The following is a 72,089-nucleotide window of genomic DNA, read 5'->3' as shown; positions in this document are numbered from 1 at the left end:
AATAACTTAACATTTGAATTTGGCTATACATCCTCCTGTACAAGAACTAATTTATCATAACTTTTTTGTCAATAATTCAAGAATGAATTGTATTTTACTGATTTATGGATCTTTTCTCCTATTTTTACATGTTTGCTGGGCATTTGTATCTGAAGATTTTTCAACTATTTTATGTTTGATGTTTCATGATCACCATAATTGAGGGAAAAAGTTCTCAAGACTTTTAATCACTTTGTTAATTTTAATCAATTGATTTTATTTTTCTATTGTAGTTTTTGTATACTATAATTATCTTAAACATTTTCTGATATCTTTAAAAGTTACAAGTTCTGTGGTGTGGAGGCACACTTGTATTAAGATGAGTTCGAAATTAGATTACATCATGTTTAAAATTTACAAATCAAAAAGAAACAGAGAATTGCATTTCATCCTTAGTCTGTCTCTTACAAATAAGTTACAATCAAGTTTTAAGGCGAAATTATAATTAATGCATATGATACAAAAAAGGTTATTTGTTTACACCTTAAGCAATGACATTGTGGCAAACTATTGGAAAGTTTACAAGCGAAAGTCAGGTTGATAGAAAAATTACAATTTGATACAACTATTTAATATGCAAACTATCTTGGTTTTCTAAGCATGCTACATAAAATGGAATCAATAGAATCACAATGTTTTTTTTAAGTCTACGAATCGAATGTGTGAAATAATAATACAATTAATGAATTTTCAAAATAAAGTGTTGGATGAACATAGGTATACGTAATTTCCTAATTAAATTCACAAAAAATAAAATTGCGTTGGATTTGAGGTTTAATCAGCTCCTTAAACATGCTCATAAACAAAAATTCAACAATATTACCGATTCAATTTAAGGTATGTACCAAGAGAGAGCAAACAACTACATCAACCACAAACTTTGGTGGTCTCACAGCCAACATAAGATAGGGAAATCATAATGTCCCCGAACAAGAAAGATGGCTTCCAAAAAATAATAATAATAATAACATGAGACCTCATTTATAGATTCTATTAACTCTTTACCCATTTGTAAGTACGTGGGGATGAACTAAACCAAGATGATGAACACTCCAAGGGTTATGGTGACACGATGAATGATGGTACTAAAACATATAGATGTGTATGAGGTCAAGGATGAACATAAGCATTTAGCTTAGTCCCAGGGGAAAAGGGGAAAAAGTTCAACTATTCTTGTAACAAACCTTGGATTTGGTATATGAAAACCTAATTTGTAAAGATCATTGTCAAAATGCATCCATTTGGGTGTTTTCTTATAACTTTTAGAGATTATTTTTCGGTCATCCCTAGCAAACTCAACCTACATAGTTTCGAAAAAGAGTCAACATAGACAATGTTTTAACTTTTATAAAGTTCCATGCAACTCACTGAAATTGCACCCAAAACTAGTCAATATAGACAATATTGTAACTTGTAACTGGTTATATGTAAGTGAAAGTGCACCTTAGGGGAAGGTGCTAATGGCAATTTTAAACCAATTTAACAGGCTTTAAAGTTCATCAAAGAAGTTTTATAAAGATAAATACAATACTTTGATTTATATAATAATAAAATACAAAATACACAATGACTTCCAACCAACAATTACAATAATACAAACAATATATAAAATGCAGATAGTAGAAGTTTGGGGATGAATGTTCAAAAGATGGGTTTATACTTTATAACTTTATAGTCATTTGGCTTTACATTTAGAGTTTACTCCATTTCGACGACACATAGATATTTTCTAGTATAAAGAGACTCTTAGGTGTTGTTTGTTTTTTTGAAACAAAAATTCATGAAGTCTGCGGACCACTTCTACAACCCTCTGCGGTAGAAGAGGTGGACCAAACGGTTGCAGACTGTAATAAGAAGCATGATTGTTTTTTTTTTTTTTTTTAACATCTGCATGTTGCTGCAGATATTAAAAAATTAAAATAAACTGATTTTATAAACCGAAAATAGTTTTTTAATACCGAAAATTTTAATATATGACATTTCAGCAAAAATTTATGATATTTATGATATTTCAACAAAAAAAATAATAATATTTTTGCAAAAAAATAATAATAATGATAATTCATCAAGAAATTATCATTATTCAATATAAAATAATGATATTTCACCAACACAACACAGGGAATGATGGACGTGAATATAAGTACAACGATTTCATGACATTCAAACCACCAAGTCTTTCTGGAAGCCCAACACCGTTGGAAGTCACGGATTGGGTCTCTGAGATGGAGATGGTGTTTGAAAGTTACAACTGCAGCAACAAACAGAAGACCGCTCTCGCGGTTACATTGTTAAAGTCAGGGGTACTGAGCTGGTGGAAGTTACTAGCTGATACCATGCCCAAGGGAGAAGCTAGCAAGATGTCTTGGGAAGACTTTTTGGTGCAACTGAAAATGCAGTACTGCTTTGAGCAGGATCTTTTAGAGATCAACAGTTTTCAGAATCTGAAGAAGGGAAGGATGAGCGTCACCGAGTATGCTGCAAGTTTTACAGAGAAAATGAAGCTTGTTCCTTCTTTGGTTCCGACTGAACTCTCCAAGGTCAACAAGTTTGCTAATGGATTGCCAACAGACTTTGGTTTGATGGTCAAGCAAGTGACCACTTTGAAAGCCGTCGTATGGGCAACCAGGAATGTTGAGACCCGGATAAGGGAAAAGGGTCTGGAGAGAGCTGAAGTTTGCGAGAAGAGGAAGTTTGAAGGATCTTCAAGGTCCAACAAGAAGAGCAAATTCTCGAAGTTTGGAGGAGAAGTAGGAGGTGAAGCAAGATGGTACGATAAGTGCAAGAAAAAATACTATGGGAAATGTGTCGAGGAGGTGACATGTTTCAAGTGTGGAAAGTCTGCATTACACCAATGAGTGTACATTCAACAAGAAGGTGTGTTTTGGATGTAACGAAGAAGAGCATATTTCTAGGGATTGGCCGAAGAAAAATGAAGCAGCAAGGCCAAATGCACCGCCAAAGCCAAAGGCAAGAGCATTCCAGATGATCCTTGACGAAGCAGGTAACAGTGCAAGAGATCAAGAGTGAGGATCTATATATATATCCAAAGATCGGGATATGAAGTAGCCATATAGATAGTATCATGTGGTGTAGCCTAATATAAGAGGCCTAGTGTGGGGTGAACTTGAACAACCATGTAATCGTTTCAAAAAATAATATAAACCTTAGTTATGTTATCCGATGTGTTAAATGACTATGTGAAATACTTGTATGGTGACTTGGAGAACTGCGAGACAATACTTGGGACGAGTATGAGTAGGTATGAAAAGTAGTAGAGGCCTATACTACCGGAAGCACATGACTTGCACTTGGATCAAGGAAAGTCACAAGGTTACCAAGGTACTAGTAATTGATTTTGTTTTGTTCATTTCTGTTGTTACCATCGTTTCGGTAATGACTAAGAAAATGATTGTTATTCCGACCCTAGTGGTCATATCAAATCAAGTCCGAATAAGATGAGTGTGTTACGTGGTTCAGAGAACCAAGTTCGATGTAGCGTCCGCCTTAAGCCAGAAGATTGAAGTGAAAGATAATCAAAGCGACCAATAGAAGTATCACGATCGTCGTGAAAGTAAAAAGCTTGTGGCTAGAAATGCTACATGCTAGAATGTGATTATATCACATTAGAACATGAAGGAAGGTATATTCCATTATGGAATTTGACTCAAAAAGACCTAAGTCTAAGCATTGCATCATACGATGAGATGTCATTAGAACATGACCCATCAGTTTGTTACGATAATCGAAGTAAAGTTTGTTTACGAAGGAGCAGGAGTCTCCAATAACGATCGATATTGTAACTCAAATGTTACAATTGAAAGTCTAACATAGTATGAAGAGCGGGTGCAAGATTGAGTATTGACAACAGTCAAGAAGTCCAAGAGTTAGATACTCATTTCAAATGAAAAAAGAGTTACGATTATTAACTAGGATGAAAAGATAACTTATGGAGTCATTATACAAGCCTTGTTTTGTTGATGATTCCTGGACATAATCATCATAAGGGAGAGATAATGGTAACGCCCGTAGATTCGGGCTAGTTAATTTAGAGACAATGAGCGTTAAAAATGAATTTTTGATAGAAGGTTATTTAGAATAAATAATCTCAACTAAGTTATACTATATGTCACAAGGGTTCCGTACATATAAAGAACGCTAAAATCTGAGTTATAACGAAGAAGTTATGACCCATTGAAGTTTTACGGCTAAACCGGCACGACACCGCGTAATGTAAAAAGTGAATTTTCAACAAAATACTTTTTAGCCTTAGAAATTTAAATGAAAATCGTAGTATATGTTAAACCAAAAACGTACAAAAAAAGAACGTCAAAATCTAACTTCGTTTGAGGAAGTTGTGATTTTTCTAAGATTTAGCATAGCAATGCACAACCCGGGAATCGAATTTTAGCCGACACAACCTAAATGAGAATTGAATATCTCATTAATAGGATCTCAACGATATAATGACATTCGAAAACAGACATCAGATGACAAAGTTATAAATTTTTAACGGACTTTAACTGTCTAAGCCTGTTAAAATATAACTTTAAAATAAAGTCAAAATTAGACGACGAAGTCTAAACGAAAGTTGTAGATCCCGTTGATACCTACGCTTGGATATAAAGAACATCAAAACGGAGCTCGTATGCAAAAGTTACGGATTTGAGATGATAATTAGTTTTTGGAGTAATCTGCGAGTGACACGTGACGCAATCTGAGCCACTGCTTCTTCCCCACGCCTTGCCACCAGATGGTGACACGTGGCATGGGAACATCCGACATTCAGCAAGGGAATGCTCAGTGTTCGCATCGAAGTCGTCCTATAAATAGAGGCGCAAATCACCCCAAAAACTTACACATTTTCCATTTTTTCTCTCTTAAACACCCCTCTTAGCCCCTTCCATTCCCTAACACTTCCTGAGAGCTATAGGTGAGTCCCAGAGCGCCAGAAGGCTCTGAGAAGAAGAGCTTTCAGCTCGGAAGTTCTACCCCATAGAGCCTGGTTCCTATCCAAACCTCCTAATAAGTGAGTTACGCAATTTCCAATGGACGAATGAAGCAGAAAAAACGCTCCAAAGAATCAAGGAAGCACTACATGAATTACCCACGCTGGCCAGCCCTGTCCCTGGAGAGACGTTACAAGTGTACCTCTCGACATCAGGCGTAGCGATATCTTCAGTATTGACTGTAGAAAGGGAAGGGGAACAAAGACTGGTATACTTTGTTAGTAGAGCGCTGCAAGGACCGGAACTCAACTATCCCACGCTGGAGAGGCTGGTCCTGGCGCTCATCTATGCGGCGCGACGACTAAGGCGGTACTTTCAAGCACATCAGATCGAGGTGCTCACGAGTTACCCCATCAAACAGATACTGCTCAAGCCGGAGACGTCGGGCCGGCTGGCGAAGTGGGCGATCGAACTGGGAGAGTACGACATAAATTACCGCCCAAGGACAAGTATCTAGGGACAAGCGCTAGCCGATTTCTTACTAGAAATTTCGGACGGAGGGGACCCGACCAAAGAGAAAGTGTGGGCAGTTGAAGGGGTCCCGGCTGATAACAGTTCATGGACTTTATATACGGGTGGGGCATCCAGCAGGGAAGGCTCAGGGGCGGGGCTGATCCTGACCAGTCCGGAAGGAGAAAAGGTAACCTATGCCCTCCGTTTCGATTTCCACACGTCAAACAACGAAGCTGAGTACGAAGCGCTGCTCGCAGGATTGCGTCTAGCCAAGCAGATGGGTGTGAAAGCTGTAACGGCCCTAACCGACTCGAGGCTAGCAACAAACCAGGTTAATGGGAGTTTGGAGGTAAGAGATCAGAGGATGGGAAAGTATGTAAAGATGGTGAAACAATTGGTTGGATCATTCGGTAAGTTTACAATCAAGCAGATACGTAGGAGTGAAAACAAGAGGGCAGATGCTTTAAGTAAGTTGGCATCCACGTGCTTCGACCACCTGTCAAAGAACTAGAGGTACTCCGTGAAAGAAGTATAGACGAGCAGCAGGTGAACACCCTAGCCCCAGTCGGTCTGTAACATCCCCCTCTGGCACGTATCACAATATTGTCCGCTTTGGGCCACTCAACACGAGGACTTCCCAGGGGGTCACCCATCCCGGTACTACTCCCGCCCGAGCACGCTTAACTGCAGAGTTCTTATGGGATCTGCTGCCCTCACGGCTTTAAAACGCGTTGTGATAAGGAAGGTATCCACACCCCTTATAAGGAATGCTTAGTTCTCCTTCCCAGCCGATGTGGGATCAGATCTAACTCACTCACTATTAGAGTTTACACAATTGAACATGGTGATTTGGGTGCTAAAAGATATATTCAATCATAGTAAATGAGTACAAAAAGGGATCTAGTCTAGAGCTTCATAAATATCTCACTCACTAATCACTATGACTACATCTCTCAAGCACACCTCTACAAGTGGACAACCCCACCTTATATAGAGGTGTTTACATGTCCCTCTCTCACTCTCTAATACTCATTAGTCTAAAGGCTAATGCACCACATGCAAGTGGGTCTACAGAAGTCAACTCATTACAAAGTCATACATGAAGAACTTTGCATCCCAACATTCTCCCCCTCAAAGTTAGGAATGGATGACCCACTTCAAATCTTCCAAAATCAAGCACTACGCGGTTCAAGCCTCAAAGGTGACACATGTCGAAACGAACTTCAATCTTCAATTCTTCCATGACTCTTCAATTTCGGCTCTAGGATGTGAGACCATACAAACCGAGCAGCAACGAATGATCAAGAGTATTCCAAACTCCAAATAATCACCCAAGTTGCACATAAAAACACACCCCAAAAATCTTCAATAAAACCAAATCCATTTCGAATATATCACTTCCGAACATCCAATTACATCATCTCGTAGGCTTCAAAACTTCAAGATCACTTCGGTCATCAAATCCGCATAATATGAAAAATTGAAGTTCGAATTTCCATATAAACTTCTCCCCCTTTTTATAATCGAAATTTGATTATAAAACCTCCAAGGAAAAAGAACGTGCTCTATTCGGAATTTTTCATGTCAAAACTCCCCCTTAACATGTGGCATAAAAATTGTGTGTTTAATTCGAAAAATCTAAAAAATATTGAATTTTTAGCTTCGTTCACGGATCGCCTTTGACAAAATTTCTCAAAAATGGGTAGAAATTGTCAATTTCAAAATTCTGCAATGACCCGGTGCACCCAAAACAGCAAAATATGCAAAACTCTCCTCCTTTTCCAAATCTGGGTAGAAAGCGTCAATTTGCACAAACTGCAGGGGCTTGAAATGCATTCTCTTCAATTTTCAACAAAAACAGTCCTTTTTCGAATTTGGGTGCAAACCGCCAAACATTCTGTAACATCCGGATTCCCAGGTATATTATTTTACTCAATTATTTGTGGAGTTTGTGGAAGAACTCGGCGAGTTGGAGCTTAGACTCGCCGAGTAGGGTCGCGGATTTTCATCCATGTCACGTTCGGACTCGGCGAGCCCATCCACGCTGTTTAATGAAACCCTAATCCCCCGGGGGTTGAGGCCTATTTAAGGGCACTTATAGCCTCCTATTGCGGCTACCAGTCCCTTGAGAGAACCCTAAGTGAGCTAAATCGTTTGAGTGGAAGGAGAAGTTGCATTTGATCCTTGTATCTTTGGTTTAGCAATAAGAAGGTGACCAAGAGCAAGAGGAGGTGCGATTCTAGCAGTTCTAGAGTTCAGAGATTTCATTTTTTTAGGTAATAGTTCTAACCTTCTTCAGTTTTGGTGTTGATCCTTAGTGATAGGGTTTTCTAACCCCTTTTGAGGGTGGTTATGTGGAGCAATTGGTCCCTCCTCGAGTTTATGCCTTGGATCTAGACTCAAAAAGGTCCAGATACCTTAACCCTTGGAGCTTTATGAGTCATTTTGGGGTTATTGGACTAAGGTTGTCATTTTTGGGGCTAAATCACCATTTGATGCCTTGTTGTTGGTATATAAGCATCAAGATTCGGACTTTACATGACATTCATGCTTGGGAAGGCCAGATCTAAGGCTTAGGGGCACAAATCTGACCTCAGGAGGACATTAGAGTTTGTGCATGGCATGAACTTGCCGAGTTGTTCTTGAGACTCGGCGAGTAGAGTTAGGGTTTCACGTAAATCACTCAGTGAGTGGACTTGTCGAGTTGGGGGATAACTCAGTGAGTCAGAAAGGGATTAGAGGACTGGAGTTCAAGGCGGTACTCGCCGAGTTGTTTTTGGGACTCGGCGAGTTGAGTCGGGGTGGCCCCGCGATTCATGCCTGGTGTGACTCGTCGAGCATAGGGAGGGACTCGACGTACCAAGCGGGATAAAGAGTTAGTGGACATGTGTGTGCTCGCCGAGTCACCGGAGTGCACTCGGCGAGTTGGGTCAAAGTTTGACCGTTGACTTTTTTTGACTTTTAGGGTTTGGTCAGCAATGTGGCCTTTGGGCCAAGAAGGGGGTAAAATGGTCTTTTACCCTTAAGAGGGTGCCAAGAGAGGATTGAGTCTAGTCTCGAGAGTTATGTTCATGAGAGCATTTGCCTTATGTGATAGATGGTGGCGAGTTCGAGATGCAAGCGTGAGGATATCTGCTTCCTGCTTGCCAGGTGAGTTTTCTCACTATACTTTTCCTTGAGTAAGTAACCAGAGTCATGTGACAGAGTATTTGTATGCTATGTATGTTATCTGTTGTACTGCATTATTTCTATGTGATTTATGTTGTGCATGTTTACAGAGTTAGAACCGGAAGGTTCCCAGAGTTAGAACTGGAGGGTTCACAGAGTTAGAACCGGAAGGTTCACAGAGTAGGGTCCACGGACCCACAGGGTTATAGCCTCGAGTGGCTAATATGTGTTATGTGTGGTATTTTGGGGAACTCACTAAGCTTCGTGCTTACAGTGTTTTGTGTTATGTGTTTCAGGTTTCTCTCAGGATCACGGGACGACACCGGCTCGATTGTACACACCAGAGAAAGAGTCATGTTTTGAGGATCCTGGTTTATTATGCAAGTGAAAATGGAGTTATGTTTTGTAATTCGATTATGAATGAGATTTTAAGAAAAGTGTTTTTAAGAATTAAACGATTATTTTTAAATGAAAAATTGTTTTGAAATTTACGGTGTTACACATTCGAAGCCTCAGGGACTATTTTTGAAAATTCTGCCATTTGCACCAAACATACGAAGAATCCCCAAAATATTCGAAGCTCAAAAAAACTTTCGAATTTGGGTGAAAAGTATCAAACATTCGAAAATTCAGAAAATATTCGAATTTGGGTGAAAAGTGTCAAACATTCGAAACTTCAAAATTTTCGAATTTGGGTGAAAAGTGTCAAACATTCGAAATTTCAGGGGTGATTTTCGAAAATTTTGCTTTTTGAGCAAAACATACGAAGCCTTTTGCCAATCATTCGAAGCCTTGTCCCAACATTCGAAGTTAGACCATTTGTGTCACTTTGTTAAACGACGAGGGACCCAATTCGAAAATATTTGTTTTCTTCTTCAATGGAACGCTTTGTACGAAAGCTCAGGCACCAAACACACGAATATTTTTCACCCACCCAAACACACGAATGCGAAGCGTACGAAGAGTTGACTATGAACAGTAATGAACATTAATGAACAATAATACCCTTCGTATGTTCCCAGCTCTTTGATTCCAAAAATTCTCCGTTTCTTACTGTGCTTCGTTCCTTTCATTACAGGGACCCCAAAATCGATTTCCTTTAGACGCGAACTAACACACATACAACATACAGATCATCGACTCAACCCCTTAAATCCAAAATTAACAGTTTGCTTTAACAAATCATCGACTCCAATCATGCGAAGTCTTCAATCGTTCATTCACAGCAAAACATTGTCGATCATTTTTCGTTCATTCGATCATCACCCATCGACTCCAAACATTCGAACAGTATGCCCCAATTCCAAAATCAAATTTTCGTTTTACACGCCTCGATCATTCCTACTCATTCGATCACTCGTTTACATTCAAAGTTTCGTTTTCCCCCAAACCAAACCCAAGAACAAACGAACAGTGACCCTTCGTTCTTGATTACTCGACAACAAGTCTCAAAACCATCAATTCAAACTCCATTCACATACGAAATTGAAAATCAATCCTTCATCAACTTTAGCCCTTTGCCTCATTAACAATCAACACAAATCATCAATAATGATCCCAGAAATATCTATCGACATCCAAAATGTCATCAAGAACTTCGACACAAAAGATTATCCTTCAAAATTGATTATCGATTACTAAGCATTTGACTTCCAAGTCGATTTTGATTCTAGAATGTGAGTTCGACTTCAATCAATCCATTAAACAGTCAAAATTCCCTGATCATGAATCAAAAAAAAATCAAATTTGACTTTTCCAAATCTTGACTTTTCAATTCCAGATGTAAAATCGATTCTATAACCAGACGATCGATCTCAAATCAAGTTACAAATCTATAATTGACATCAACGAACACCTTCTATTCGAGTTTTCAGATTAATCGAAAGAAATTAGCAAATTCTTTCATGTTCTTCATCTGTTCTTGAGCATTCATCAACAGGAACCATTTTCCGATTTCAAAGATATGTCTCATATAAAATCGAATCTCATTTTCTGATTATCAATCAACGACAAACGATTTAAAAGACACGAAAAAATGAGAACGAGAATTCAAGAACAGATGATCAAGAACAATCGTATGATACAATTGTACAACAAATAAAGCCTGTGTACAAGTTGGATGACGAACAACAAAGAATAAGGAATCGGAACATTGATGGATTTAAAAAGAATTGGGCTTAATAAAATGAGTTCCCGATGAACAATAAAAGATCGATGAAAATAGATCACAAATTTGGACTTAAAAGATGAACAGTAACAGATCAGAATCTATGGATTTGAAAATTGATTGATGAACAGTAACTGACTCAAGATTCTGGGCTTAAAATATGTGAATAGTAACATAATTGATTTTTGATTTTGTTTGGGCTTGATCTAAACAAAAAATTTATTGGATCATCAATGGGGTAAAACCGGATTAGATCCAACGAAACAAACCGATCAAATTAAAAAAATACGAAACACACGATTCAATTATTACGAGAGATCATAGAGAGAGACTCACCAAAATTGTTCAAATTGCGACAAAATTTGCCAAACCGAAAATCCTTATTCAAATATCACCTTGATCTTGAAGACCCGCTCTGATACCAATTGTAGTGACCAAGAACATGGTTTGGCATGCGGAATTAGAGTTTACACAATTGAACATGGTGATTTGGGTGCTAAAAGATATATTCGATCATAGTAAAAGAGTACAAAAAGGGATCTAGTCTAGAGCTTCATAAATATCTCACTCACTAATCACTATAACTACATCTCTCAAGCACACCTCTACAAGTGGACAACCCCACCTTATATAGAGGTGTTTACATGTCTCTCTCTCACTCTCTAATACTCATTAGTCTAAAGGCTAATGCACCACATGCAAGTGGGTCTACACAAGTCAACCCATTACAAAGTCATACATGAAGAACTTTGCACCCCAACATTTACCATCACCAATACCTGCTCCAACACTGCGATCACCTTCACCACCAGCCTCACCATCCTTACCATTCCCCCCCCTCCCCCGCATCAACCTCAACTACCGGCACAATTTCTTGACCCATTACACTTTATGGAGTACCCTCAGAACGACCGAAAGAGCATAACTCCCGAAGACCTTCAATACCTAACTCCCCCAAACCCAACAGAGATGCAAGATCCATACTGGCAAAAGACAAAATAGCATCGTTTACACTAACTGCAGGACCAACCGAAGAAGCACCAGCAACTACCTCCCCACCACCAACACCAACAGAAGTCTTCTGAAGGGACTCAACCCCAGCCACAAACGCAGCATGGCGGATGAGGCTTATGGCATTTGTAAAATCGGGATGCTCAATCAACTTATCAACAATACAAACAACACCAACATGCACCAACCAATCTAGGTCTCGACGAGAAGCGTCCATATCCGACTGTAGCGACAACACAAGCTTGTCACGATCAGCGGCATCACGCTCAAGACTCTCCACCTGAATCATCAAACCCTCATTTATCTGTGTGAGGGAGTCAACCTTGGCCTCCAACACGGCTCTGGATTCATCAAGGACGTTTTTATCAAACACTAGCAACTCGCACTTCTTCTCAGATAAACGAAGATCATCACCAAGCTCGCTAAGACGACGCTCCAGACTTGCCACACGTGATCCACAGGCGGCATGCGCGATCTCCATCTCACCAAGGGTATGGACGCGCCGAGAACCTGCAACAAGATAAAACATGGCTTGCGCGGCAGCGTAGGCCATATTGTGAGCAAGGGCAGGGTTACCTATCGCCTCCATATCTCCAACTGCAGCCAGAGGAAAGGCGTGGTGCGAAAATTCCAAAGCATTGGCGCGCACAGAGAGTCGAGAGTCATTGCAAAGATCCCAGGATGGAACAAAAACAGTAGATTCAGAAGCACCATCTCCATAACCACCATCCTTGGAGACTGCAGCTTGTCCAGGGACACCAAAACCTTTTGCTGGGGAAAGCTTTGAAGGAACAAACGGAACACTTGGAGAAGGAGTAGAAGAGAAGTCTGAAATAGCGGGCTGTTCAATCGCCATGTTGATCCCTTCGGACTGTTGTGTCTCGTCATCAGGGATCACTACCACACCAGTTGGTGTGGAACTCATAGAACTCAGCAGGCGAGAAAAGTTGCGCCTAGTATGTACCCTCTTGGTAGCAGTGGGCGCGCCAGTAACTGGCTCACCCATGGCTTGTACAACTTTTCGTTTCGCTTGCATCCGCCGGACATCAGCGATGATTCCCTCCTTGCTGTCCTCATTATCCTCCATGGAGGAAGAAGGAACGCCACCCAGGGGCATGACAGCAGAAATGGGGCGAGCATGCAGCGGATTCTCCTCGGACGCCGATGAACTTGTCGGAGGAACGGGAGGGGCAGCGGTTAGAGCAAGCTGATCCATCTGGCGAGGTGGAGGAAGCCGATTGTGACATCCCCAAAATCACGGCCAGAAAAGACCGATTTTGTTTATGCTTTATAAAAATCAGAGTACTTCATTTTATAAAAATGTTGCAGAATTTGTTCCCAGAAAAACATGGTAAATACGTTATTAAAACATTTTCGAAGAAACGTATTTATTTCATTTTAAAACGTTTGGGATGTCATCGTTAATACAAAAACATAAGCATAAACAGAACTTACAATTATTTACACTAGTGATCTACATCTCTTTAAATCTCTCATTGTAATGTCACTTCATATCAACACCTCTGATATAAATAAACTGAGTGGGTCAGGTTGGGAAACCTGGTGAGCACATAAGGTTTTCAACCCATAATAACATAATTATTATTTTTAAACATCAAACAATCAACCCAATTACCCATTCTCGTTATCCTCACATTACGTCCCTAAAACATCTAACACAAGGGACCTAGTCAAAGGACTATCATTGGGATGGAGTATACCTGGTGAGCACACAGTTCACACAGTTCGAATAAACACACAGTTCGAATAAACACCTATAGGTTACGAGCCTGCTAGTGTTCCACTGGACTGTCTAGAATAGTCTGTGGTCGTCATCTATACTCCGCTAGATGACTAGATCATCAAGAACAGCTATAACGAGGCCTCTCATTATTTTATTTTGTCACACAGCAACTATTACATCTACCCATGTTTTACCCAACACATTTTGTAGATATAAAATACATATACAGTTTAAATCATTGAAAACATGTATAAAACGTTCATCCAGCATAGATAGCAAGTATACAAATAATATACACACAAAGCACGTAATTTATATAAAATACTTCATATCTATGTGTAAGCTGAAAGTAACTATGCACTCACCTGATTCGGTGGTGACTCAGCACTCGGACAGCGCTTCGATACTCTCAAAACGATATTCCTTCCATAAAACCTAGTATCGATACCACTAGGGTTTAGTTTAACGATAACCGCGACAAATTAATTAGTCCGGGTATTATTAAGCGTTAATAATACTCGATATAACTCATAATAATAGCCCAAATAATTATTTTAAGGACCTAATAACATTTCTATAATTATTTGAAAGCTATGTTAAAAATTGCGTAAGCGTAGCACACTTACAGCGAATTTTATCGAAAACCGGAACTTAATTAGAGCAGCGTTTCGAAACCGAAAAACTCCTTTTTCTCAGGACTCCGGGAGCCTCGGGGCTTCCCTAGGGTGCTAAGGGGTTTTTCTAGGGTTTAGGGGGGTTTAGATGAGCTAGAGAGAGAAACTAGTGAGAGAAAGAAGTGGATTTGGAGTGAAAAACTCGGAATGGCTCGCATGCTATTTATAGCCCCAGCAGCCTCGGACTACGCGACGCGTCCAGCAGCTACGCTGGGCATAGTCTCGGATAAGGGTGCCAGCTTCGAACCAACTGGCTCGCAACATCGGAAGAGGTAAGGCGAGGGTACGCAAGGCGTATGCGAAGGGCGACGTGTCAAGATCCGAAGCGCGTTCCTTCATCAGCGATGGGCGGCCCAGATGCAGCCACGTCATCAACCTCGCAACATACGTCGTAGATTCATGTTTCAACTTTAAAAATTCGTAACTTTCTCATACGAGCTCCGTTTTCGACGTTCTTTATATCCACGCGAAGGTGGGAACGTACTCTACAACTTTCATTTAGACTTTGTCGGCTAATTTTGGCTCGATTTTAAATTTTATATTATTAACAGGCCGGGACAGGATTGGTCCGTTAAATCCTCATAACTTCTTCATCCGACATCCGTTTTCGCCCATCTTTTTCTTGTTACGCTACTCTTAACGAGATCTTCGATTCTCGTTCAGGTCGTGTCGGCTAAAAACCGCTCGATCTAATATTCAAATTTCGAGCTGTACACTGCTAGTCCGAAACTTCGAAAAATCATAACTTCTTCATACGAAGTCAGATTTGGGCGTTCTTTTTATCGATGTTCTTAGTTTAACATATTCTACAACTCTCGTTTAGATTGCTAAGTCTAAATCTCGCTTTATCGTAAATTCACTATTTACGCTTCCCGGTGCCGTGCCGGTTTTGCGTTAAAACTTCGACGGGCCGTAACTTCTTCGTTATAACTCGGATTTCGGCGTTCTTTATATGTACGGAAACCTTGAGACATATTCCACAACTTGGTTAAGATTATTTATTCTAAATAATCTTTTATCGAAAAGTCGTTTTCGACCCCTATTTCCTCTAAATTGACTAGCCCGGATTTGCGGGCGTTACAATTATCTCCCCCTTAGGATGATTACGTCCCAGAATCATCAACGAAACAGGGTCGTATAATGACTCCATACGTCATCTCTTCATCCTAGGTAATAATTATAACTTCTACATTCCTTCAAGTCTATCTCTCAGACTTATTGATTGTATGCAGTACTCGATCGTGCACCTGCTCTCTACCTCAGACTAGACTCCCAATTATGACCTTCAAGTCACAATCTCGATCCTTAATGGATACGAACTTGAGATGATTTCTTTTATTACTACTATGGATCGATGTGTCATATTATAATGACCTATCATCGTATGTTGCAACACTTAGACTTAGGTCTCTTAGAGTTAAATTCTAAAATAGACTATGCATTCCTTCATGTTCTAATGTGACATAATCACGCTTTAACATTAGGCATTTCTAGCTACCAACTTCTTTAACAACGAGCGTGATATTCCTGTTGATCGCTTTGATATCAATCGTTTGGTTTAAGTCGGACGCTACATCGATCTTGATTTTCTAAACCACATAGCATACTTAGCGTAGTCGGACTCAATTCGATATGACCACTAGGGTCGGAATATCAACAATCTTCTTAGTCATTACCGAAACAATGGTAACGACATACTTGAATAAAACGAAATCATTTACTAGCTTCTTGGTAACCTTTTGACTTTCCCTGATCCAAGTGTGAGTCCTGTGCTTCCGGTAGTATAGGCCTCTACTACCATTCACACCTACTCATACTCGTCCCAAGTATTGTCTCGCAGTTTCCCAAGTCACCATGCAAGAAAACCACGCAACAACTTAACACATCAGATAACAAAACAAAGGTTTCATATTATTTCTTGAAACGATTACATAGGTGTTCAAGTTCACCCTAGATTATGCCTCTAATAGGCTACATCATATGAAACTATCTATGTGGCTTCTTCATAATTCGATCTCTATATATCCATCCTTACTCCTGATTCCTTGCATCGTCAGCTGCTTCGTCAAGGATCATTTGAAATGCTCTTGCCTTTGGTTTTGGCAGCACATTTGGCTTTGTAGCCCCTTCTCTCTTTGGGCAATCTTGCTTGAAGTGCCCTTCCTCGTTACATTCGTAACACACCCTTTTGTTGAATTTACACTCGTTGGCATAGTGCCCATGCTTCCCACACTTGAAACAAGTCAAGTCCTCACCACATTTTCCAGAGTGTTTCTTTTTGCACTTCTCACACCATTTCAATTTGTTTCCTCCTCCGCTAGACTCCTTTGAACCAGACTTGATCTTTTTATCGGGCCTCGTAGATGCCTCAAACTTCCTCTTTTCGCCAACCTCAATCTTGTTGGCAGCTCTTCCCTTAATCATATCTTCCACAGACTTGGCAGCCCAGATAGCTGCCTCCAGAGTAGGTGCCTGACGCACTGGCACCGCGTACTCCCATGGAAGTCCCTTTGCGTACTTGTCGATTTTCATCAGCTCATCCGGAACAAGGCGCAAGGCGAACTCCATCTTCTCTGTGAAGTTGTTGGTATATTCATCAATTGACATGCTTCCCTTCTTCAGGGTTAGAAACTGGTTCTCTAGCTCGAGCAGGTTTTGGGCTGAGCAGTACTTTCGTTTGAATTGTACCAGAAATTCTGCCCATGTCAGTTGCAGGGGCTTGTTGGGGCTTAAAGTCTTCCCCAAGGTATTCCACCAACGTACAACGCCTCCTCGAAACTGACGTACTGTAAACGTGGTCTGTAGCTTTCCTCTGCAACCGCATGTCATGAAAGCTAACTCCATTTCCGAGGTCCAATCCATGACCCCGATCGGATCCTCCTTTCAAGTGAAAGTCGATGGCTTGCAAGTCAGAAAATCCGTGTACTTGCATCCATTCCTCTCAACTTCGTCATCTTGGTTGTTTTGTTGAACTATTGGTGGGTTGACTTGACCAACAGTCCCACTGTAGTTTCCTTCCTTAGTCTGCCCTTCATTCAACTCGGGCTGTTCGATCTGAATGGTTGTTTCCTCTCGATTTTGCTGGAGCAAACGTCTGGTTTCCTCCATTTGACGATCCAACATCGCTTGGATCATCGCTTGTACTCCGACCATCGTTATTGGCTCAGCAACGGCTACCATAACCGGTATTTGCTCAATGACTGGGGGTTGGTTTCGGTTCCCATTTGCATTCACGTTTCCGCTACGTGTTCTTGCCATCTTGATCTATACACCGAATAAGGTGAATCTAGATCTTTACTTAGGATTGACGTCTTAAATCATCCTTATCACCCCGAAACGTTTACATGCTAGTTCTAATATCGTAGTTAAACGCTTGGAATCCTAAACACATAAGGTTTCCAGATCTGGTCGGCAATAGACCATATTTCCGAACAAATAACAGCATATCTGTAGTGGTGTTGATTATGATGGCATGTGCGGAATTAGAAAAGATCTAGTGATTCATCATACAAATTCAAGAACACAAGGAGTAAATAATTCTTTGTAAGCTCTTATTAGATCTAGAAAGAATATACAAATGGGTTTGTACAAAGTTTCTCTCTCTAGTCTAACACACCAAATGATTCCTTACATAATGGGAGTCACTCACTTCCTATTTATAGGAGAAGACTCAACCCATTTACACATACAAAGAGGAAAGCCTAAAACAATACATCCAAGCATGACTTTGCACCCTAACATTCTCCCCCTCAAAGTTAGGATTGGATGTCCGGCTTTAATCTCCAACGAGCCAGCGCGATCAAGACCAAACTCCCCCTCGAAGTAACACCGGTCTTCAAATCCGCAAATGAATATTCGACAAACCCGAGAAGCTTCGAATACCCATCATTCTCCCCCTTTTTATAATCAAAAATTGATTATAAAACCCACTAAGGATGAGAAGCGCCCGAGGAATAATCTTCACAATACTCCCCCTTGATGTGTACCAAAAATGAATCACCAAAAATCTTGCACGGAAAAACAATCACGAAAAAGCCACAAAATATTTCCAATTTATGAAAAATTTTGACTTTTTGAGTGAAAGTTGCAAGATTTTTCAAAATCCGGGTAGAAATTGTCACTTTCTGAAACTTGCAGGGACCCGTTGCGCCAAAAACAGTCAAATATGCGAAACTCTAGCCCATTTGCAAAATCAGGCATAAAGCGTAAATTCGCACAAACTGCAGGGACCAAAACTGAAAATTCTGCAATTTTTCAGCTTATATTACCCATTTTGCGAAGTTGGGTATAAACTGTCAAAAATGCGAAATTGCAGGTACTCGTTTTGACAATTTCTGTATGTTCTTTAAACTTGCGAAGTTGGGTCAATTTTGTCATTTCGTGAAAAAATCAGGGACCAAATGCGAAATATGTGTGTTTCTTGCCCAATTCGCATTTTCCTGTAAAACTTTGTGTTCTATCCCGAATCACAGACTTCGCACGTTCTTTACTTCGCATTTTCTACAAATGTTTCGCATCTTCACCAAATGCGAATGAAACACTTCTCTATCATCCTCAAATGCGAACCCGATTTTGGTCTGTATTACCAAATGTGAACTAAACCATCTTTATATGTGAACCAAAAAATTTTATATGCGAATCCAAAATTGTTACAATCAGCAACCCAAAATCAAGCTTCCTTACTTCTTGCGAACATAAACAAGCACAAAATCGATCCCGATTATTGATTCTTAGTAACAACCTTCGCGTTTCAGTCAAGATCAACCCCAAATTTGCGAACAGTACTCCCCAATTCTCAAAATCGACTCCAAGTAAACCCAAAATCACAAAATCTGCAATCGTCAATTGTCGACATCTCCCAGTTCGTTCTTTTCGTTATCAGTTACCGAGTTCGTCATATCAAATTATTCGATTCATGAAATTTATTTCCAATAACATTCATCCATATGCGAACTCGATTTCACAAACAATCGATTCTCAAATATGCGAAATTACCATCGATTCAAAGTTCATCATCAAGCTTTTACTTCGCATAATCAATCCTTGACAATCGATCAAAAACGACGTCAATATCATAGATCGATATCATCTCAAACCTGATTATCAACATCCAAAATCGAATCTAGACTCCAATTCGAAAACACAAATCAGAAATCGACATATCGTTCTGTGACAATCGAACCATCGAAATCTATATCGACTCAAAATCTATCGATTTCATTAGAGTTCCAATTTCGTTCCTGAACTTTGATTCGCAACTCCAAAAATCTTTCCAGTTCATTTTTAATCGATGAACACGACTCCAAAATTGAAATCCAACTGCCCTTCGTTCAAACTTCTTTTCTTCCATCTACTCCCACTCGATCCTCAATATACTAACATCGATTGACTCCAAAAAATACATCGACTATCGTCAATCATCCTTCATATGTTCAATTTATCAAGATAGTTGATTTTGACTTCAAAATGTCAATCAAGTCAACAAAATCGATTTCATAAAAAAATGATCGACAGTAACTTGCTCATTATCGACTTTTGAGATTGATGATATCAAATAAAATCGATTCACAAGTTCTTATACCCAAGGATTACTAATCGATTATAAGAAACAAAGAAACGATGTTTGAATCTCAAGAACATCGATCGAAAAAAAAATATGACGCAAGCTTGATGAATAGTGATTTAGAAAGAATCGATCTGATTATGGTGAATGGACTTAATCAATCTGGTTAAAAGAAGTGTATGGGCTCAATAGTGTTTGTGAATAGTAAACGATCCATTCATTTGGATCATCAAAAACAAAAACATTGGGCTTCATTAAGGAAACAAACAGTAAGTAATTCATTTTAATTTTGGTTTGATTTTGATCTAAACAAAAATAATTGGATCAATCAATGGGGTTGAAACAGATTTGATCCAATGAGGCAAATCGATCAAAAATGAAAAATGCAAAGCACGAATCGAAATCATGGATGTTTTGGAATCCATTTGAAAATTTGTGATACCTTTTTGACGAATCGAGATCCGTTTTCAACGAACGAATCAAATTTGGAAGATCTTGGTTCTTTTGTCGGAATGAGAAAATCTCCAAATCGAACATTGTACCACCCACCATGCGAGATGTACAACTCGTTCTTCGTGTTCTTCAACGATCCAAGAACATCTTCAAAAGAACCACCAACACATTTGGGTCTTGACTTCAAATTCAATTCAACACTTGGAGATTGTTGCTTTGGAACCCAACTTTGTTTCACGGATTTCGGCTTCACAACATATGACGATTTTTGTGAGTAAACCCGCTTGTTCTTCCGATTCATCTTCTTCTTCTTTTTCTTTCTCATCTTTTTGCATCTTGAAGACTTGACTTCATGAACAAACCCACTTTCAACAACATGAACATTTTGAGTTTGAATCAAATCTTTTGGAGTTTGATATTTGTGATTTTCTTGAACCACCGGCTTCCGATAAGGAATCATTCCTTTAAACGAATCACAAGAACACAAAACATCATCGGTTTGAACTCCAATTGAGCAAAAAACTTTTTCATCATGAAAATCAACTTGAACTCCTTTTTCTTGAACATCAAGAACATCACATTGAACTCCTTTTTCTTGAACATCATCATCATCAAGAACACCATCCCGAGCTTCACGATAATCTGCATAAAATTCAAGTTTATTTCTTCCATATTTGCATTCAGCACGAGAAATTCCTTTTATGACTTCTCCATCTCTTCTATTTCTTCGTCTCTTTTGATATGTTGTAACCAAACGATCAAACAAATGTTTGGTTCGAAAAATTGGACAACTAATTAATTCTCCACCTTCATTCTTTTCTCCATTTACAACAATATCATATTCACTTTTCAATCCAACAGTTAAGCTATAAAGAAGATATTCAAATGAGCATTCACTTTGAACATCTTCACTACGTATCATCCATTTCTCCATGATTACAAGAACTTGAAATTTTCTAGAGAGAGAAAGTGATTATGAATGGGTTTTCTAGAGAGATAAAGTGATACAAACAAGTATTCTAGAGAGAGAAAGTCGAATTATGGATCAAATCAAAGAAAAATTCGACTTCTAGAACACAAAAACACTCTCTAAACAAGAAGATCAATGAACAAAAAGAATCACCAAATCAAAATAGCCATCAAGGATCAATTCTTGATGAAAATCAAGAACACCCGCTCTGATACCAATTGTAGTGGTGTTGATTATGATGGCATGTGCGGAATTAGAAAAGATCTAGTGATTCATCATACAAATTCAAGAACACAAGGAGTAAATAATTCTTTGTAAGCTCTTATTAGATCTAGAAAGAATATACAAATGGGTTTGTACAAAGTTTCTCTCTCTAGTCTAACACTCCAAATGATTCCTTACAAAATGGGAGTCACTCACTTCCTATTTATAGGAAAAGACTCAACCCATTTACACATACAATGAGGAAAGCCTAAAACAATACATCCAAGCATGACTTTGCACCCTAACAATATCAGGCACAAGCATTTAGCACATAAAAGCATTCTAGGCACAATCCCTAAAATAATCTAGTGCTCACACCTCACAATCATCGCTTAGCATTCTAAGTTTAAGTCTAGAAATAAATCCATATTCCTAGTTCGCTTAAACTAATGCTCTGATACCAACTGTGACATCCCCAAAATCACGGCTAGAAAAGACCGATTTTGTTTATGCTTTATAAAAATCAGAGTACTTCATTTTATAAAAATGTTGCGGAATTTGTTCCCAGAAAAACATGGTAAATACGTTATTAAAACATTTTCGAAGAAACGTATTTATTTCATTTTAAAACGTTTGGGATGTCATCGTTAATATAGAAACATAAGCATAAACAGAACTTACAATTATTTACACTAGTGATCTACATCTCTTTAAATCTCTCAGTGTAATGTCACTTCATATCAACACCTGTGATATAAATAAACTGAGTGAGTCAGGTTGGGAAACCTGGTGAGCATATAAGGTTTTCAACCCACAATAATATAATTATTATTTTTAAACATCAAACAATCAACCCAATTACCCATTCCCGTTATCCTCACATTACGTCCCTAAAACATCTAACACAAGGGACCTAGTCAAAGGACTATCATTGGGATGGAGTATACCTGGTGAGCACACAGTTCACACAGTTCGAATAAACACACAGTTCGAATAAACACCTACAGGTTGCGAGCCTGCTAGTGTTCCACTGGACTGTCTAGAATAGTCTGTGGTCGTCATCTATACTCCGCTAGATGACTAGATCATCAAGAACAGCTATAACGAGGCCTCTCATTATTTTATTTTGTCACACAGCAACTATTACATCTACCCATGTTTTACCCAACACATTTTGTAGATATAAAATACATATACAGTTTAAATCATTGAAAACATGTATAAAACGTTCATCCAGCATAGATAGCAAGTATACAGATAATATACACACACAGCACGTAATTTATATAAAATACTTCATATCTATGTGTAAGTTGAAAGTAACTATGCACTCACCTGATTCGGTGGTGACTCAGCACTCGGACAGCGCTTCGATACTCTCAAAACAATATTCCTTCCATAAAACCTAGTATCGATACCACTAGGGTTTAGTTTAACGATAACCGTGACAAATTAATTAGTCCGGGTATTATTAAGCGTTAATAATACTCGATATAACTCATAATAATAGCCCAAATAATTATTTTAAGGACCTAATAACATTTCTATAATTATTTGAAAGCTATGTTAAAAATTGCATAAGCGTAGCACACTTACAACGAATTTTATCGAAAACCGGAACTTAATTGGAGCAGTGTTTCGAAACCGAAAAACTCCTTTTTCTCAGGACTCCGGGAGCCTCGGGGCTTCCCTAGGGTGCTGAGGGGTTTTTCTAGGGTTTAGGGGGTTTAGATGAGCTAGAGAGAGAAACTAGTGAGAGAAAGAAGTGGATTTGGAGTGAAAAACTCGGAATGGCTCGCATGCTATTTATAGCCCCAGCAGCCTCGGACTACGCGGCGCGTCCAGCAGCTACGCTGGGCGTAGTCTCGGATAAGGGTGCCAGCTTCGCACCAGCTGGCTCGCAACATCGGAAGAGGTAAGGCGAGGGTACGCGGGGCGTAAAGACCTCGGACGCGGGGCGTATGCTAAGGGCGACGTGTCAAGATCCGAAGTGCGTTCCTTCATCAGCGATGGGCGGCCCAGATGCAGCCACGTCATCAACCTCGCAACATACGTCGTAGATTCATGTTTCAGCTTTAAAAATTCGTAACTTTCTCATACGAGCTCCATTTTCGACGTTCTTTATATCCACGCGAAGGTGGGAACTTACTCTACAACTTTCATTTAGACTTTGTCGGCTAATTTTGGCTCGATTTTAAATTTTATATTATTAACAGGCCGGGACAGGATTGGTCCGTTAAATCCTCATAACTTCTTCATCCGACATCCGTTTTCGCCCATCTTTTTCTCGTTACGCTACTCTTAACTAGATCTTTGATTCTCGTTGAGGTCATGTCGGCTAAAAACCCCTCGATCTAATATTCAAATTTCGGGTTGTACACTGCTAGTCCGAAACTTCGAAAAATCATAACTTCTTCATACGAAGTCAGATTTGGGCGTTCTTTTTATCGGTGTTCTTAGTTTAACATATTCTACAACTCTCGTTTAGATTGCTAAGGCTAAATCTCGCTCTATCGTAAATTCACTATTTACGCTTCCCGGTGCCGTGCCGGTTTTGCCGTAAAACTTCGACGGGCCATAACTTCTTCGTTATAACTCGGATTTCGACGTTCTTTATATGTACGGAAACCTTGAGACATATTCCAGAACTTGGTTAAGATTATTTATTCTAAATAATCTTTTGTCGAAAAGTCGTTTTCGACCCCTATTTCCTTTAAATTGACTAGCCCGGATTTGTGGGCGTTACATTTGGGTCCAGATCCAGAACAAAAACTCGAGAAGGGACCAAATGCTCCCCTTAATCAACCTCTAAAAGGGTTAGAAAACCCTAACACTAAGAATCAACACCAAAAACTGAAGAAGGTCCGAGAATAATACCTCAATACAATCTCTATGGGCTCAAAAACAACCAAAATTGCACCTCCTTCAGCCTCCTCTTGCCTTGGTCACTTCCTTCTTGCAAAAACACCCACAAAAGGATCAAGAATGGCCTTTCCTTCCTCACAAACGCTCTAGATCTCTTAGGGTTTCTATCTGGGGGTTGCTGGCCGTAAATGACGGCCCTAAGGGCCTTTAAATAGGTCTCAAACCCTGGAAATTAGGGTTTCATTAAACAGCGTGGACTCGCCGAGTCCAATCGTGAACTTGCATACGACTTCGCGACCATACTCGGCGAGTTTAGACGCCAACTCGTCGAGTCTCCTCACAACACCCAAAATAAAAGAACAAAATATAATACCTGGGAATCCGGATGTTACACTTAAGATACTCTAGGACAGAAGTACTTACAAGATAGAGGCTTGAAAAGGTGCTAAAAGCCCAAGAACACTAGTGTGTGTTCTTGGTGTTCTTGGTGAAACTTGAAGATCTAACCTTTTGGAATGATTTCACGGATGGAAGTGTGTTAAATCACTAGATTAAGTAATATATCAACTTAATAAGGCTAGAAACACTTACAAGTTAAAGATCAAGGAGGAAAAGTCGGATGCTACTTGAGAGGATTTGAGTTCTAGCTTGAAATGGTGAAAAAGTGTGAAAAATGGTTAAGTGCCATTTATATAGTCACTAGGCTTTATAGTCCAAATACCATTTGGGCCGTAAAATCCAAACTCTTGGAGTTTTTGGAACTCTATTGTTGCACAATAAACCCTAGGGCATCCTCTCTCCTGGTATCTCCCGAAGTACTAACTTAAAATGACTCAAACTTATTCCAGAAAGCTTGAAAGTTAGCAGAAACTGTTCTGACTTCTATTGAATTGAAATGTTGTACAGAATAGAAATTTCGGGTTGTCACAGGTGCCTTCGACCCGCTAGACATAGTGAGGAAACTCACCTCTAGCTGTTGAACACTCAAATGAATCTTTGTCTGCTGGTCTGAAAAATCCCCACGCTATCATCATCAAAATAATATCAAATTATTAATTGCATCTCGACCCATAACCAAGAATCTAAGCTACTTAGCCCATAACCAGAGTAAAAGACCATTTTACCCTTTTTATAACTTGGCCTAAAGCCAAGGCCCAACTCAACTACTCAAAAGGCCCATATCCTAAATGGCAACTCAAAGCCCAATTATGGCTTAATCTTCCAAATTGATCCCAAAACCCATCATGGGCCTAAATCCAAGGAAGCCCAACATACTAATCAAAAGTCTAAAAGATAAGTCTAATGGCCCAACAAGGCCCAAACTTAAAATACCCAAACTATGGCCCAAAACTGAGAATTATCAAGCCCAAATGCCCATCTGCTGAGTACGCGGGGCGTACTCAGCTCGTACGCCCAACGTACTCCCCTGACCACTAGTCTTCTTCATTAAGCACTTAAACAATTAAGACCTTTTTCCAAACTCTCAGATCTGGTTCCTAAGGGTTACTTATAATGTAAAGTTGACAACTTTACACTCATGCAAGGCTTAATGGGACTCAAAGCTCAAAAATGAGCTTCATAAAGATCTTAATGCTTGCATGGACCAATATACTCCATAAAGTTTGCATTTTTATGAACATGGGGCCTAAATGGCGTTAAGATCTAGCATACATTGCTTCTGGAGTAGATCAAAAGCTCAACTTTAACACAAAATACTCAAAAGTGCATAAATAACACCATGAACTAGATCTAGCATAAATGACCATCAAGGTGGGAGCTTTTTACCTCAAAAGGCTTGCAAATGTTAAGGTAACTCTGGATCTACAAGTTCAAGTTATCCCTTCAAGTGTTCCTCTTCTTCTTCTTTACTACAAGACACCAACAAACACACTTTCAAGCTCAAATCTCACCAAATGCGCTTAGGGTTTCGTAAAGGGAGATGCAGGTTGGCCAAACATGTACAAGAGGTTCTATCATAATGCTTAAATATGGTGCAAACCCTAAAAATTAGGGTTTGCCCTTGCACCACGTATGCCATGCATACTCCACGTACACCTCGCGATCAAGAATGGGCTATAACACTAAGTGTACTCATAGAGTACGCCCCGCGTACTAGCCAAGGACCAAAAGGTCAACAATTTTCATCAAAGGGCTAAAAGGAAACTTACCAAAACTTGAATGTTACATGAATTGTTGAAGGAATGGAATGGTTTATTCCATCGAAATAAAAAAGAAAATGTTGTTTCTTCCATCTAATTGATGAAATTTTTATTATTTTTAGCATGCTACAATTTAATTATTTATTTTTATTTATATTATAGATAAAAATCTATATAGATATATGTAGCCTAGTTTATAGAATCTCATGAGTATTTACTTGCATAAAATGTGCCACATAATATAATTTTTTTGTGTATTGTGGCAAATAGAAAATGCCACTAAAATCTTAAAAAGGGTAACTAAAAATAACCTAAGTTCTTTAATCTAATGAACATCCAGGCACACAAAATACGTGTCACAAATAACTTTTCTTCTATCGTAACAAATAAAAAGGTACCATGAAATACCTAAAAACTACAACGTCAAAAGCAAAAAGTGTCACTAAAATGTTTTAGTGGGAGCATTTCTAATGACACTTTTTATGTGTGTCGCTCATTTTTTGAGAAGCTTTTAGTGACATTTTTTGGAGTTTTTATTGGCATTTTTTGTGTGTTATTAAATGAAATTTTTTTGTAGTGACCTCTTGGTCCATGATACATAAATGGAAAAAAAAATCTAGATAAAACACTTGTTGATTTTAACCTTAGGTTAATTTATTTTGTCGAAAGGGAGCAAAATGAGTCGAACCCTCATTCTTATATAGTGTTGATTTTATTTTTGTTAGGTTTAAGTCACAAGAATAATATTCTACAACTAGCAATTTATTTATTTTCAAACCGATCGTTTTACTATCTATTATTTGATTGACTAATCTTTTATATATTAGAATGGTTGAAGAGTCAAATGGTTTTGCAATTATTCTTGGGGATCAATGAGAAAATTTTAATTATATATCCAACGAATTAAGTAACTACTGTCATGACTCATGACCTTGGGCCGGGTCTGTATCCAGTTATTTGGAAGTACTGTTAACCAGTGGAAATGTAATTGATATACGTCCTTGGTTTTTAGTGGGCATCATCGGTTCTCCTAATTTGCCTTACCAAACTTCGGATGTTAACAGAATCTTTCCTACAAATTTCAAGCATCCATCTTCAATATCTAAAAACAAGCTTCTACCACAATATGGGGAAAAAGATGCACTATATGGTACAGTTATGAACAAGATATCGACCAACAGAAAAAGAATAACCAAGGTAATAAATAAAATTGCGTGAGAGAGAAAGAGAGAGAGGTGATTGTGATGTGAAATAAAATTGTGTTGTAAGGATGTGTTTGAGTTGCTAGTATTAGCTATATATCAATGCATCCAAAACTATCTCACGGGGATATTTGATAGAATTATTGAACCAGAACCACCAGTAGTCCCTTTGTCTTTCTCTTATCGTACGTCCTCGTCATTTTTTGTCCCCCTGGTGCCTTTATATTAGCGGTCGTGTAGGACTTGTTATTGGTGGTGATGCATGCATGGTTGCGGTTTCAGCCATGGAGATACGATCAGGAGAAGTAGATAGTGAGTAACGATTGAAATAGTCAAAAAAGATCCGCAATATATATGCAGTATGAGAGATATGGGACTAATGGGAGGCTAGATTGATTAGGTCGAAGAGGAAAGAACGCTCTAATACCATATTAATTACTTTAGGTATTTTCCCATGAACTCATCATTAGCATAAATCACAGATATATACAATACAAAGCCAATTGGCCAAATAAAGAGTTAACTAGGAATACACATAAAAGACAACTGAGCCTAAACTATACAAGAATATAATAACTATATGAGCAAAATAATCATTTTGAATTTCAACACTCGTTTCATATTCTGTCCGGTTATTTTCCAATAAATTTAATTAATCTGTTTTTGAGATCGTTTTTACAAAACTATTTAATTAAGAAAAATAGATATATGATCGACTTTTATTAGCATACATTGAGTTATGTTTCTTAATCTGACTAGTAATTAAATGAAAGTGCAATTTATATAATATTATCAAGAATCTAAATATATGGTCAATCAATTTTTTTCTTTTTTGCTAAATTATACAACTAACTAAAAAAATGCTAAAATTTAACGACCAAAAGTCTTTGCAATCCAAAGTCAACTCCCATTCTAAATAATTAATGCCCAATTGGCAAAGGTTTTAAAATATGTGAACCATATATGCCCATGATCAAAGATCAAAAGCAAAAGGAAAGGGGATCATACAATACAATGGAAGAAGTTTCCATGATGGCCAAGGCTTATTACGAAGCAAGTTCAGACCATGTTAAAAAATTGGCTCATGGCTTCTTTGATTCGATGGACAATGATGGTGATGGAAAGATAGATCGAAGAGAGTTCTTGGAGTTCATAAGAGACGAAGGTTGTGGCCAAATGACAAATTCGTCCTTCTTCGACCAAATGGATCGTGACAAGAATGGTACCCTTGATTTTTTTGAAGTGATGACAGTCTATTATATAGTAAAGAGCGGAAGACCATTTTGTGACAAATGTAATAAGTTCATCACATCTACATATTTAACATGTGTCGGGTGTTTGGAAGATCCAAATGGAGGCTACTCTTTCTGTATTTGCCTCGATTGCTACAGAACGCAGATACCTAAGCACATGCACGATGGTTTGTGTCGATTTGTAGACAATTATTCATTGCTTGAAGCAATGACCAAGTCAAAATTAAATGAGGTACGTATTTAAGATATAATCCATGTTGCTTTTGAAGTTTTCGATACAAAATATCACATATATACCTACAAATTAAATGACTTCACATTGACGAATTGTTTGTGTCACATGCAGCAAAGATCCATGGGGGCAAAGTCTAGACCAAATGAAACAAATTCAAATCCAGGTAGACCACCTATGGCTATGAGTAACAACCAGCTGACATGGAATCCATGGTTACCCACGGTTCCAGTTCCATATAATAGCCATAGGCCACCTCAACTTCACCACTCTCATTCCTGGAGTCCAGGTTCCCCGAGTGCTAACCATACAGTGATTATCCAAAGCAATTACTCATACCACTATCCACAACCTCCTCCAGTTCAGCATCAGCACGTTGCTGCACCTAATAATGCAATTGTCCCATATCGAGTAAGTTCTATAACTTAGATTAATTCTATATTGCTGCTATTAGCTAATTGGCTATCAACTAATTTAGCGGAACACACCATATCGCAGATTTTTAGAAAGCACATCGACCATTTATGAAGTTTACTCGTATACATATATTCACGGATTGTCAATGTGTCCACGAGGAATCCAATTTGGCGAATTTTATTAATTTATTATTTATTTCTTAACGAAAAAAATTTCTCTTGTTTTTTGTGAAAAATAGAGATGGCAACGGGGGCGGGGAACACAGGGGACCCCAATCCCCATCCCCATCCCCGAATCGTCATTCCAATCCCCATCTCTATCCCCATCGGGGAATATAAATAAACCCCCATCCCCACCCCCAACGGGGAAACGGAGATTTTTTTCTCTTTTAACATGCAAACTTTTACGTAAGAAAAAACTCTATATTTCAATTTTACCAGCATAAGTTTAAAGATTTTATAAAATATATAAGTATCCATAAATTGCAGAAAAAATATAAATAAATTTTCTACCAAATTTAAATACATACATCAAAAATCAAGTAAAAAAATTATCAGATTGATATTTAAGGTAAAATAGATCAACCAAAGAGAAAAATATATATATATATATATATATATATATATATATATATATATATATATATATATATATATATATATATATATGAGTTTAAATTAGATAAAAGAAAAAGCAAAAAGTATAATTTCAACCAAGTAATTACTAATGAGTTAGGTTACTTAGCTCAAATTTTATGTATTATAAACTATACTAAAAATATATGTTATGTATTATTTTTATATATTAATATATGTTGGGGACGGGTCCAGGGTCGGGGATTAAGGGTATCCCCATCCCCATCCCCATCCCCACTTTTTTTATTCGGGTATTCCTCATCCCCGGTCAACCTGGGGATTCCCCAGTCAAAACGGGTGCGGGTTTCGGGTTCCCCATTGGGTATGGGGATTTTTGCCATCCCTAGTGAAAAACTCAATTACCTTATGCAATACTAAAATCTGGTTTATTAAAAATAAAAACAAAAAATAAAAAATAAAAAATAAAGTTAACGGTTATGGGGTACCAAACAAAAAATTTTGATAAATTATTTTTAGTATTTATGCATATAAATGACCAATAATTTGTTCAAGCTTAAAGTGGCTATCAACTAATTTAGCCGAACACACCATATCTCAGATTTTTAAAAAGCACATCGACCATTTATGAAGTTTACTCGTATACATATATTCACGGGTTGTCAATGTGTCCACGTTGAATCCAATTTGACGAATTTTATTAATTTATTATTTATTTCTTAATGAAAAAAATTTCTCTTGTTTTTTTTTATGAAAAACTCAATTACCTTATGCAATACTAAAATTAAAAACAAAAAATAAAAAATAAAGTTAACGGTTATGGGGTACCAAACAAAAATTTTTGATAAATTATTTTTAGTATTTATGCATTTATAAATGACCAATATTGATAAGGTTAAGAATAAATTGGTGTGTAAGTCATTGGTTAAGAAAAACTAAAATCCAAGGTTACAATCCATTTTGTTTTTTAAGGTTAAAATAATGTTAAAATGATAAATTAGTAGTTGAATATAATAAACAATTTCAAATATAATAAGTAGGGGTGTTCGTTTGGACGGATTGGTTCGATCCGATCCAATTAAGTAAATTCAAATTGATTTTGGTTTTCAACATATGAATCCGAATAATCCAAACTAAATTCAAATCCGATCCGATCTGATCCAATTACAATTCGGTTGGATCGGTTTTTATAATTCGGTTTTCAAAAACTAAAACATTTTAAAATGACATATAATTATAATATTATCCAATTCTTATGGAAGAAGAAAAAAAACATTAATTGTGATTTAAAATTTATAAACTGCTAAGAATGTATATTATAGTTTAATATTTAATAGATAAAAAACTTTTCAGAAAAAATACATATTAATGTTTTTTATTAGATAAAACTTTATGAACTTATTTGAAAAAACAAATTATAAAATTAATAAATAGTTATACTTATATTAAAAATAAATAAATTATAAATTGTTATTCGGTTTTTTTGGATTATTCGGTTCATATTTTATAAACCAAAACCAATCCGAAATCCAAAATAGTAATTCGGTTTTGATGAAAACCAATCCAAAAATCTGAATATTCGAACCAAATAGTCCAATCCAATTTGTCCAATTGGACAATTCGATTTTATCCAAATAATGAAGAATCATAATAATAAAGAAAAAAAATATTATAATTTTTTTATTTAAATCAATAAACATTTTTTTATTTTATTATATTCAAACACTTGAAAATATTTATTTGTCATAAGAAACTATAATAACCTAAAAAATATCATAAATAAATGAATGAAAAAACATCATAAATGGTACATGTGGTTTCCTCATAATTGAAGTTTAGTCCTCGTGGTTTAAAAACATCATAGATGGTCCATATGTTTTCAAAACTTTTGACAATTGATCCTTATTATTAACTCCGTTAAGTTCTTTATGTTAACTGAAGGGCGTTTTCATCATTTCACTGCCACATGGACCATTTACGATGTTCTCACTTATTAAAAAAAATGAAATAATATGTAAAAAAATCCTCCTTAATAAATGAAGGTTTTTTTGCCATATGTCAATCTCTCATGAGTTTTGACATTTGTCATTTTGTGGTATTTTTGAAATAAATATTATCCACTTGTCAATTTTTTATTTGCTTCAGTTTTTAAAATTAAAATCATATACTTATATATTTAAAGTATTAAATATCATATATGATATTAAATTGCAATAAATATGTTTTATTCCTTTCTTATTTTAAAAGTTGTACATTACAAAATATTTTATGTTTACACTTTAATTTAATATTTAATTTTTTTTAAATAAACTCGTGTAATACACGGGTCTCACACATAGTGAAATAATATATAAAGGGTCTCTCTCGAATTCACACACATACCTACACTTCTACTTCACTTTTTCCTCATCTACTATATTCTCTCCTTTTCGTCGATCGAAGCTAACATCTATGGTAGCAAACAATAATGACATGAAAAGTAAATTCGAAGAAGCATTTGACCAACAGAAAGGATGATTTCTACTCTGAATTTATATGCGGTCTCTTCTTTTTTCCATTTGGGTTTTTTTTTTCTTCATTTGAATTTATATGATATCTCTAATCTCCAAATGAGGAGCGAATCTTCCAGCAACAAAAGTGAATGCACCCGATATTGCTCTTTCATGGGTTGTATTTCCACTGGTTCTTTATAGCAATGATAGAGAAAAATCAAATCATTCAAGTCCTCTAAAGCCATTATCTTCAACAAATCAACAAATCGTTCTCAACAATTCATTCAAACATAAATATCTTATCGCCTGGAAAATCAGCTAAATATCTTCAAACAACAAATGTTTCAAGTATATTCATCTTATTAGCTCAAAATCGGTCCTCTAAACCCACCAATTTTTGGTCAACACTGAATTCGGTCCTCTAAACCTACCAATTTTCGTCAACACTAAAGACTGGCCATCTTCTTCTGAGTTTATTGAAGTTACAAGTATCAAGATTTCTTAAGATTTCATCTTTTTATTCCTGATTTCCGAGTTTAGAGCAAAAGCCCTAAATATACAATTGTTGGTCTTCACCTTTACATCATACAACCTGATACGATGGAGATGGTGATTCATAACAGAGCAATTCAGACATTGATATATCTAAAATCAATTTCAAATGGGAGTTTTTTTAAAAAAATAAAGCTTTGTCCATTTGAGTTCTTCTTCATTGTGGTGCTTGTGCTGATCTTCACGCCTACATCGTCACCAAATCTACTTATTGAGTGCCCCCATTGTTGCCTAGAGGCCTAGAATTGGTTGGAAATAAAGATATAGAGAAAAGAGATAAAGAAGGAATGAGAGAATTAATTATACCTGTGGGGAGAAGGGTAATAGGTGGTGGATGCTCGGTGTGGTGAAGATCTTGGTGACCACATCAAATGGTAGCGATGGTTGTGGCGGAAGTGACTGGTGGTGGTGGGTTCTTTCTCTAATGGTGGTTGGTTTGTGACGTCGCCCGTGATCGATGGTGGTTCTAAGTTTTCAAAGGTATGATGAGCTTTCGATTTCTCCGTGGTCTGCATCCCAGCTTGTTTGATTTCATAGGATTGTGAGAGAAGGTGGGTGGATGTGTTGGGGGGGGGGGGGGAGAGAGAGAGAGAGAGAGAGAGAGAGGACCCCTATGCATATTATTTCATTTATTATATTTTTTAAACAAGTGAAAACATCATAAATTTTTTTTATAGTAGTGAAATGACGAAAATATCTTTCAGTTAACGAATAAAATTTAACGGAGCTAACAATAAGGACCAATCGTGAAAAGTTTTGAAAGCATAAGGACCATCTATAATGTTTTTAAGCCACAAAGATTAAACTTCAGATTTGAAAAAACCACATGGACCATTTATGATGTTTTTTCTAAATAAACCAATCTCAATTAACAAAGATCACTATGCATTTAAAAAGTTTAATAAAGGATTGTGATATACTTATATAACAATAATGTTAGATAATTCTATAACAACTAGTTCTTAGTCTGTCTGCATGTTGCGTTAATGAGCATATAATTACAAAATAAAGTTTCGATTCAAACAATTATGTATAAAAAAAACGGAGAAAAAAAAAACAAGGTTTGAAAAAATGTATTTTGTTTGGTATAATACCACAAATGATAATTAATAAAACCAAAAACTATAAAAATAAATAAACAAATGACTAAAAAGTAATTTTAAAATATAACAAAAGACTAAAATTATAATTTATAGAATACTAATAATTTAATTTTTATAATTAAGGAAAAGTGAATATACCTTTTATTATGAAGAATAAAATTGTTAGATCAAAATTATTTAAGAGAAAAAAAATGTAAATACAAGATTCGAAATTTATATTTTATGCATAATTATTGTAATATAAAATGCTTTTAGTTTTTCTGAATCTAATAGTAACCTCCCCTCACAAACTCAATTTACAAATTAATACTACTAACACTAATAACAAAAGAAAAGCCATTTATTATAAATAAAAAATAAAAAATCCAAAAAATCACTAACTTTCAATTTATGATGGAGACCTTCAAACAAAAATAATAGAGTCCAGGTCCTTTCTAATTCCCCAAGACCGTCGGCGTCCCCAACACTGCTGGCGGCCACTGCACGTCACTCTCTCCCCTCTCCTTTTGCGCTACCGTCACCCCTCCCATTACCCCTGTGACGGTGGCGCAGTATGTCAACACTCATATTCTTCCATTTGGAGTCTCAATGTTGATCTCTATCTAAAACCGGTAACAACACCAAGGCATAGACGGTAAATTAGGGTTTCAGTTTTGTTTTAATTCCAATAGAGCTTGTAATTCATATATTAAGGTCAAAACGTCAGATTTCATGATGGGTTGAAATTGGATGACGACCTAGTTGGATTCTATTTACTTAATGGTAGCTAGGTGGGGAACCCCTGCGTTGCGGGAGTCAGATGCGACAGGTCTTTCAGTAAAATTGAAATATGAACAAAATAACTTTACATTTAAAGAATGACTTTTAGAAAAAATTAAATTCCTATTTTTTACATATTCATTTTCACTATAGGATGTAAAAAGTTTGTTTTATTATATATTTGTTTTAAAAAACAAAAATTGCATCTTAAGACGGATTTGAACCCAAAATGACCGGGAAACCGGAACTATTCCCAACACGTGTCCGCACAAAATATGGGTAGTGACATAAAATGACCTAAAGACGGATTTGAACACAAACACATAAACAGAGTACCATTCTTGTCAAAATTACGTAGTATGATGTGGTTAGGTACCTAAGCTTATATAAGGCTGTCAGGTATATTCACTTTTCCCATATATATATATATATATATATATATATATATATATATATATATATATATATATATATATATATATATATATATATATATATATATATATATATATATATATATATAAAGAATTTGGGACAACTTTATACTGTTTAAGTCTCTGTTTCTCTCCATAATGATGACGAAGGACATTATCAAGAATTATAGAAATGCTTAAATGATTACGAATACACATGAGGCAGGCATTGTTGTACCTCGAGTTATAAAACGATGGTTTTCTGTATGGCTTGATATGCAGAATTTTCTAAAATTTAGTTCTTAATTTTTCCGTCAGAAAATTGAATCGGTTGAATTTTGTTTTATTGATTACAATTTCGATTTTTGCAGCAAAATTGGAGGATCGCGTTGGGAGCATTGAACGCCGCACTCCAAATTGGTGCCCTTGGTAGTAATTTCTGTTCAATCCTATGATAAAGTTGGCCGAACAAGTGTGTTTACAGTTTACCTTGCTGTTTCTATCTCTGTATTGTGAGTTTCCTCATTTATGCAATGAATTCATACATATATGTTCAAGATTGAGATTCATCAAAACTCCATCATTCAATTTCTGTATCATAAATTCTTAATGTCAATACACACCTTCAAATTTCAATCAACAGTCCTATCAAAAAGCAAAACTCTACAAACAATTCTGTAAAGTTGAATCAACGTCAACAATTATTTTCACATTTCAAGCAACAATCTCACCAAAAGAAACTAGAAACAAGAAACACCTCAACAATCACCCTTTGATCCCAGACTCAATCTTTTCAACAATATCTGCACTAGTATTAAACGATTCTGCCAAAATCCCCTCATAAATCGTACTATTAGAAGCACTATTCACAAGCGACTATGTCCCTACATTTGCACTCCCAAAAGCCGAAACAGCCGATGCAGGTTCAGTTCCATTCGAACTATAATGAAAATGTACAAGTCTTTTAGGGAGGGTTTGACAGAAGGACTGGATGGGATGGAATAGGAGGCTTAATTTATTTGTATAGTGTTTGATAAGAACGCAATAGAAAGAACAAGATAGAAAGAAAAAGATGTTAAAAATGACCATATTTCCTTTCTACCAAAATAAAAGTAAAAAACTTATTTAACATGTTAACAAATTTATTTAAAGAAATTGTTTAAATTTATATATTAAAACAAGTTCTAATACTAAATAATCGAATCAGTGTATTTACATTTCAATACTTTTTACTGAATATACTCATCATCTCATGTGCAAAGTAATATTCTTAATAAGTGTTGTAGGGTCCACAGTGCAAATATTGACTTTCGATTATAAGCAATATAGAGATTAGCAACTATGGTGAAAAAAATCCAAATGATTATCGAATACATGTACTTTTCTATAGTTTGAAAAGATCCATGTACTTTTTTTGTAGTTGAAAAAATCCAAATGAATACAGAGTGCATCTACTTTCCAGAAAAAAGAAAGACTCAATAGTAAACGTAGACTCAAATATTGACTAAAAAATTTATTGTGATCAATATCACAAGCGACCGACCCCATTAATTATAGGTGTGAAATCCGTGATGACACAAGCAATTGTCCTTCAATATCCACCTAGAAAATGTTACGGTAACCATTGTTATTTATCTGATTTGGTCACTAAAATATTTTTTTGTGTAATGGGTTATTAAACTTATAACTTACTTGTCTATTAAGTCACTTTTATTAGTTTTTAACAGATCCACCCTTAACTAGTTATTCTGAATTACACAAATGGTGCCTATGATTTCAATTTTTTTCATTGTTGGTCTCTCACAAACACCATTCATCACCGACACCACCACCATTCACTTCCGACAGCCACCATCTTTCACCTTTGGCCAAAATAAAAAATATCCACTATCTTTGAAAAACAATATCATTTCGTTTCACCTATCCCGCTATGAACCGATTTCAACGTGTGACCATATTACTAGCCGGCAAAATAATAAAACCATGTATTTGAGTAGCCGAAATGTGAATACACGCAAAAAAAAATGAAAATAGGCATTCCCGCCGGTCAATACGAGGGTTAATATGAGTTAATATGAGGAGGATAGGGAGAGGATCAAATGAGAACACCTAAAAGGTTGAGAACACGAGAACAATTTTGGATCAATCAATATATAAGGGTATACTAGTAATTGTATATTTTAATTAAATTAAAATAAAATAAAATTCAATCAAATTTCCTTAAATTTAGGATCAGTTACCAAAAAAGAAATAAATATTCATTTTTTATTTTTCTTATTAATGGAATATAAAAAACATTTTTATCAAAATTTATTTTAAAACTGAAAAAAAAATTCTTAAAAAAATCAATTTTTTTCTCCTATTTTACCTTTTTTTTTGTGCTCAAAAAAATGAATAGAAATCGAATACCAAATTAGTACATTTGTATTCATAAATGATTTTTTTTTTCAAAAAACCTAATACTACTCCAATCAAAAATAAATACACATGAATTTACAAGTAATTCAATTTCTTTTTTTAATCAATTGAAAATAAAAAGAGCGTAAAAATTATCATTTTTCCATAAAAAGAATACATTTAATCATAAATAAATATACTCATTAACACATGCTTACATTGTTATTCACAAATGAATACACTGCTATTAACAAATAAGTACCTTGTTATTCAGAATTGAATAAATGAATACTTCTAATCATAAATAAATACATTCATTCACTGTTATTCACAAATGAATACACTACTATTCACACATGAATGCACTGCTATTCATTCACTATTATTCACACATGAATGCACTGCTATTCACAGATAAATACAATTTTTCATTCTTCCATTTCCTCTCACACTCCCTTCTTTTTCTCCTGTCTTCGAGGTGCAACAAAAACACCCCCACTAGAGGTGTTTGCGGTTTTTATCGATAAGGAAGTAGAGGGTCACACCATGCTTGCGGAGATCCTTCACATGGATCAGAGGGGATAGAATGTCTTGACAGAACTTGTCATAAATCAATATCTTGTAAACTTCCTCGTTTGCTGTTCCACTTGCGTTTATAGGCTGATTCAGATTTAGCTTCCGAGCTATGCACTCCGAAAGTATATACAAAATTAGATCATGTTTTGCTTTGTTTGCAATGAAAAAACAACTACAATGGTATGGTTTGAAAACTTTGAAACTCCATATCAGATAACTACATTTATTTTTAAATATTCAGGTTATGCAATCCGAAAACATTTCTATTTCTACTCAAGTGTAAGCATCCAAGTTACTCATACACATACATATACTTCAATATATGGATCAAAACTCACTAATTATCGAAAAAACCTACAATATCTCGTACAAAAGCATGAAATCGGATCGTACGATGAGATGGTGTTGTTGCTTCAAGTTAAGGAACACAATATAGAAAACCGTTCGATTTCTTATGAGAAGGCGTATCAATTTTATTTCATATGATTCGCTATCAGTGCCCATCCGATGTAATACCTCAATAAACATTGATTTTCATATTCGGATTTAAAATGGACGGTGTTTCGATAATTAGATCATAAACCCACAGCATACATATATATAAATTTATTCAAGATCCAGATTATGTTTATATTAATCGTGATAGACATTCAGGCTTAATTTCATATCCGGTCGGAGCTTGAGATACATGAAAATCGGGCAATAGACATATGGGGGAGAGAAATCAATCACCTGTCTGTCTTTGACGAAGATTGAGCGCCATTGATGGATCTAGAACGAGAGCGAGAGATCGATCAAGGGAGATGTTAGTCGGTTTTGTGGTTCGTCTATATTCGTCCCTATCAATTCAACGAGTAAATCGAGAGAAATCAATCACCTGTCGGTTTTGTGGCACGAATATCATTGATTATAATCGGTGTTGAAGTGAGAGGTGATAGAAGTAGTTGGGGTAAGACGGCAGTGGAGCGATCGACGGGAAGAGAGGAAAGAAAAGGGACCCGAATTCATTGAGAGAGGTCGAAGGAGATAAAGATACGAGATTATGAAAGGAAAGAGGAGAGAGGGTGAGAAATTGTAGGAAATAGATAAATTTGCAATTCCTATTATTCCCTTCTGGCAATTTAAAAGTTACACTTTAATGCCTGTAGTTTTAGAATTTATCATAAATCGCCCGTTTAATAATAGCCTTAGATCTAAATATTTAAATGGTTCAGATTTGTTCTCGCGTTCTCAACCTTTTAGGTGTTCTCATTTGATCCTACTCCTATATATATATATATATATATATATATATATATATATATATATATATATATATATATATATATATATATATATATATATATATGTGTCAATAAATGACAATTGTCAAATAAAAGAACATATAAATTTTGTGATAAGAATGCTAGAACTTGAAACACCATTATTTTAGAGCAAGCATGTATACGCAAAGCGTACAAATATTTTTAGAATATATAAAATTTATGATGGAAAATTAAAGGGAATTAAAGGTTAATTGTAAAGACATTATCCTTTTGTTAACGAAGTATGAGTTAGAACAAAAGTAAGAATTAGAGAAAGGGAGTAGTGTGGGTTAAAACGAGTTCTAATACTAGATAATCGAATCAGTTTATTTACATTTCAATTCTTTTTACTAAATGTGCTCATCAGCTCATGTGCAAAGTAATATTCTAAATAAGTGTTGTAGGGTCCACAGTGCAAATATTGACTTTCGATTACAAGCAATATACATATTAGCAACTATGGTGAAAAAATCCAAATGATTATTGAATGCATGTACTTTTCTATAGTTTGAAAAAATCCATATACTTTTCTGTAGTTGAAAAAATCCAAATGATTATAGAGTGCATCTACTTTTCAGAAAGAAGAAATACTCAATAGTAAACGTAAACTCAAATATTGCCTAAAAAATTTATTGTGATCAACATCTCAAGCGACCGACCCCATTAATTATAGGTGTGAAATCCATGACACAAGCAATTGTCATTCAATATCCCCCTAGAAAATGTTACGTAACCATTGTTATTTATCTGATTTGGTCACTAAAATACTTTTTTTTGTGCAATAGGTTATTAAACTTATAACTTACTTGTCTATTAAGTCACTTTTATTAGTTTTTAACAGATCCACCCTTAACTAGTTATTCTGAATTACACGAATGGTCCCTATGATTTCAATTTTTTTCATGGTTGGTCTCCCACCAACACTATTCATCACCGACACCACCACCATTCACTTCCGACAGCCACCATCTTTCACCTTCGGCCAAAATAAAAAATCTCCACTATCTTTGAAAAACAATATCATTTTGTTTCACCTTTCCCGCTATGAACCAATTTCAACGTGTGACGATATTACTAGCCAACAAAATAATAAAACCATGTATTTGAGTAGCCGAAATGTGAATACACGCAAAAAAAAAATGAAAATATGTAACACCCGGATTCCCAGGTATATTAATTATTCCTTTTATTTTTGGATATTGAGAGAGACTCGGCGATTTGGTGTTTAGACTCGCCGAGTATGGTCGCAGATTAGTATCCGGGTTCACAGCCGAACTCGGCGAGTTCATGAGTGGACTCGGCGAATCCATGCTGTTTAATGAAACCCTAATTTCCTGGGTTTGAGACCTATTTAAAGGCCCTTAGGGCCGTCATTTGCGGCTACCAAACCCCAGAGAGAAACCCTAAGAGATCTAGATCGTTTGTGAGGAGGGAGAGGCCATTCTTGATCATTTTGTTGGTGTATTTGCAAGAAAGATGTGGCCAAGGCAAGAGGAGGCTGAAGGAGGTGCGATTTTGGTGACTTCAGAGTTCATAGAGTTCATATTGAGGTATTTATTCGGACCTTCTTCAGTTTTGGTGTTGATTCTTAGACTTAGGGTTTTCTAACCCCTTTAGAGGATGGATAAGTGGAGCAATTGGTCCTTTCTCGAGGTTATGCTTTGGATCTGGACCCAAAGAGGTCCAAAGACCTTAATCCTTGGAGCTTTATGAGCTATTTTGGGAGCTATGATCTTAGGATGTTGTTTTTGGGGGCTAAATCACCAAGTTAGACCATCTAGATGTTTTATGAGTGTCAAGGTCTGAACTTTACGTGATTATCATGCTTGGGAAGGTCAGATCTATGGATAATGGATTCAAGGAACAGATCTGACCTCAGGAGGTCTATAGAGTTTGTGCATGGCATGAACTCGCCGAGTCCAAAGATCAGACTCGGCGAATAGGGTGAGGGTTTCCTGTAAATCACTCTGTGAGTAGACTTGCCGAGTTGGGAAATAACTCAGTGAGTCAGAGAGAGTTAGGGGATTGGAGTTCAAGGTGGAACTCGCCAAGTTGTTCTTGAAACTCGACGAGTTGAGTCGGGGTGGCCCCACGATTCATGCCATGTGTGACTCGTTGAGTAAAGGGTGGGACTCGACGTGCCAAGAGGGTTTAAGAGAGTCAGTAGACACGTGTAGACTCGTTGAGTCGCCCAAGTGCACTCGACGAGTCGAGTCAAAGTTGACCATTGACTTTTGTTGACTTTTAGGGTTTGGTCAACAATGTGGCATTTGAGCTGATAGAGGGGTAAAATGGTATTTTGCCTAGAGAGGGTTGAGTCTAGTCCCGAGAGTTATATTTATGAGAATATTTACTTTGTGTAATTAGGCGGAGGCTAGATCATATTTCTACCGAATCAGAGATATACCGAGGCATCTGAGGTGAGTCTTCTCACTATACTTTACCTAGTGTGGTTACAGGGTTATGTGACAGAGTATTCTAGAGTTATATGTCAGTGTATTTGCATGATATTATGTGTTGTGATTTATTGTGATATGTGATATGCATGATCCAGAGTTTACAGAGTTAGGACCAGAGGGTCCACAGAGTTATGGGACCAAGAGGGTCCCACAGAGATATTCGACCAGAGGGTCAATAAAGTTACAACCTTAAGTGGCTGATATGTGTTTATGTGGTAGTTTGGGGAACTCACTAAGCATTTATGTTTACAGTGTTATGTGTGGTGTTTCAGGTACCAGTGATGATCGCGGGAAGGCGCCGGCATGACTCGTACACACGCACACCGAAGTTTATATGGTTTGATCTTGGGATTTTGTATTGAGATAATGATGATGCTATGTTTTTAAATGTGGACGTGAATGCAATTAAATGGTTTTAAAATGAGAATAATTGTTTAAATTTTTACGGTGTTACAAAATAGGCATTCCCGCTGGTCTGAGGGTTAATATGAGTTAATATGAGGAGGATACATACACACACACACACACACACACACACATATATATATATATATATATATATATATATATATATATATATATATATAAAAGTCAATAAATGACAATTGTCAAATAAAAGAACATATAAATTTTGTGATGACAATGCTAGAACTTAAAACACCATTATAAGTCAATAAATGACAATAGGCATTCCCGCCGGTCTGAGGGTTAATATGAGTTAATCTGAGGAGGATATATATATATATATATATATATATATATATATATATATATATATATATATATATATATATATATATATATATAAGTCAATAAATGACAATTGTCAAATAAAAGAACATATAAATTTTGTGATGACAATGCTAGAACTTAAAACACCATTATTTTAGAGCAAGCATGTAGACGCAAAGCGTACAAATATTTTTTAGAATATATAAAATTTGTGATGGAAAATTAAAGGGAATTAAAGGTTAATTGTAAAGACATTATCCTTTTGTTAACGAAGTATGAGTTAGAACAAAAGTAAGAATTAGAGAAAGGGAGTAGTGTGGGTTAAAACGAGTTCTAATACTAAATAATCGAATCAGTTTATTTACATTTCAATTCTTTTTACTGAATGTGCTCATCACCTCATGTACAAAGTAATATTCTTAATAAGTGTCGTAGGGTCCACAGTGCAAATATTGACTTTCAATTACAAGCAATATACAGATTGGCAACTACGGTGAAAAAATCCAAATGATTATCGAATGCATGTACTTTTCTATAGTTTGAAAAAATCCATGTACTTTTCTGTAATTGAAAAAATCCAAATGATTATAGAGTGCATCTACTTTTCAGAAAGAAGAAAGACTCAATAGTAAACGTAGACTCAAATATTGACTAAAAAATTTATTGTGATCAATATCACAAGCGACCGACCCCATTAATTATAGGTGTGAAATCCATGACACAAGCAATTTTCCTTCAATATCCACCTAGAAAATGTTACGGTAACCATTGTTATTTATCTGATTTGGTCACTAAAATATTTTTTTGTGCAATAGGTTATTAAACTTATAACTTACTTTCTATTAAGTCACTTTTATTAGTTTTTAACAGATCCACCATTAACTAGTTATTCTGAATTACACGAATGGTCCCTATGATTTCAATTTTTTTCGTGATTGGTCTCTCACCAACATCACCACCGATACCACCACCATTCACTTCCGACAACCACCATCTTTCACCTTCGGCCAAAATAAAAAATCTCCATTATCTTTGAAAAACAATATCATTTCGTTTCACCTTTCCCGCTATGAACCGATTTCAACGTGTGACCACATTACTAGTCGGCAAAATAATAAAACCATGTATTTGAGTAGCCGAAATGTGAATACACGCAAAAAAAAATGAAAATAGGCATTCTTGCCGGTCGAACTGAGGGTTAGTATGAGTTAATATGAGGAGGATATATATATATATATATATATATATATATATATATATATATATATATATATATATAAAAGTCAATAATGACAATTGTCAAACGCTGGCGGATCTACATTGGATCCCGGGGTATTGTAAGATGCCTCTCAAAAAAAATTTAGTAGTATAAATTTTTTCGATAAATTTCGTTTATTTTGCGTTCCTTAATATAAATGTGTTTTGCGAAAAAATAACTAAAGCTCTATTTGGTTCAATTGGTTATGATGACATGGTGTTTTTTTGGAGGTTGGTAGCTCTAATCTTGGGCTTGACATATGTTAGTTTTTTTGTTTATTAGTTTATATCCTATATCCCTTCAACTTCTTTTTTATTTTTTATAATTCTAAAATTGTCCCACATCGTCATAAAATGAAACATAGCCCCTATACATTTGTTATATAAGCAACACAAGATTGTCAATCTCAACAAGTTAAACCTTTGAATGGGTTTGAGTTTAAACCCGAAACCGAGTTTGAAAAACTGAAAAACCGAGAAAACCGAACCCATTAATTCGGGATACTCCTTTATGTTGACCCCGGCTCCGCCACTGTTGTCAAATAATAGAACATATAAATTTTGTGATAACAATGATAGAACTTGAAACACCATTATTTTAGAGCAAGCATGTAGACACAAAGCGTACAAATATTTTTTAGAATATATAAAATATATGATGGAAAATTAAAGGGAATTAATGGTTAATTGTAAAGACATTATCCTTTTGTTAACGAAGTATGAGTTAGAACAAAAGTATGAATTGGAGAAAGGGAGTAGTGTGGGCTCGCTTTAAATACGAGTAATTTTTGAAAAAGATGTTTAACCTACCCAACATCTGATTTGCTCCCAGATACCCTTACATTCTTTAACATCTCATTTTAGAAATCGATCGATATTACTATTGAAAATGGAGTTATTCGTACACAACAATTTTTTACCGCACACAACAATATTTTATAAATAGACAATTTTACCCTTTCTTCAATTTTATAATTTACCTCCTCCTTCTTTCCAACTTTTCCTCAATTCTACACTTTACCCCTCCCATTATATAAATATATATTTCTATCTCTCTCTATATAGATATTGCAAAATCATAAATGTACAATTTCTTTATTCTTTTCTACAGGCACTCATTCCTAACTATCATATATTTCTTCTCCTACGTGCCATATATTTATACTTACTAAAAATTGTCAATTTTATCATTTTTTTTGTTACAACGGTGGACATATAACTTGATAATAACTTTTAAAATCAAAGACTTAGCTATATAATCAATCTTTTTCCATCAAATTTTATTAAACAACCGTTAAACCAAACAAGTATCCACATAAAAAAAAATATATACTATGGTAGGCTTAAAAAGAACATTTGAATCAAGCAACCATGTCAATAAAAAAAATACTATGATAACTCAAAAAGGACCGTCTAAATCAAATGTATCTAATGGATATACGTTTAAATCAAATAAGTTGTTTTCACCATTTGCTTCATTACGTCTTTGTGAAGATTCTACGAACTCAAATCTTGAAGGATCCTGTGTCGTTGATGTTATTCCTCCTTTCTTTTTTGATTTTGGAAGTCTTTCTTTTGGTCGTTGAACCACCGGCTCAAAAAAGGCATCAGATTGGTTCAGAAGTTCAGTAATCAGCGAAAGTGCATGTTTTTTTCTTGTTTAAGGGCCACCTTTGGTACGTTGAGCGCAATTCATTAAGCAACTCATCAAGTCTACCAGTGTCTTCATCATGCAAATCATTTTGTAAATTTAGCGATAGTGTGTCAATCCTCCATTGCGGATGGATTAAATCCAACGGAAAAGTAGTTCCTTGCTAATATTTTATGTTGTGAGCACATGGAAGACTCATAGTTGCCATATAGTGACCGATGCAAGGAGTCATACTACCTAAAAATACAAAATAATTAATAAATGTTAGTAAATAATAAAGGTTAATAAACAATAAGAAAGGTAAATATTACCATCTTTCGTAAAACCATATTGCTTATATATCTCCTTCAAGGCAAAGTGAGATACGTGATAATGAAGTTCTCTAAATAATGGCATAGTGCCATCGTGATGAACATGAATTTTCTCACTTGAAAGCTTTATTTTAATTTCATTAAATTCATGCCCAACTGCAAGACAAATTTTCTCTTTCACCTCCCTCAAATCTCCCATAGAAACTTGCAAATATTGTTTAAGTTTAGCATGTGCACCTTCAACTCTTGATGACGATCGATTGCCAAAATGCAAGTACTTATCGGTCCAAGCACTAACAAACTTTTCTTTCCAAGGCAACCATACATTTTTTATGTACTCAATTGTGTCTTTCTTCTCTTTATGAATTGATGTAAATTCAAACCAGTTCTCCTCAAAAAGAGCTTCCGTTGTCGAATATACAACATTATTCCAATCAGACATAAAAATATCGAACTCCTCGGCATGTCTAAAATATTTCTTGCAATTTGCCAATACATTCTTTTCAATATGCCAAACACATAAAAGATTTGATGTCGTAGGAAAAACTTGTTTATGGCATTTATTAATGTCAATTCCCTATCTGACATAATCACACACGGATCTTGTCCAATAATCTTTTTAAATGCTCGTAATGCCCAAGAATAGTTTTATTTATCTTCTCTTTCCAAGAAAACAAACCCATAATAAAAGGCAGTATTAAAACACGAAACACCAATAATATCAAGGAGTGGCATGTTATATTTATTGGTTTTGTAGGTGCAATCCATCAAAAATATGTTGGAGAAAGCTTTAGCCAATTTAATCGACAAAGGGTGTGCAATGAACAAATGAGATATACGCCCCTCTGCATTATATGAAATGTCAAGTAAAACCACCTTCATCAAGCTCCTCAAATAATGCATTGATCATAGGTCGATTCCTTAAATTTTCCCTTCGGATTTTTCTCTTCATGTTGTATATGTTTCTAGAGATTACAGGTAGATTTGGGGTTTGTTGACGCAAAGAAGAAAGAATTTGTCTCGGGGGAATCCCGGCCTTGGTCATTTCTTTAACACTTTTTATGCTTTCCGATGGTAACTAACGAAACGAGGGATGTCCGGAGATGTCCGTAGATGGCTCATGGTTATGTGATAAGTCTTTTACATCAAATATCCAAGCACCATCATTACTCCTTTTGCCCAAAAGCATAAAAGGAAAATTGATCAAACGCGATCCTGTGGTTTTTTTTCCGTTTACTTGAAATACCTCGTATATATCGATATAAACCACCTCTGTCACATTGCAAAATCACATGTTTGTCTTTTCTTGAACCACGAATAGATATCTCATATCCTTTAAAATAATAAAATTCTCGAACACTCTTCAATAAATCATCACATGAGTCAAATTTCGAAGTAGTTAAATAAACATTTTCACTCAGTGGCATCAATGAAGTTGGTTCCATTAAAATTGTCTGTTACATAATCACACACAAATTAAGAAACTCAATACAAATAATAGTGATAAACAGAAAAATATAGTTTGATGAAATTAACTTAAAAAATTAACATTAGTCTGTTAAGTGACGAGGTAAGCTTTACATTTATATTCTTCAATAACATGGATTTTTGGGCTCACAGTCAAGACAAATAGCAAAGTATTTGATGTTTTGATGAAATTAGTAGAAAAGGTAAACATAATATTCATTGATTTTTTGGATGAATATGGTTTAAAGATACTTACTCTTATTAATATAAGCATTATGTAGTGTAACTAAGGGAGAAGAATTGATTTTTTCAATCGCAAACAACAAACAGTGGTTTTGATCTTTTTCAATCTCAAATTACAAACTAGAATTGAATATAAAATTATAATAGTAGCAACGATACAAAAATCACAATACCAATAATTCAATATAAAATCACAAATCAATTAATAGAGGAAATACAATCACAATATAAAATCACAAACCAAAAAATCTACTATAATAAATGAAGGTTTTTTTTTTGGCACATGTCCTCTTCTCATTCATTGGACACATGACATTTTCTAGAGTTTTTAAAATTTCTATTTTCCACTTGTCATTTTATTGTATTTTTTATTTTATTAAATTAAAATTCCACATTTAATGTGTAAGGTAATATATATGTAAAATATTTATTATAAAGAGTTTATATATGTAATCTATTCAATACATTAGAGTCTCATTAATTTTAATAATTCAAATTTTTCACATTTTTCTTATAAATTCAAACTTTTCAAATTATTAAAATTTTATATTTATGTTTTTTAATTAAACTCATGTAATACATGAGTCTCACACCTAGTAGAGAATAAAAGTGACCGCAGTGGGGCGGCCGGCTATGGCGGTGAAGCAAACCTAAGATGCAAGTTACCAATGATCACCGTTGAGAAGCGTAGACTCGTTTATGTGTTTGCATATTGGGAAGAGTTTTAGACGGTAGGGGTAGATTGTAAAGTTTGTTAAAATAGAGCAAAGGGTAAAATTGTCTATTAATAAAAAATTGTTGCGTGCGGTAAAAAGTTGTTGTGTACGAATCATCTCCCTATTGAAAAATAGGACATTAAAAAAATCTATCAAAAATGAATTGACCATACTATGATGCTATGCTTTAACTTGAGAAAATTGACGATCAACATAATATATTTCAATATTTTTATAAACAATGTTCATAATATAATTTGATATTTTTACCAAAACGTTTATATAAAGCCAACAACTTTTTATTTTATGTGTATTTAAGATCAATGATGTTTTGAAAGGCGAAACAAAATGATATTGGTTTTCAAAGATGGAGAAAATTTTCGATTTTGTTCGGAGGAGGTGAACGGTGGTGGCTCCCGGAATTAAAAGGTGGTGGTGTCGGTGATGAACGGTGTTGGTAAATAGGGGTGTAAACGAGTCGAGCCGAGTCCGAGCCTAGTCAGGCTCTGCTCGGGCTCGTTTAATTTATATGAAGCTCGACCTTGAGCTCGACTCGATTCGAGCTTTCTAATATTGAGCTCAGCTCGAGCTCGTAAATAATTATACAAGTTCGGATCGGGCTCGGGCTCGACTCGTTCTTCATCTAACGTGCCTAAATAAGCTTAAGTTCGGCTCGAGCTCGTTAAGAAACTCGTTTACCAATACCTTAAATCCATAATTCTCCTAATATGTTTTTAGTTTAATATATATAAAAATAATAATAAATTATATTATATAAAGGCTCGTTTAGGCTCACGAGCCTAATCGAGCTTAATGACATAAGCTCAAGCTCGTCTAATAAATGAACTTAATATTAAGTTCGAGCTCGGCTCGGGCTCGTTTAAAATCGGTTTCGAGTCAATCTTTTAAAGATCTGATCCCGAGTAGCTTGACTCTTTTAACGATCCAACCACGAAAGAAATTGAAACCATAGGAACCATTCGTGTAATTTAGAATAATTGGTTAACGGATGATTTGTTAAAAACTAACGAAAGTGACTTTATAGACAGGTAAGTTGTAAGTTTAATGATCTATTGAGCAAAAAAATATTTTCGTGATCAAATCAGATAAATGACAATAGTTGATTGTGCTATATTGATATTTTCCCCTTAAAAAGTATGCCAAACTATATTTTTGCAAGTGCAAAATCACGACCCCCTTCTTATGCCACATAAAAAAAAAAAAAAAAAAATCATTAATAAGAAACCTTATAATTAGAACCATGTTCTTTGATTCCAAAAAAATATCTTGCAAGTTTGAAAATCTATAGCAACATAAACCCAAAGACAAAAACGAATTAACAAATCGTACCCTAAATTGTCGATACTTGGAGAAGTCATCTAACAATAATCTGAAGAAGACGATAACTAGAATTGATTTTGCATCCAAGGATAAATTGCATAAATGATATGAAGCGGAGAAATTGATTTAGTCGTGGATGAGAAGGTCAAATTTGTGCCATTTTTGTCAAAAGCCATAAATTGTTAACTACGTCCCTTTAAGTTCCATCTTTTTGGTAGGACTAATTTTCTAAGAAATAGTCTCATTTGACCTTATCAAAAATCTTTTTAGTTCATGTTCTAGTCATGCCAAATACCATTTAAAACTTTGTTTTCTAGTTTAGTTTCATCTAGTTCCACCCACAAAACGGTGCCTTAGGGAACCTAAACATGTCACCAATCATACGTTTCTCAAGCTTCTGAGTAAAAAGCTTGTTAGAGGTGTCAACAAACCAGACTTGTATCGAGCCTGCGATCACAAACAAAAGCTTGGTAGCCCACGTGTGGAAAACTGGAAATGGAGCGGGTTGATAGACCCAGTTGGGAACTCGAGAACAGTATAGGAAACACTTTGGCCCATTACGCCCGAGAATTTGTTTTGGGTAACTTTGATGGCTGTCGGTGGCGGATCCAAAAAATTTCTTTGTAAAGGGCACTATTGACATGATCATTTCCAGTTAAAATGGTGAAAATGATCAGGTCGTGATAGAATTTGTAATGTTAAAAACACATGTAATATACTAATATAGACATCACAAATTACAAAAATAAAAACTAGGTCAAGTAATTTTGGGTATATAACTTCACTATCGATAAATCAAATATAAAAAACACAAAACTAGATAAAGTTAATATAGAAAAACAAAGAGGAGAGACAGAGACATATGTGCCGGATTAGACATGGAAACTGGGAGGGTGAATGTCACACCCCGAACCTGAACGGCGGAAACATTCGGGATGGAGGACGTCATGTACAGTATCATAACAATTGAATAGTAAAGAAAGTACACACCACCATAATATATATTTGAAAGGTTTACATGATTGTTGTATTACATGTTTCAAAAGTCAAATACAATATGATCATGTTCCAAAAGATGTTACTAATGCCAGAGCATTAGTCCCCAAAAGTAGTTGCTAACATGGTGTTTAGCGATTTCCTGAGAATACAAGTTATTTCAAAGAAAAAGTGTAAACAATTAAGTTGGTGAGTTCATAAGTAGATATTTGTGTAAATGTATGTCATTCAAAAGTTAAGGTTTGTTTTCCAGAAAATCCGATATTTTCTTATTAAATGAGTTATGAATCGATGTTTGTATGAAATGAATGTATTGAACCAGGAAAAACCTATATTTTCCTAAAAGTGAGAAGTAGTCTTAAATGTCTAAGACTGTAACTTGTAAGCAAATATGGCATGCTTAAAATGATGATTTATAGTTTTATTATAAATCAAAACTATAGGAAGCTTGTAGTTGTACATAATAGCAACTGTAATATTACTTTTCCCGTAAAAACTGTGACATCCCCATTTTCACGGCCAGAAAAGACCGATTTTGTTTATGCTTTGTTTAAAAATCAGAGTAACATTTTAAATAAAAGTATTGCGGAATTTGTCTCAAAACAAAATATGATAAAGATTTATCAAAAGCATTTCCAAAGAAATGTATTTCATTAAAAGACTTGGGATGTCATGTTCGATACAGATCAAAAGCATAAACAGTACAATATAAGCCTTACTATATTATTTCATATCTACATGCCTATATCCGTAATCCCTCATCCAAAACATCACATCTATACTCGAGCGCCACTACCTATAATACATGAAACTGAGTGGGTCAAGCTTGGGAGCATGGTGAGCACATAGGGTTTTCAACCCACAATAAATAAGTTTATTAATTTCATCAATCAACAATAACCTGATTACCCGTTCCCGTTATCCTCACTTTACGTCCCTAAACACCTATCATAAGGGACATAGCCTAAGGATCATCATCGGGATGGACACTACTGCTAAGGGGATTCATCAGCAATAAATGTCCTTAAGGCAACCATGTAGGGGATGGAGTACACCGGTGAACACATCGTTCACAAGTACCTACAGGTTGCGAGCCTGCTAGCGTTCCACTGGACTGTCTAGAAGAGTCCGTGGTCGTCATCCATACTCTGCTAGATGACAGAATCAACAACATCAACATCGAGGCCTCTCATCATTTTATCACACATCACCTATTACATCTACCCATGTTTTACCCCAACATTTTCGTAGATATAAAATACATATACAATTTAAATCATTGAAAACATGTATAAAAATGTTCATCCAGCATAGATAACAAGTATTCAGATAATATGCACACATAGCACGTAATTTATATAAAATATTTCATATCTATGTGTAAGCTGAAAGTAACTATGCACTCACCTAAAAGGTGGTGACTCAACACTCGGACAGCGCTTTGATACTCTCAAAACAATTTTCCTTCGATAAAACCTAGTATCAATACCACTAGGGTTTACTATTATATAAGCGTTAAATAACACTCAATATAACTCATAATAATAGCCCAAATAATTATAACTCATAAAATACAGTGGAAATGTCTAACGATAACCGCGACAAATTAATAGTCTGACTATTATTACTATTATATAAGCGTTAAATAACACTCAATATAACTCATAATAATAGCCCAAATAATTATTTTAAGGACCTAATAACATTACTATAATTATTTGAAAGCTATATTAAAAATTGCGTAAGCGTAGCTCACTTACAACGGATTTTAAAGAAAACTTAGCTTTGCTCGGAGCAGCGTTTCCGAAACCGAAAGACCCTTTTTCTCGAGACTCTGGGAGCCTCGGGGCTTCCTTAGGGTGCTAGGGATTTTTCCTAGGGTTTAGGGGAGTTGGAATGGGTTAGAGAGAGAAAGTATTTAGAGAGAGAAGTGGAAATGTGTGAAAAATCCGGAGAGCCTCGCATCTATTTATAGGGCCAGCAGCCTTGTTTACGTTGTGTCACACCCCCGAACCAGACGGCGGAAACGTCTGAGGGATCTTGTGACTTAAATTGAATACCATCACAATGAATATACATGAATCATAACATAAATCATCACCATGCATTGAAATATTACAACTGATATTGTTTACATCCAGTACATTGTTTTAAACATTACAATTTCATAACATAAATTGTCTGATAGATAATCTAAGCAAAACATTATGACATTACTTGGTACTTATTCTTCGGTTTACCTGTTACCTGAGAATACAAGTTATTTTGAAAAACGTCAACATATGAAATGTTGGTGAGTTCATGAGCAATGTTGTAAAAAAAATGATTTATTGTAGTTGTAAAACCCAGAAAATCCGATATTTTCTGAAAAGATCATTGTTTATATAAAAAAAATGGGTGTGAAGATCCGTAAATATATGCTTGTTGATTTTTCAAAACATGTATAATTGTTGAACTTTTGTATAAATCACGCATGTGAAAATGTTGAACTTCCCAGGAAAACCCGATGTTTTCCCAATACATAAAATACAGTGATTTCTCTATTGTTATACCGTTACGACGAATGGTTTTGATTTCTCGGGTGACCTTGGATTAATTAGGGTTTGTGAGTTGTTATAATCACGCATAAAGATGACTAGTTTATAACTACAGATTACGAACGATTCTTAAAGGCGTCGCCCGTTACTACTCACTTAATCCAACCACCATGATTACTCTTGATTAACGCCCTGAATCTGTTTACTTGATTTCTCATAAGCCCAACAACCGAGGAGAAAGGGGAGTACGAAGTCTCGTTATTTCCGTGAGTTATTTAAGGCTATCAGGAATGCGAAAGACACGTTGGCCCAACTCGCATTTGACTTCTCGACCTCACTAGCAGTACTAATGGGCCACTAGGGCCCAATAGCACATTAGAGCTATTGAAAGTCCTTTTACATGAAATCGGGTCATAGGAGGCCCAATAACACGTAAGCATATTCCCTTTGGGCCCAAAGATCATGTTAATGGGCTAGCAATGCCCAACAAGTATGATTTGAAACTTTCAAGCCCAAAGTTTGTAAGTTAGCTCATCATAGTTATCGCGTGTTTATTAAAATGCTTTGGTTTAACGATTTTGCTTTGTTATTGATTCGAGACCGAATCAATTCGTTTTATAACGATATTTGTTATTGTATGTGTGTTCATATTTCCGTCTTGACGGTAGTCGTGGGTCATGTATGTTGTTTTAATGAATTAATTTGTTTAAAAGTAGAACTTGACCTTTTAACCACCTTTCTTTTATAAAAATAACGCTTTTGGTCCTTTTATATAAAAGAATTTCATTTTTTGTCCTTAAAACATTCTCTTGACATTTTTGTATCATTTATTTGATGAAATCACAGTTTTAACCCAAAATTTATTTTGTTGACAGCTTCAGCCCTTCCAGAATAGTGTTTCTCGGTTAGAACCCCATTTTTCACAACTTTTACAGTTTTGGCCCAAAATCTAAAAAGTTTACATTTTTGGTCCTCTTTGATAGTGAAAAACATTTTTGACTCTTAAAATAATTTTGTTATGCTAATTACCCCCTGTTTTTTAGAAAGTTACATTTCAGCCACTTAAATTTATCATTTTTCGCATTTTGAGGCTTATTGGGCCGAAAAGCCCATAATTAGCCCATTATGCTAAAAATTTACATTTTAAGTCCCTTGACAATTCTAATATTCAGAAAAATGATCATAGGAACTGTTTTGGCCCTTTTGACGTTCGAGAAACCGTGACTAGTCAATTTGTACCCCAAGTTTTGTATTTTTGACAATTTAAGCCCAAAAAAGGGTTTTATGTTAGAATATGTTCATCATAACCTTATAAACTATTATCCTTGACTTGTTTAGTGTAAAATAGCTTGGATTATGTTTGTTCCCTTTCTCATGTCATAGATCTCGAGTTTACCCCCTTTTTGGTAACATATTCATCACAAAAACACATGAAATCACACACATACATGCATAAAATCACACATAGCATACACATACACATAGATCTACACATTTTCTTGTATTCTCCCCATAAAACTCATAAAAACCAAAAAAAAAGAGGGGTGTGAAGCTCACCTTGAGTTGTGGTTTCGGTTTGAAGAAGATTGGGAGAAGTTTGGTGCTATTTTCGGTCCTAGCAAGTTTCTTAGATGGATCTCAAACTTAGTGTGCTCTAAGATGCAAGATCATGAATTTGAATGGATTAAGAGATGGTTTTTGATGAAAATAAGTGAGTTGAAGCATGGATCAAACATCAACTTACCTTGGATGATGGTTTTTGTGGAAGAATCTCTTTGAAAGCCTTTTAGATCTCGAAAATTTGGAGAGAAATGGAGAGAGTTTCTTGAGAGAATTTTGAGTGAATTGTTTGTGTGTTTGTTTGTGTTCGGCCGAGAGAAAAAGAGAGAGGAAGAGAAGAGATCTTTGATGGGATAGTTGCATGAAAACATGGGATGAATGCATGGAAGACCCATATGTAAAAATGAGGTGGCATTCAAAAGTCAACTCTCCTCCATTTAAGTAGTTGGGCCGAGAAAAGGAGAGGGAAGAAAAAGATTAGGTCTTGTGTGCTTAAGCCCACATTATGGTTCAATTTGATAGCTTTTGGCCCAAAGTAAATCAAGAAATGATTTTTATGGCCTATTAGGGCTAATTAGGTTAGTTATGGCCCAATGAGGTCCATTAAGGTATTTTATTTCATTCTAGGCCCAATATGGCCCAAAATATTAAAATAAATGGAAGTGGGTCCAATTAGAGCCCATTCAAGAGTTCTAAGCCCAAGATAGTCCAATTGGAAGCTTATTGGTCCATTGGGCCCAATAAGGAAATCCTAGTCCAAAATGGACTTAAACAAGGATTTCTAGGGTTTTTCAATTCTTTGATGACTATTTGAACGTTTGTATGAAGTGTTTGATCGAAGTTTTGTTGTTACTGAATAAGCATCCCACATGCTTTCACATTGTTGGTTCACATTTGTTATCATTGTTCAATGTTTACAAGGCATTGAATTTCCTAGTTGTGACACGCTGGGCGTAGGGAGGTTACGCGGGGCGTAGTCCTCGGATAAGAATGCCAGCCGAAGCCAGCTGTCTCGCACCATCGGATGGATCAGACCGGAGCTACGCGGGGCGTAACTTCTTCGGACACGGGGCGTACTGCAAGGGCTACGTGGCGTGATCCGAAGTGACTCCTGAACCAACATCGGACGGCCCAGATGCTGCCACGTCATCAAGTTCTTATCAGACTTCGCAATTTCGACTACAAACTTTAAAAATTCGTCTCTTTCGCATATGAGCTCCGTTTTTGACATTATTTATATCCACGCGAAGGCGGGAACGTATTCTACAAGTTTCGTTTAGACTCCGTCGGCTAATTTTGACTTTATTTTAAAAGTTATATTATTTAACAGGCCGGGACAGGATTGGTCCGTTAAAAATTCAAAACTTCTTCATGCGACGTCCGTTTTCGTCTGTCTTTTTATCGTTGTGCTACTATTAACGAGATCTTCGATTCTTATTTAGGTTGTGTCGGCTAAAAACCGCTCGATTTAATATTCGAATTTCGGGCTATACACTGCTAAGCCGAAACTTCGAAAAATCACAACTTCTTCATACGAAGTCAGATTTGGGCGTTCTTTTTTTGGACGCTCTCGGTTTAATGTATTCTACGACTTTCATGTAGATCACTAAGGCTAAATCTCGCTCTATCGTAAATTCACTATTTACGCTTCCCGGTATCGTGTCGGTTCCGTCGCGAAACTTCGACGAGTCATAACTTCTTCGTTATAACTCGGATTTCGGCTTTCTTTATATCCTCGGAATCCTTGTTTCGACCGCTACAACTTTATGTAAAGATATCGGACTTATCTCACACTTTAATTTTGACGCTTATTTTTATCTTTTATTAATTGTACATTTATAAATAAGTAATAAGCACACAAATACACATAATTCACATAGAATTCAAATATTTCATCTTTATTACTTCAAAAAGATTTACAATAGTTGATATAGACTATTACATTGTCTAAAAATGCTTAGCCCTGAAACTCGGGCACTACAAAAACATAATACCATAATAATTGTCTATCTTGTGAGTTTTCATAACCGTACTATGATGTATTTGCCTGTAGCGACGTTCTTCAGGCGTCGAAATGTTATGATATTTTTCACCTCGCGGACTCTAGCTAACAGTAAGGGTGCGAAATCATCAGTCCCGTATAGATCTATACACACTTATCACGTTGTCTGGACGAAGACTCTGGTTATAAAACAGGGCTTTCTTGTATACATTGATAGGTACGATGAAGACAAATGACTCACATATTCTCAATTAAGTCACGTATTCTAAAAATGTGTATGAATGATTTCTGAAAGGATTACCCTTTCTATAGTGTTGACAAAGGAATAACAATGATTTATATTTTCTTGTATAAACATAATGTTATAGTTGAAATTGTTACCCTTTGTATGATGTAGTATGCAGACATATAAATAAAACATATTTCTATTTATAAAACATATATATTGTATCCCATGAGGGTAAAGTTGTGATGTGTGATGTTTTGCATGTTAACAACTTCATATGATAGTTATAACAATAGTATGAAAAGTATAGCAAAAGATTGATGTTTTTCGCACGATTTTAACCGTGTGTTTACTTGTATTCCCCCCCCCCCCCCCTAAAAGTGTTTAAAAGCATTTAAAAGTATCTGAAAGTGTAGTGATAGGGGTATGAACTCACTTGGTAGAAGTGATGATTTGATGAAAACGATACTTTGCTCGGGCATCACTTCGACCGGAAAAGAAGTCGATTTCTCGGAAATCTCAGAGCTTTGAACTTCTGTCAAAGCTTGGATATGAAACCGGGGCGTCAGGGTAGTCTCGGGATGCTTAACACAGAGTAACGGCGGGAAAGGGAGTAGAATTGAACAGCCAACACCAAAGCCATTGGTTTCTATTTATAGGGTGCATTTTTGGAGCTTACGTCGTGAGCTTGGAGTGGCTCATGTCGTGAGTTCGATCTTATCCCGTACATATACTCGACGTATGATAGCCCGACTCTGGCACCCATCAGTCACTAGCTCACGTCGTGAGTTTCTGACAGCGTGGGGTTTCGTGTCCCGAACTTCGGAAATTCATATATCTCGCATACGAGCTCCGATTTTGATGTTCTTTATATCCACGTGTAGGTGAGAATATATATTCTACAACTCTCATTTAGACTTCGTCGGCTAATTTTGACTTTTTTTTTTAATATTACATTTTTAACAGGCTGGGACAGGAAAAGTCTGTTAAAAATTTCATAACTTCTTCATCTGACGTCCATTTTTGTCTGTCTTTTTACCGTTGTACTACTATTGCCGAGATCTTCGATTCTCGTTTAGGTTGTGTCGGCTAAAAGTCGTTCGATCTCTATTTCGAGTTTTTAGCTGTCTACCGTTGTATCCGAAACTTAGAAAAATCATAACTTCCTCATACGAAGTCAGATTTGGATGTGTTTTTTATATACGTTTACAGTTTAATGATATCTACGACTTTCATGTAGATACCTAAGGCTAAAAAGCATTTTATTGAAATTTCGCGTTTTCCGCTTAATAGTGTTTTACCGGTTTTGTTGCGGATCTTCGATAGGTCATAACTTCTTCGTTATAACTCAGATTTTAGTGTTTTTTATATTTCTGAAAACCTTGGTACGATATCTATCACTTTATATATCCCATTTGAGATTTTTGAACATTTCATTTTTGACGTTATTCTTATTATTTCAAAAATAGGTTACAATACTTGACTTTAGATCGTTACATTGACTTGAAAAAAATATCGGGTTGTTACAGTTAAATTTGGAGAAATTGAGGCATAATTTTGATTAGACTAGAAAATTCGTTATTGTAAACTATGTGGTACTAAAGTGTAAATATTCCATTAATTTTCTATCAAAATTAACAAAAAGCATCTTATTTTTCTTACTTTCTGGGTTAAGCATTGAGGGTCTACATATATAATTTTCAAAGTTTAGGCTTAATTCCTATATAAACATTCTAGTCCTACAAAATTCATTAGAGACATGTGCCCCCATTGCTAAGAAGGTGGATCCACCCTTGATGGCTGTAAAAGCTGTTGGGTAGGTTGCATCCACGGGTGTTCGCAAACCCGTGAATGTGAAATAGTTTGGATCGGTTGCGATTGTGTTTGCTGGTAGAATCAAGTCGGTTAGGATGTTGGCGTCGGTTGAGACTGCTAATTAGATTATAGTTAAGGAAATGAATGTGACACATATAAGAGTTTTAAAGGATGCCATTGATAGGTTCATATTAATTATGATTTTAGTGATGAAGGTAAAGGTTTTTTCTGTTTATAGTGTAATTAGTTTATAAATATTTTAAGATCATGTTCTTAAGAATTTTCGATTTGTGGAATGGTTATGGCCTATGGGGATATATTTTTGTGTTCTTGGATGCTTGGAATGATCCGAACATACAAAGAAACAACTGTGATGTGTTTTTTTTTATCGTTGTAGTGGTTTTGTCACCACTTTGTTGTTATAGATGATGTTTGATCTCTTTTTTGTATTTTTATTCTACATAATCTGAATATCGTGCTTTAGCTTCAGTTACCTATAAAATTATGTGTATTTTTATTTTTATTTTTGATGTGGGGGGTAAAAACTTAATTCTTGTTAAAGTATTTTGTGACAATGATTATGTGATTAATCTTGCTCTTAATTTAGTTTTTCATGAAAAAACAAACATTTTGAAGTAGATGTGCATTTTGTTAGAGATAAAGTGTCAAAAGGTTTACTTAAAATTGTCAAAATTGCTTAACAGTCTGCAGATATTTTCACAAAATCCTTAATTATCTTCTAACTAACATGAATTTGTATCCCTGGAGCTGGGTTTTTTTATTCTTTCAAGTTAGTATAACTTTTTTTATTGTTTGTTCCCGATATTAATCTTGAGAGTGGGTGTTCAAATTAATATATATATATATATATATATATATATATATATATATATATATATATATATATATATATATATATATATATTGTTAATAATGAGTTGATTGTTGAAGTTATTATAAGTATTCTGTTGAATGGGTGTGTTATGTAATATTAGTAAATGACAAAGGTGTCAGATGAAAGTTCTAAGGGGTCTGAGTGTATATGTGATAAGTCAAAGGGTTGTGGCTCATTTCCATCGAAGTTTTTGTGCATGCAGACCCTATTCGTATCGGGTTCATCCAGTTTGGTTCGGGTTTTACATCATACTTGAACCGGTATTTTACCTCGTGTATATATTGGAGGTTGCAAGGCTAATTGAGGTCATTAAGCTCATTCGTGTCAACTGGTCTCTTGAGATTTTCTCTCATCCTCTCAACTGTGTCTGGGGTTTTCTCTAGGTTGTGTTCTTAAGTCTGTAACTTTACATTTTCTTTCTTATTCTGTAATTGTTGTCATATGTGTAAGTGAGTGATTGTAGTGAGGTCTCATTTATAAGTTGATGTAAACCAACTGATTTTTAAAGTAATAAATATAACTGTTTATGTTGGAATCTTTTTGAGTTTTTCTATATAGGGATATACCTTGAAATATGGTATGTCATGTGAGATTTAAACACTAAATATGTTGAAAGAGTAGGATTTGAGTTGGTGGAAAGGAAAAAAAAAGTTAAGAAATCGACTTATCAGGGTAATTACCTTTTTGTTTTGTTCACGTATGGGTAACTTTTTTTGTACACATTTAGATAACGAACTTTTTAGAGGTGTTCGTATATGAGCATTATGACCTGGTATAGCAAGTTACAACGGATCATAATGGTCATATGTGAACACTTTCAACAAGTTCGTTACCTAGATGTGTACAAAAAAAATTTATCCATATATGAACAAAACAAAAAAATAATTACCCTGATAAGTCAATTTCCTTTTTTCATTAAGGCGATCGATCATAATGTTTGCAATATTAATAGATTCAGTTAAATTTCTTTAAAACAAAATGTATGACCATACATACATACATACATACATACATACATACATATATATATATATATATATATATATATATATATATATATATATATATATATATATATATATATATATATGAGACAAAAGCAATGCTATCGATGTAGATAAAAAGTACTTCTATTTTTTGTATTTTAAATTCATGTAATACATGAAGCAAACTTCATTGAAGATTGTGTTATATTTCATGTTATTGGTCTCCATCTCTAGTAATTTTAGTCTCTAGTAATTTTAATTTTAATATTTAATATCTTAAACAATAAAACTCTATAAAATGACGATGTGTTTTTTCTCTGTCAAATTTAGAGTTTTTTTTTTTTTTTTTTTTTTTTACAAAATTAGTGTGTTTTAAAAAGATATTTATCAAAAATGGTGTGGTTTTAAAAATATTTACCATTTAGGTTAAGTTTTATACCAAATCAAAATTAGAAAGTAAAATAGAAATGAAAATAAATTAAATTAAATTATCAGAGTAATTATTTTTTCATTTTGTTCACATTTGGGTAACGACATTTTGTTGTACACATCTAGGTAATGAACTTACTGGAAGTGTTCACAAATGACCATTATGACTAAATGGTCATATGTGAACACTTCCAACAAGTTTCTCACCTAAATTTGTACAAAAAAACGAAGTTACCCAGATGTGAACAAAACAAAAAGGTAATTACCATGATAAGTCAATTTCCTAAAAAGTTATAGTTAGAAGACATAATGGCTAAAGTCCTACTAAGTTTAGAGATATTAAGTGTCTTCCAACAGTAATCCTTTACAAATGACTTCCAACTTTTACACAGATATTAAGCGTCCATAGAAGGGTTTTAGCGAGCAAAGTAATCAATATGGGTTCCGAGTAGCCCCTACACTGAACTTCAAAATTATGTCAAAAAAAAGTGTAAGCAGCTGCTATAATCTGTCTAAATTATAGCTTAAATTGAAAATACTAAGAAAATTATAAGGAACTTAGGTGAAATATGCCCAAATTTAGGAGGCAAGTTCATTATTGTGCATTAGTGGTACTAATGCAAGTGAAATTGACGTCTGCATACAAGTTCAAATTGGAACCATCATATATTAATAGTAAAAAGATTTTGTAGAGATTGAAGTTTGAAGCATATACAAAAATTTTAAGTTTTCTTCTATTTGATTTGGTTTTTTTCTGATAAAATATATCGGGTCTTCAAGAAATCTTAAGAATAAAAGGTATGCTTGAAGACAAAGTTTATTAAATAATCATTTGTTGTTACCGTTGTATGTTTCAACCGTCACGGATTGATTAAAGAAAATGTTTTATTAAAGAAGTAAAAATCAAAACAATGATCAAAGACATGTGAATGGCACAAAAACAACGATGAAAGTGGCTCAATCTGAGAGAAAACTGGAGCAAATGTCATTTTACTTTATGAAACTTTTCCTTGTGGAATACGAGATGATCAAATTCACACATTCATTTTTTGTTGCAGTCTTTATGTACAAAAACAATTAATGGTCAAAGACATGTGAGTGGCACAGAAACTACAATAATCATAAGCGGCTCAATCTGAGAAAAAATTGGAGCAAATGTCATTTTACTTGATGGAACTTTACCTTGTGGAATACGAAATTATCAAATTCACACCTTCGTTTTTAGGTGCATCATTGGCTCTCCTAACTAATTTGCCTCGCTAAACTTGGGATGTTAACATAATCTTTTCTATAACTTCCAAGCATCAATCTTCGATATTCAAAATTAAGCTCCTACCACAATATTGGAAAATCATGTACTATATGGTAGAGTCATGAGCAAGATATTGACCAACTGAAAATGAATACCAAGGTAAATAAAACTGAGAGAGAGAGAGAGAGAAAGAGAGAGTTTTTGAAAGATGTGAAAAAAATGTGTTGTAAATTTGTGTTTGAGTTGCTCTTAATAGTTGTTAATGTGTAACACCCCAGCTTTCAAGTAATTTCAAATTCATCCCTTGGGTTTTAATTATGTCATTTTTGGTCCTTGGATTGGGAAGAAATGGCCATGGGGACCCCTAGTGACAAAATGGTGATTATGGGACCATGAGTAGTACGTTGGGCGTACATGTGAGTACGCTAGGTGTACATGAGTCTGGATGAAAACCCTAACTTTTAGGGTTTGTGGAGTATTTAAGCATCATTATGGACCCTTTTCCCCCATCTTTTCAGCCTCTAAGTTCTGGAATCGTTTTTGGAAAACCCTAACTTCTCTAGTGTATGTGTGTGTGTGATCTAAGAGTGCGTCTCTTGTGTGGTTGAAGAAGAAGAAGTTGCATCAAGGTGATGGGAGAGCTAAGCAAGCTAGTGGATCTTGGATCATCACTTCATAAAGAAGCTCCAGAAGATAAAAAGCTTCTACCTTTATGCTTGGATTGCTAGATCTTGTTTTGGTAACTTTATGGTGTCCTTCTTGCCCTAAAAGTCCCAATATTGTACATGCTTTGTTTTGTACGTGTTCAGTTCTCCTTTCAGACCCTAGGATGGGTCCTAAGGCATAAAAATGAGGTACCTTGAGCTAGTTTGGTCCCTTGTTCCTTGTGGGAGGTCTTAATCGGTTAAGACCATGTATTAAGGACTTTTTGGACGTCTAAAGTATTAAAGTTTGAGACTTTATGATTTGGGAGTAATTTTGTGATGGATTTCGAGCATAACAACATTCCTAAGGTGTTCATGCAAACCCTAGTGCTTGGATCTAGTTTTTCTAATTGTACATGCATATATTCCAAGAATTGCACAACCCTAATCTAGCATACAACAAAACTAATTGAATATCAAATAAAAAAGTTAGATGAATACCTTGATTGTTGATTGTAGATCTTGAAGCTTTGAGAACCTTAGCATCCCAAATGTTGTGCCTCTAATGAATCACAAACACCAAAGCAATTGAATGAAGCAAGAGAGATAAGGGAGAGGAAAATTTTGGCTCCAAGACATTTAGGGTTAGGTGTAGCCGAATTCTCATGCCCAAGGGGTCCTTTTATAGGTGTGAGAATTAGGGTTTCAGTCATTATCCTTATCTGGTTACTTAGCCACCAAGCAACCCATAAGATAATTCTAGAACCCTTGATTTAGACGAATTCCTAAGGCCTTATCCTTAGAGTTCGTCCACCCTATCCTTTAGGGTTTCCTTACTCAACCTTGCAACTATCACATAATTACAATTCAGTCCCCTTAGTTCAATTAACTTCTTTTGACCACAAAATTAATTCTTAATTAATTATTGACCAATGTCAACTAAATAAATATGATTTCTCTTTTAATATATTATTCTTAGAATATATTAATAAACCATAATAACCTCTTTATCTATTATTCATCCAGTCAAGTTGCTTTGGTGAAGACAACCCAAAAGGACCATGCTCCAACCGGGTGAAGTATATACCAAATATAGTTGTAGACTTAGACACTAATCAAACAGTCTCCCACTTGGATAAGTCTAATAACTACAAATGCAAGTATGACTTCAGGATACGATTAGCAATCGCAGTTCTCAAAACTCTTGATCTCATCAATAACCTGTCCTTTAGATAAGGGATCATATAGTCCTCCGTTGTAGATATCGTGCGGATAATTACATGGAACATAGGCATACTTATTGTCTAGCAGTTTGTTTCTCGATCTCAAATTCATGTAACATAGAACTTAATTGAACACATCAATTCAGTCCTGACCGGGCCCGACACATAAGTCAAGCCAAATCATCGAGGGGCCCAGATATCGCTTTTACCCTCTTAGGATAAAAGGAACAAATAAACTTTGACTTATATGCATTTACCATTCACTCATCAAATCATACACAACAATGTGTTTTATAACATCAAGTTACTGATGCGTTTATGCAATATCAATGCACAACCAAACTTGCAAACAATAAACCATATATCTAGGTTTTAAGAATATATGATATTGTTGTCTTGCGATCACTCGTGATTAATTCCATGAAGCAATACCAGCAGGTGTGGGTTTAATCCAATGCTCAAATCTTATTCATAAGCACTCATGAATGTTGCAGCAACCTTTTGCTATGTCTAATACACTTTAGACAGTCTACAAACCAATTCATGACAGTCTTCTTTCATACATACTTCCAAAGTATGAGCGACTGTAGACTGTTCAAATAATCTTATCAATCAGGAAGTCAAAACATGCAAAATGGAACACTAGGTAAACAATTAACATAAGACAGTAACTTTACTCATAAATAATACTCCTTTATTTAATCATCGAATGTTAATTACAATTTATCTATTACACGTTTCTAAGCTATCTAATCTAAACTAATATCGTCCTTCAGCCCAATGCTCCTAGTGTGTTGCAACCTGCAAATGTTTAACCCTACTCAGTCCCTTCGTAAGGGGATCTGTTGGGTTATCCTCTGACGATACCCTCTTCACTATGAGGAGTCCCTCTTCCACCCGATGTCGAATAAAATGATATTTCCTGTCGATATGCCGAGATCAGCATGATCCCTCGGTTCCTTGTTCAAGGCAACAGCTCCTTCATTATCACAAAAAATTTCCATGGGCTCCGTTATGGCTGGCACAACTCCAAGGTCTCCAATGAAGTTCTTCAATCATATTGCCTCCTTTGACACTTCGCTTTCCGCTATGTACTCTGATTCGCATGTTGAATCAGCTACAGTCTCCTGCTTGGAACTTTTCCAAGTTACTACTCCTCCATTCATGGTAAAGACCCAGTGCAACTTAGAACGGTAGTTGTCACGCTCGGTCTGAAAACTGGCGTCACTATACCCTCGCACCCTTAAGTCATCACTCCCACTGAGGACTAGAAACCATTCCTTGGTCCTTCGAAGGTACTTAAGAATATTCTTGACTGCGGTCCAATGTGCTTTGCCAGGGTTCCCTTAATATCTGTTGACCATGCTCAAAGCAAAGGCCACATCAGGGCGAATACAAGTCATAACATACATGATCGTGCCAACTACAGAAGCATAAGGTACTCGACTCATCTCTGCTATCTCGCCTTCGGTACTCGGACTTTGAGTCTTACTCAACTTGGCATTGCTTTGTATCGGTAACCCCCCTTTCTTGGAATTCTCCATACTAAAACGCTTTAGTACTTTGTCCAAGTAAGTATTCTGACTAAGTCCTATTAGTCTTTTATTCCTGTTTCTCACAATCCTTATTTCCAAAATATAGGCAGCCTCTCCGAGGTCCTTCATAGCGAAACACTTCCCAAGCCAGGACTTGACTTCGTGCAGGGTCGGGATGTCATTTCCTATGAGCAGTATGTCATCGACATACAATACAAGGAAGCTAACTATACTCCCACTGGCTTTGACATATACACATGATTCATGATCGCTTCGCAGGAAGCCAAACTCTTTGACTTTCTCATCGAAACAAAGATTCCATCTGCGAAACACATGTTTCAATCCATAAATGGATTTCTCAAGCTTACACACTCTATTAGGACGCTTCGCATCAACAAAACCCTCTAGCTAAATCATGTAAACATCTTTAGCCAACTTCCCATTAAGGAAAGCGGTTTTGACATCCATTTGCCATATTTCATAGTCATGAAATGCAGCAATGGCAAGCATCTCCCTAATACACTTTATCATCGCAACTGGTGAGAAGGTCTCATCATTGTCAACTCCGGGAGTTTGAGTAAAGCCCTTCGCAACCAATCACGTCTTATAAGTGTGTACCTTCCCATCCATGTCAGTCTTCTTCTTGAAGATCCAGTTGCACCCGACCGTCTTACGACCTGGTACATTTTCAACCAAATTCCAAACTTGGTTATCATACATGGACTGAATCTCCTATCTATAGCCTCTTTCCATTTCGTAGACTTCAGGCCTGCCATGGCTTCCTTGTAGCTATTAGGTTCATCCAAGTTTATCAGTGTACTGTCACTAATAAACGTATCACCCTCACTTGTTATATGAAACCCATATAACACTGGCGGAACACTAACTCTACTGGAACATCTAAGGGGTAAGGACTCATCAATCGGTTCAATAGGAGTTTCCTCCTCAAGTTGAGTGCCAGCGTCATAGGTTTGCCTCCCACTGTCCCCTTGGCTTATGAGTTCTCGCTCTCGAAAAACTCTTCTCCTCGCAACAAAGACAACATTGTCACTCGGTCTATAGAAGAGATATCCAAAGGACTTCTACGGGTAGCTGATGAAAATACATTGCTCAGTACGAGGTTCAAGATTGTCTCTCTCGTCTTACGAAAGCTGTGACAACCGTCAATTTCCGGTCAAGTCAAATTTAAATAAAGTCAACAAGTCAAACCGGACAACTCCGTTATCCCTGGTATATTAGGGTTTACAATATGTTAGCTACGGTACAACTCACTATTTTAATAAGAAGTTATCACTTGAAAAGTTTGTATGATTGAAATTCTTAAACCCTAAACGAGATAAGTGAGGTAACAAAACGATAAAACACAATTGCATACCCTTCGGGGGTATGTAAGACTCTTAAACATGGCTTAACGGGGTTTGAGAACCTTGAAATGCGAAGCTAAACACTCAAAAAGGTCACAATCAAAGTCTCTTTCAATCTCTCGTTATCAATCTTAATCTCTCCCAAATCTCTCTCAAAATATCTTTTAACTTTTTATAATCATTTGGGGCATCCCGACCCTTGATTTAGTTAAAAACCGCTCGAAAACGGAAGTTTATGCGAAAATCAGCTTTAAGGAACCGAACCCTCTTAAGAAGCCGAACCCTCTTAAGGAGTCGAACCTCCCCTAGAACCGAAGCCTCTTCAGAACCGAAGTCACCTTCGGGTTTTGTCCATTTCGCTCTCGGTTCCTCCTCGCCCAACTTCGCTTCTGACAACTTCGCTTCGGACAACTTCGCCTTCAGTCCCTTCTGATGAGTTCGCTTACGAGATTGCTCGGACCAAACCTTCCCCTTCTCGGTTCCAATACACCAACCGAACCAGCCTTCGGTTCTAACCCTCTCAGGACCAAGTCTTCGGCCAGACTTCGGATTTTTCCATTTTCTTCCCGGTTTTTTACCCCAACTCCGTTTTAAGCCAGTTTTTCATTATTTTAACGTGGAATTTTCATCCAAACTCATATTTTGACATATCAAACACTATATATTCATAATTGAAACACATTTTAAGGAAATCTTTATTTAAGAATAAAATCTAGTGGTGGGATATTTAGGTGGAGTGTTGACTTATCCTTTGGGCAAGGACACAAGCAACCTCCCATACCCACTACATGACCAACTTTAGTCACACCACCTTACCTGGTCATGTCCATCGTCCTTTTTCCCACCATTTTCTAGCCATACTCTTAAACAAAAGCTAGAAATCCTTATCTCTCCTCCCATTTCACTTACCCTCCACCAAGAAGCAAAAACTCATTCTCTCTCACTATCCTTCTCTAATGTCGAAAATTCAAGGCTGATCACAAGTTCTTCATCTACTCTTAGTAAGTAATATCACTCTCCACATGATTATTTCTCTTTCTTTCTACTTAAATCATGGATATCTTACACAAATATCATCATATTTGTTCATAGAACCTTCAAATCTTCAAACATCTCCCAAGTGTTCTTGACTTGGAAACTTCTTTTCTTCATCGTCCATCTACTGAAAGCACTCAAGGTGAGTTCATAACCCCTAAATTTCCATGTTTTCTTTAAGTTTTAAGGGGGGATACAAGTTAAACCACCATAATATAACTTAAACTCTATCATCAGCTTTCAATAGGAAAGTTGAGTCCCATTCACAGACTGTTTTGACCTTCTTAAACTTTTTATTTTCCAAAACTACTTAATATAAAAATATTTCAGGTTAATACCTTTAAAATGACTACTTGCACATCTCTATACGATTTTTCTACAATTTATGAATATTTTTGCAAAACAGCCTATCATTTCAGAAACCACTTCGGACCAGTCTATGAAGTTGGACATTTTTACACAAGTTAAAGGTCACTAAAATTCATGATAAAAATTATAAATAAAATAGACACATTTTCTAAGCCCTCAGAGTTTACGGGTCTAAATTTCGACCTCTGATGATTTTTCTATAAATTTTCCAATAGTAGGGACAGAAAAGTTAAAAACTATAAAATAGTTAACAATCCTATTTACACCTTGTAACTTGCTGAGCAAGGTGTGTAGTATTTTTTGAATGCATGTTACTGATAGTACATATTATTTACCTTAGTTTAAAGGTATGAATCATATACAACTGAGTACCACCACTACAAATATTATAACAAATTATAGTGAGTATGGTTGAGTCCATTATACATCACAAGCAATTAAGCTAAACTATAATAGGTATAGTTAGGTTGCATATACAATACGAACATTTTGATAAACTATAATAGGTATAGTTTATGTTACATTTACTTTTCGAACTCATTACAAAAGGTTTTTATACTAAAGGGGTACATTACAAAGTACCGGGTTTTCACACAAAAAGGGTTATTCATTAAGTGGGGTACAACTATAAAGTATTGGATTATTCATTAAGTGGGGTACAACTATAAAGTGTCGGGTTATACAAAAGGGGTACATTACAAAGTACTGGGTTTTTACTAAAGGGGTACATTACAAAGTACCGGGTTTATACTAAAGGGGTACATTACAAAGTACCGGGTTTATACTAAAGGGGTACATTACAAAGTATCGGGTTATACTAAAGGGGTACATTACAAAGTATCGAGTTTATACTAAAGGAGTGCATTACAAAGTACCGGGTTTTCAAATAAACGGGGTACGAACACAAAGTACCGGGTTTACACAAAATGGTTTTATGATATTAGAACTACTATTCATCTAGAATTTGTTAGTTTCCGACTATAATTGCTAAGTGTATATATTAGAGTTATATAAGAATTTTGTTGCGATCGAATTAGAATTGGTGGTCCCGCCTTACTTCATGTTCCTTGTTTGGTTGTCGACCTAGGGCAGACCCATTATATTTGACGGTTTATTTAACTTAGATTTTATAGAACTGATATACATTGGGTGATTATAGAGGAAATCTACGGGTCTTTCTAGGGTGCATTACTGCATAACATAGGAGCTTTCCTTACACATTTTATAAAGAAAATATTGGATTTTCTGGAATCATATTCATTCGCTTTTACAAGGAAAATGACATATTTATCAAATAAAACACTTATGAACTCACCAACTTAATTGTTAACACCTTTTCAAAACTACTTGTATTCTCAGGGAATCAGTAAAACAGGAAATCAGCGGCTTTTGAGGATGGAATGCTAAGGCGTTAAACATTTCATTTTTGTCAACATAATGTAATTGATTTAGAAACATGTAAACTCATACTATGGTGTAACTTTTCAATTATATTTATGTTGGTTGTTTTTACTTTGAGCACTATTATACTCGTTGTTGTGATACTATACATGAAGTCCTCCACCCCCGGACGTTTCCGCCATCCTTGGTTTGGGGGTGTGACAAAAGCCTCGCAACCCCAAACCTTGATATGTGCTAACGAGGGAGCTTTCCCTGTCCACGTCTCCTGAGGTGTTTTGGCAACCTTCTTCTTAGGGACTAAGTTAAGGATATGGGTGATAGTCTTTGAGGCATACCCCCAGAATGAGATAGGTAGCAAAGCATGACTCATCATGGAACGAACCATATCTAGCAAGGTTCGATTACGCCTCTCAGCTACACCATTCAACTGTGGTTTCCTAGGTGGCATCAATTGCGAAACGATTCCGCATTCCTTGAGGTAGTCGTGGAATTCAAGACTAAGGTACTCTCCACCTCGATCGGATCGAAGCATCTTGATTTTCCCGCCCAACTGATTCTCCACTTCCTGCTTAAACTCTTTGAACTTTTCAAAGGTTTCTGACTTGTGCTTGATTAAGTAGATATACCCATATCTTCTATAATCATCGGTGAAAGTCACATAGAAGCGGCTTGCATCCCTTGTGGTGGATCTAAAGGGCCTACACACATCGGTGTGTACGAGATCCAATAAACCCTCACCCCTTTCACAAGTACCAGTGAAGGGTGACTTGTTCGTCTTTCCAAGTAAACAAGACTCGCACACGTCATCGTACCTAAGGTCGAATGAATCCAACACTCTATCCTTTTGGAGTTGGGCTATGTGTTTCTTGTTGACATGTCCAAGACGACAATGCCACAAGCATGCTTTGTCCAAAATATTGGAAGATTCGATATGCAAGACATCATTTCCTAAGTTATCTACAACCATCATAGTTTCATATATTCCATTACAAGGCAATGCTTCAAAATAGAAAACACCATTAAGATAAGCATTAATAGAACCCTTTTCATTATCAAATGAATATCTACATCCTTGCCTATGCAAACCATGAAAAGAAATGATGTTTCTTGCCATTTCTGGCGAATAGCAACAATTATTCAAATCTAGTCCTAATCCATTACTAAGCACTAAAGAGTAAACTCCAATCTTGGTGACAGGAGACGATCTTTTGTTCCCCATGATCAAGTTTATCTTCCCATGCTCCACATCCCTATTTGTTCTTAGGCCCTGCAAATTAGAACAAATAGGAAAACCACATCCTGTATCAAGTACCCAAGAAATAACATGTGATGAATCATTAGATTGAATAGTATAAATACTTGAGAAGGACGACTTGATCTTTCCATCCTTGATGTCTTCCAGGTATTTAGGGCAGCTTCATTTCCAATGCCCTATGTTGTGGCAGTAATAGCACTCTGCATCCTTGGGGCTCGAGGTGGGTGCAACGAGACCAGCCTTGGTTCCACTAGAAGAGGTGCCATCACGGGACTTCCCCTTATGGTGGCTCTTTAAGGGAGCCTTCCTCTTCTTACCCTTCCCCTGCCCATTGCCAAGATGGGGGCAACTTTAGCGGGAGTTGATGCAACAAATTTATCTTTGAGGTTGCTCTCAGCAGTCCTCAACAAGCCTTGAAGCTTGCTCAAGCTGACCTCCTCTTTGTTCATGTGGTAGGTCATGTGAAATTGGTTGAAGCATCTGGCAGTGAATGAAGAATGATGTCAATCGCTAGGCCTATCAAAACATTCCACGACACGACAAGAAAAAACGACACGAAACGAAATTGGGACGAAATTGAAATTTGAATTCGTGTTCGTGTTAGAAAAAAAATCAT

General features: G+C 35.9%; 1 protein-coding gene and 1 pseudogene across 1 annotated transcript; one reads left to right on the top strand and one right to left on the bottom strand.

Annotated features, from left to right (window-relative positions):
* Positions 1-28,655: 28,655 nt before the first annotated feature.
* LOC145090718 (uncharacterized) lies at positions 28,656-36,135 on the top strand. The gene is made up of 3 exons (XM_079028820.1): positions 28,656-29,166; positions 29,281-29,577; positions 35,867-36,135. Exons 1-3 carry the CDS (start codon positions 28,696-28,698, stop codon positions 35,948-35,950), a joined length of 852 nt encoding a protein of 283 aa, XP_078884946.1. The 5' UTR covers positions 28,656-28,695; the 3' UTR covers positions 35,951-36,135.
* Positions 36,136-36,256: 121 nt separating this feature from the next.
* Positions 36,257-59,263, bottom strand: LOC145090719 (germin-like protein 9-3; annotated as a pseudogene).
* Positions 59,264-72,089: the final 12,826 nt, after the last annotated feature.

Source organism: Lactuca serriola, chromosome 2, assembly GCF_051521515.1.
Source record: "Lactuca serriola cultivar US96UC23 chromosome 2, Lser_US96UC23_V15, whole genome shotgun sequence".
Classification (NCBI taxonomy): domain Eukaryota; kingdom Viridiplantae; phylum Streptophyta; class Magnoliopsida; order Asterales; family Asteraceae; genus Lactuca; species Lactuca serriola.
Note: the sequence above shows the minus strand (reverse complement) of the source record. Positions and strands in the feature narration are given on the sequence as shown.

Bases quoted from the DNA above. Each gene is read 5' to 3' on its own strand.
- LOC145090718 (XM_079028820.1), top strand. From the start codon at position 28,696: ATGGAAGAAGTTTCCATGATGGCCAAGGCTTATTACGAAGCAAGTTCA. The intron at 29,167-29,280 runs GTACGTATTTAA...TGTCACATGCAG, and splicing joins CCAAGTCAAAATTAAATGAG to CAAAGATCCATGGGGGCAAA. The intron at 29,578-35,866 runs GTAAGTTCTATA...CGATTTTTGCAG, and splicing joins ATGCAATTGTCCCATATCGA to CAAAATTGGAGGATCGCGTT.